We start from the raw sequence: 72,089 nt of genomic DNA, 5'->3' as shown, positions 1-72,089 counted from the left end.
AAACCTTTCAGTTCAGAGACATTTCACCCTACCTTATACCAAAGCCTTCTGAATAAGTATATCTTTAATTGTGTGTGTGCAAACCATAAAATATAAATGGAAAAGAACTAGTATTAAAATTTGCAGACATCTTTATTGTTCCAGGGCTTTTGAAGATTGAATTTCTTTCAAATACTTTGTTCCTCTGGTCCTTTGGTGTATTAACATGTATTTAGGCTTCAGTAGGATTAATTATCTAAACCTAATTTTGGTTACTGTCTTTGCCTGAAAGTGAAGGATGCTCTATACCCTTGACCAATGGGTGAACTGTCATCACTTTCCAAATTTGCTCCCACCGCCCTCACTTTTGGTGTCTATGTTGCCTTAATTAAGTCATTTTGTTCCAAAAGTGAGAAACAAGATTTTTCTATGGATGTGGGGCGGTATTTTGAGGAATACTCAGGAAGATGACCGTGACTAGAAGAAGGCACAAATAAGGGAATGCAAGAAGTGGTATGATCCAGGAAATCTGAATGCTCAAGATGACTGATAGAGTATGAATCATCCTGGCTTTTAAATGAGGTGGATCCCAACCTCTAAGTATCCATAGTATTATTTTTTGGAGCAAGAGTTTTAGTAAGTGATAAAAGTGGTTCATCACTTCTAAGAAAGATACAAAACAAAAGGAAACTGGTACTAATGGTACATTTCTTCTTACACTAAAAGCTCTCTCTTTGCATACCTGCAATCACATACTAATATGCCTCTCTCTATAGGTGCATCTTTTCAAATTTTGAATCATCAGATGTTGTATTAACAAACAGCACAGGAGTTAGTTTCTTTAGTTTTGTTTCTTGGTTTTTTATTTTATTGTGGTAAAAACATAACATAAAAAACACATAACATCTTAACCATTTTTATGTGTACAGTGTTAACTATGTGCACATTGTCCTGCAATGGATCTCTACTGAATACTGAAACTCTATACTCATGGAACAATAATTCTTCTTCCTCCCCTCCCCTCAGCCCCTGGCAACCACCATTCCACTTTCTGTTTCTAAGAGTCTGACTACTTTAGATACCTCCTATATGTAGAATCAGGCAGTATTTGTCTTTTTGTGACTGACTTATTTCACTTAGCATAATGTCCTCAAGTTTCATCCATGTTGTAACATATGACAGAATTTCCTTCTTTTTTTAGGTTGAATAATATTCCATTGTATGTATATACCACATTCTCTTTATCCTTTAATCCACTGATGGACATTTATTTGCGTCCACCTCTTGGCTAGTGTGAACAATGCTGCCATAAATATGGGTGTGCAATGTTTGTTTGGTTTTTGAAAGGGGCTTTCTCTTACTAATTTTGTGTTCTTTAAGATAAGTCCATCATGTTGGGAGGTTGTTTATGACCTCAGTAAGAGCAAATTCAGTAGAGAAATGTATGGGATAGACAAGTAAAAAGAGCAAGTTATTTATAATTTTAGTAGAAGAACAGAGATTATCAGAAAAAAAAAACCAATATGAGATAGTGAAATTGAGGAAGCAAAATTTTATAGATGAAAGAGCAAATAATTTAAGACAAGATTTGGGATTTAGATTTGGACTGAAAGAGAGAAACTTCTTCCTTTGAAACTTGGGGCAAAGGAGTACAGTTAGGTATATAAGTTTATGTTTTTAGGTAAAGGATTTCCTACCTAGAGTCCTCCATTTTCTTTCTGACATAGGAGGCTAAATTATCTGTTTAACATAAGGGTCACAGACTGTTGAGGAACATAAGAGAAATGAAGCAAATTTTTGCTGAGCAGAATTGGAGAGGGAGCAGTTAACAGACAGTTAAAAATTTTCCAAGCAATTTTTATGACCCCAGAGAAGTTAGAGAGCATATTTATTTGCAGTGGTACTGACCTGTGTAATTTTCTCCAAGGGCTCTCAGTGGTCTAGTTGCTGAAAGAAGTCTTGGCTATTCAAGAATTGATTTACTCTTTCATTTTAACTCATTTAAGGGCATTGAGTGCATATTATTTGCCAGGCACTGAGTTTTGCACAGGACATGCATAACAAAAAAAGTAGAACCCATATGTATCAGTTAGAGTTCAACCAGAGAAGCAGAACCAGTAGGAAAGATCCCAAGCAGGAGTAAATTCCACAGGCGGGTTGGAGCTCTCATCCACAGGGGGCTTTCTTCTCTCTTTCAGAGAAACCTCAGACCTACTTTAAAAGGCTTTCAACTGATTCAGCCAAGTCCTCCCAGTTTATCCAGGATAATGTCCCTTATTTAAAGTCAACTGATTAGGAATTGGCAAAACCTCTTCACAGCAAAACCTAGATTAGTGTTTGACTGAATCACTAGGGACTATAGCCTAGCCAAGTTGACATATCAAAAAGCTATTATACCACCCTTGGAGAGTTTATTACTCTACCCATCGGAGTAAGATGGGTAGACAGATGATATTATTAGACTGTGCTTGTACTATGAAAGATGTGGACACTTTTGAACACAGACCATGGACATAGGAAAAGGAGGGGTCTGTCCTGAGTAGCCAGGAGAGGTTGAAAAAGGGGTGAAGGCAGAGGAAGCAGCTTAGACAAAGATCCAAGGAAAGCATCTCTCATTCAGAGAGCAGCAAATGATTCAACTTATTTCACTTGTAGCATGTGAGATGGGAAGAGATGAGGAAGTCAGGAAGGAGAGCTAAAGTCAGACTATAAAGGCAGTATATACCATAGTAAGACTTCTGGATATCATCTTGAACGTTATACAAAGCATTCTGTGTTGTTAACTGAGATAACGCACTTGAATTATCTATCACAATGCTCATTATATATGCTGTATCCTCAATAGAACAGATATTTTACTATATAAGTGGCTTTAAGAAACAAATTTGACATAATCAAATTAGCAGGAGCATGGAGAAAAAAAAGTAAATGTGGACAAGAGTGAGACCATGGAGGTTATTATAATATTTTCAATTGGAGATGATGTGGGAATTTAAATACAATGAGATTGTAGAGGCACAACAGGATCTGGTGAGTGATTGAATGTGGGTGCAAAGGAAAGAAAGGAAATACTAATTATATCCTGATTTCTGGCTCAGTAGATAACTGTACCATTCATCAAGATAAGGGTCTAGCAGGAGGAGGATCTAGGGGGTAGATGAGATGATGAGTTTAGCACCAGACATGTAGAATTTGAACTGCTTTAGAGACACCCAAATGTCAGAAATGTCAGATAGGCCGTTGGATATTCAAGTGTGAAGCTCAGAAAAGAGGTCAGATGTGAAGACATAGATCAGTAGTTCTGAAACCCTAGTGTGCATAAAAGCACCAGAAGATCTTGGTAAAAAGGAGCTTTTAGAGCCATATTCCCTAAATCATTGATTCTTGAGGCCCATGTCCAAGAATTGAAAAGTAGTTCATGGGCTAACTTTGAGTCATGCTTATAAAAATTTTACAGAAGATATCAACATGTAGAAATATAACGTCGAAACTGAATATTCTGAATAAAATGGGTTGCCATTGGTGAGTTTTGAAAATAGGAATAAAATTTCATGACTTACGTCTCAATAGGATTACTCTAACTATTGGTTGAGAATAGGCTATAAATGAGTAAGAGTGAATAAAGGGAGCCTAGTTGGAAGTTATTGCAATAATTCAAGTTAGAAATGATGTTTTGGGCCAAGGGTAGCAGTGGAAGTAGTGAGAAGTGATTGGAACTGTTTTATATACCAAAGATGAACTGAATGCATTCGCTAGTGAATTGAATGAAGATTATGAAGAAAAACTTCAAGGAGAATTCCAAGTATGTAGGCCTGAACAACTGAAAGGATTGAATGATTATTTACTTAAATTATGAGGAAGAAGACAGTGGAAGGTGCAGTGTGGTCAGGGTTTGTCCACAGTATGGGTGGGGGTGGATCAGATGTTCAGTGTTAGACATGCTATGTTTGGTGTTTGTTTAAACATTCAAGTAATGACGTTGAAAACAAAATTGTGTATGTGAGTCTAGAGCTCAGGGAAGAGATTGGGCTGGAGATCTAAATTTGGGAGCCATCACCACATAGATACCATGAGTTGAGAGCAAATCACCTGGAAAGTTAGTGAAAAGGGAGAAGAAAAGAGGTCCAAGGACTGAGACTTGGGCCACTCCAATATTTAGAAGTTATAGACTTGAAAGAGCACATAGAAAAGGAGACCAAGAACATATGGTCAGAGATGAAGGAAAAAGACATTGATCTACTGGGCCATTTCTATTAGCGTTAAGTGTTTTGATAGTTCTTCCATTAAAAAACTCACGTGGATTCACATTGATTCCACATTTTTCTCCAGCTCTCACCACAATTTTTTTTCCATCTCTTTAAGCAACGCTTCTTGAAAGAGTCTTTTCTTACTGTTATACAATTGTCTCTTGAACTCACTTCAATCAGGCTTCTGTTCCCACAGTCCACCACAAATGCTCTTTTCAAGGTCACCAATGACATCCTTATTGCTAAAAGCCATGGTTGATTCTTAGATCTCATTTAACGTGGCCCTTCAGCAGCATTTGATACAATTATATGCTTTCTCCTTCTTGAAATGTTGGCTTTACTTTCCACCATTCACCCTCACCCTGCACAACTCCTGACCAAACCTTTACTTGGTGCCCAGGACTTTACTCTCTTGTCATTTCCCTCCTACCTCTCTGATTACTTTTTTTCCATCTCATTTGCTGATTCCTCTTCATTTCCTTGATATTTATATATATTTTATATAATATATGTATTTGTTCCTCAGGGCTTAGACCTTGGAATCCTTCTTTTCAATATCTACACTCACTTCCTCTGTAATCATCCAGTTTCACAGATCTATCTGCTAATGGCTCCAAAATTTTTATCTCCATTCTAGACATTTTCTTTGAACTACAGACTTCTATATAGAACTGCCTAATCAATATCTTCACTTAACTGTCAAATGAGCATCTTACTTTAATATATTCAAAACTAATCTCATGACATTTGTCCCAATAGATCCAACCTCAGTCTTCCACGTCTCAGTTAATGACAACTCCATTTTTTCGGTTCAGTCAAAAACCCGTACATCATACTTGACTCCTTTCTCTCACATCCTATATTTGATAATCACAACTCTACCTTCAAAATATATTGAAATTGTGCTGTTCTTCTGCTCAGTATCCTCCAGTGGCTTCCCTTCCCATTCTGAATAGAAACTAAAAATCTTAACTGATCTACCAAGTCCACAAGATCTGGCTTCCTGTTATCTCTCTGATGTTTTCTCCATGCTCTTAATTACTTGACCTCGGCTCCATTGACCTTCTTTCTGTTCCTTAAGCATAGTAGGCATGCTCTTGAATTAGGACCTTTGCACTTGCTGGTCATTCTTCTGGAAAGTTCTTCCCTCCATGATGTGGTTCCACATGATATAGTTCCTAACATTTTTCAGAACTTTTACTCAAATATCATTTTCTCAGTGAGACTTTACCTGACCACCCTATCTAAATTTGCCTGCGTTATTTTTCTCTTTAGTAAACCTATACATCATATGTTTTACTTAATACTCTTTGTTTATTATTTTTTCATCCAAACTAGAAAATAAGTTTCATATCTCCTAGGTATAGAACAGTGCCTGGCATGTAATAGTCGATCAATAGTTGCTAAAAAATGAATAATGAACCTAATCTCTTTCTCTTGCATTATCAGCATCTCCGTCTTTCTAGATCATTCCATTCAGCATACAAACATGATTTTAATATCTCGCACCTTAAACAGAGAATCTCCCTTAAATCTCTAACTTCCCCTAGTTACCACACACTTTCTCTGCTCCTTTAATAGCAAAACAATGTAAAAGATATCTCTGTATAGTTACTGTCTCCTCTTCTTAACATCTCATCTATGCCATATCTTGCTCAAATAAGGTTTCCAATTACACCTATCCCCCTGCCTCTGATGGCTTTTTTGTTGTGAAAAGAACATTCACATCTTTGTCCTCTTTGTATTCAAACCTTCTAGCAGCATTCAACATAGTTGAACATTCCCTGCTTTCTGGACACACACTGTTCTCTTGGCTTTTCAGATGACTCATCTGTACCTCTTATCTCAGATTTTGCTCTTCTCTATCAGTCTGTCCTCTGTATGTCTGATTGGCAAAACCTAGTTCACATGCTTGATCTTCACCTCCAAAGACAGGTGGGAAGTGAATTTTCAGACTTATCTTTTAGTCAGAGAGGACTCATAATTGGCAAATGTAAATTATAGAAATATGTTTAAACATGCCGGAGGCTGAAAGATGACAAAAGTTCAGTATATCTCCCCAGATATAATCCATTACAAAAGATTCTCTGCTTTACCTTCAAAATATATCTTGTATCCATGTCTTTAGCTCCACTGCATCACCATAGTTCAAGCTACCATCATCTCCTATGTGGAACACTAATATAGCTACTGATCTTCTGTGGCCACAGTTCCCCCGATCAATACGTTTTCTACACAGCAGCTAGAATGATCTTTTAAAAAAAAAATTGATATCCGACCACTTAGGAGACTCAGTGGTTTCCCATTGTACTTTCACTAAGTCCAAATCCTTACCATGGCCTACAAGGTTCTATATGATCTGGTCCCTTTAGCTTCATATAAGTCTCAAGGACATCCCACAGTTTTCCTAATTGTCAAGGGTTTTCCTATTCTTGAATCTTTTCCCTTGTTCTTCCCTTTGCCTGTAATGTTCTACTCCTGAAAATGTGCCAATGAGAACATAAGGCTAGTTCCTTCTTACCATGCAGTTCTCATCTCAAAATTACTTCCTCAGATGAACTTTTCCTAACTATTTAAAATAATTAGCCCGTCATCCTATCAACCAGTCATTTTATTCTATTATTCTGTTTTATTTTTTTTCTTTATGGCACTTGCACTTTGGCTTCCGATTTTTCTGTTCTCTCTTCTCTAGAATGAAAGCTATACATAGCTGTACCATTTTACCAGAGCCTAAACATGGTACATAGTAGACTCTCAATTAATTAGGTGAATTTTCCATTTTAGCTCTAAGATAATATTTAATTGAGGAGTGGAAAAAGAACCCATTTTTGGGAACATGGGTATGGTCAGACCCTCGAAGATGACCTCGAATGATCCCTCACTTCCTGGTATTGTGCTCTGTGTAATTCCCTCCACTTGAGTGTGGCTGATTTATTGATTTGCTTCTAATGAATAGGATAGGGCAAAAGTCTAGGTTGGTACTTCTGAAATTAGGTTACAAAAAGATAATGACTTCTGTTTTGGGTGCCCTCTATTGCACTCTCACTCACTTGCTCTAAGGGAATCCAGCTGCCATGTTATAAGTAGCCGATATGACAAAGAACTGATGTTTTCAGCCAAGAGCCACTGAGGACGTGAGGCCTGCCAACAGCCACATGCATGAGTTTGGAAGGGAGTCTTTCTCCAGTTGAGCTTTGAGATGACTGTAGCCCTGGAGTGCTATTTCTTGAGAGATACTGAGCCAGAGCCACTGAGCTAAGCAGTACAGAAATTCCTGACCCAAAGAGCTGTGAGATAATGAATATGTTTTGTTTTAAGCAATGAAGTTTTGGGAACTCTGTTACACAACTATAGTTAACAAATACAATGGGAAACATCTTCAGTATGGTAGAATCGGGTAAAATGTTTAGTGGGAGATTTTCTCTAATCAGAAACCAGAATAAGGAAAGGAAATTAAAAGCCCACACTTCAGAGAGGGTCACAGGATAACAAATTGCTAAGGAAACACGGTATCTATTTTATTTACCTCTAAATTTTGCCTTGTTTCCACCACTTTTTAGATGCCAAGGCATTTTTAAAAATACCTTTCAGTTTCTCTTTCCCCAGCCACTTACTTAGCTGTAAGTGTGACAGAGGGACAAGAAGACTGGGAATGAAGCATCAACCAGATGAAACAACACATGTTTATCAGACTAGCCAATAAGAATAATGCGCTTGAACACAACCTAAGAAGAAAGCGTCTCTGGGGTAATGTAGTTTGTCTGTATTGCAGTTCTGATTACAACATACAATTCTGATTCACAAGGAGATATTATCATGGGATTTGGGGTAATTACAGTGGTTGATTTCCAGTGAGAATAGCTGAGATATTTCAACTAGACTTCAAATGTTCATAATAAACTTCATTGTTTATATAGGAAAGTAAACAGTTTCATTACCCTTTGCCAAGATTACTGTTTGAAAAGTTGGTTTTCTGAAAGTATTGCTATGTGTATATTTCAAGAGCATTAAATTATGAAAGTGAAAATTACATGACTTGTCAGTTCATTATGCTAGGAAGATTTGAAGGGTAAATTAGATTTTGTACAACATATTGAATGTACTATATATTCAACATATCTTTAAGATACTTCAATTACATGAAGAGAAAAAAATCATTTTAATTTTCTATCTCCAAAATGTAATTTTATTTTTGGGCTGATTCAGCAGAGTAGAAATAATTTTGACATTTGTAGTTTCTAGACGTGGTTTAACATAAGAGTAAAAGTCCTTGTGGGAGATCTGTGTTTGTGAATTTAAAAGTTTATGTTAAACAGTTTGGAAGTATGAGGACTACTTTTACAGCTGAGAAAAAGGCACACATTTGGAACTGAGCTTAAAGACTGAATCAACAAAATGGGAAACCTCTGCTCATATGATTAATAAAGCCTTGCCTGTGATATTACTATTAAACACAGAAATAACATCACATCACCTGATCCAAGAAACTCCCATGTCTAGGGTCAATGCCAATAAAGACTGGGTGATTATTGGGGTAGCAATGGTGGTGGTAGGCTGACAGAATTTGAGATTAACACTTTTTTGGCAACTCTTAAAGGGACAATTCTCATAAATGTCAAATATAATTTAATTTTTTGTTTATATTAAAAATAAAGGTTTAGTCTGTAGTGGTAATCATGCAGGTAGCTTGATTTTTAAAAATAAATGTATGACCTTTTATTGTGAAAAGTGTAAGTTGGTTTCCTGTTATTATGTCACATATTGACTAACATTCCTAGTAGACAGAGTAAATCTATTCAATTAAGGATTACATCATAATTGATGCTATGTAATAAACATTTCGACTCAATTGCTCTTTTAAGACTAGTGATTGGAAAGTTTATGCTTAAGGGTATAAATTTAAGATAGTCATTTACTGGTGTGAAAATCTTAGGATAGGCATGGGAGGGCCAATGTGAGTATCAATTTTGTTAATGTGAATTAGTTACTGTTTAGATTAACTAATGTTTAGATCATATTTTAAGATAAAAAATAAAAAACATTGCATAAGAAATAATCTATTTTCATATATTCCCGTCATGTACTTAAAAATATTTAGAATTTTGTTTGATGATGGTGATCACAATTTTATATATTTTCAGTATTAGGGTGTATCTAGAAGTTAACAATATTATAATCTATCATGAAACACAGTAAGTACATCGAGTGATTATAGAATTAAAAATGTTTCTTAACGTAATAACATATTTTTCACAGTTGATAATTTGTTTATAATTATGTTTGTTTTAAAAGCGTTTTTTTGGCATTTCTCTTTACAATTTTTGTTATTGCTGCTGGGGCAGAATTTTCCGTGGATCTGAGTTAAATTCACCATTTGGGAATAGAATGTTGCTTAGAAAGATTAAAGCAGCACTTTGAGCCATTGAGCGATACTCTAATATTATTAAGACAAAATATTTTGAGAGATGAAAGGTTTATGTAGAGTAAAATTGTATCTAGAATTAGGATGAAGTAAGAATTGTGCTTTCAGGGATTACTGCATAAACTTTGGTTGAAAAGGAATTTCCCTGTGGTTTAGCATTATTAAATTACATGAATTATGGAGCTTTTGCATTTTCTTTGGAGTCATCTATCACTGGCCATGTCACACATGGAATTTGATGATGCTGTGCACCAAGGGGCATAGTATGTTCCTTTGGCTCACTTTTCTAAGAAACATTGTGGGATTCATTGAGGATCAGATCATACTCAGAGATTCCTAATGTAAAAATAATAATAATTTTAAAAAGTGTTGCTTTTAAAGACATAGGGTTCTTTTGTATCATCTTCCTTGAGTATTTGAAATGTTATATCCCATTTGAATGCCACCAGTTTTGAAGGCAAGCCAATCTTCTCCAAAGATTTACTTGTAATAATTTCCTATAACCCTGCCCTGACTGAATCCAGAATGTTTAATGGAAAACATCTAGTTATAGGATTTTATGCCTTTGGACTGAACCACTAATTACTGGATATATTTTTTACAAAAAAGCACTAAAGAATACAATTCATGAAAAGCAAATCATTCACAGATAATACATTCAAACTCTTTGGTTATCAGAATTTGCTACCTACCTACAGTTTTGCCTCACAGAGTAGTTAACGACCTCCATCAGGATTCCACAGTGCTCTTTTTCTTTCCTATTGAAACATCACAAATAACAATTCATTATATAACTATTCCTGTGTTCATATTTATCATTAAATTAAACAACTGTTATATTTTAAAAATCCTAGGAATAACCAACAGTAGATACAGAGTTTCAGTTAGAGGTCCATTATATAAGTCTCATCCTTAATTTCATCCCCACAACACACATTCAGTTCAGAGTTCCCCTGGGTTGGTGAGTTGACCACAAGGTCCGTCTAGTAGAGATAACTTTAGTCATGTTTTGATAGAATGTTTCCAGGAAATTACCATGGTTAGAGATCATTTTACTGGGTGTAAAGATACCTGTGTAAGGTGATCATTTCTGTTTTCTGTGTGGTCTAAAAATTGTGCTTCCCTGATTGACACTTTCCAGTTCTGCCATACCAAGGCTTGATGCAAAGTCGCGTAATTAGTTTTTATTTCCAGGGTTCAGGATGTCTTGCTGTTGTTCTGTGGTCTGGTGACAGCAGCTGCACGGTGTCTCTTTGCATAAAAATACGCTTGTATGATAGGTTTTGTTGAAATTTTTTGACAGAAATTTTCTGCATATATTTGTCTTACAAACTTTTTCATTCATTCATTTTCTTTCTTTATAATCTGTTTCCATAAAGTGATTTTCTCTTACAATTGAAATCATATTGCAGCCTTCACTATTTTGAATTAGAATCATTATTTTATCCTGCAGCTACAAAATATGTAACTCATGATTATTCAAACAATCACAAATTACTATTAACATAATAGCATTTTATCTACTACTAGATCAGTAATTAGCTAGCAGTGTGACCTCAAGCTAGACACTTCACTCTGTATTTTGTTTTCTGGTCCCTGTTATCAGCTTCTTTCTCTTTTTCCAGTCAGCCCAAGGATATGTCTTTCTTTGCAATGCTGTCTTATCAAATATGTGAAATATTTTCCTAGGATAGGGTTTATAAATGGAAATATCTGGATCAGTTTTTCTCATTATTTTATTTTAATTACTATTGAGAATCTATAACATACCAAGAATCCATTAAATGCTTCTGTATTTTATATTTTAGCAATCAAGTAAGGATGTATATTGTCATATTTTGTTTTCCCTTCATTGTTATATTCTTATATATTCTATTATTATTATATTAAAAATTTCAGCTGTTGGATATATTTGTATTAGTTCCATTCTTAACAGATAACTCGGAGGAACATTCACACACAGATACAAACAGAAACAAAACTTCTGAAATCTAAATAAAAAAATGTAGCTCATCGTAATAGTCATTTTTACTGCTAAATAGTATCTGAGGAAGATTAATTGTTTATTACATTTGGAGTGTATGACTATAATTCTGATTGGAAAACAAAACTCTTAAAATATTCTGTGAACATGTTGACCCATCTGCAAAAGTTGTGGAAAATAACTTACATAATCGATGATTAACATCTATTAGTATGAGTAACTACTAAAGCATTTTGTATAAAACTTCTTTGTAGGACAAAACAAAAGTATTCTATATACTTTCCCAAAGGGTAACATGTTCAATTTCACTTAAGTTTACTAGGAAATATGGCTCTTTGAAGAATAACTTGATTTTAAGTTTATGTCAAATAAAGGCCTCTCTCTTGTTTCGCAAAATCTGAATCTTTGATCTTTCCAATTGTGACTCATTGTAACTCCATATAAATATGCTGTGAACTGGATATTAACAGGGTGAAGAAAGTTTGATATTACATAAGTTGATTTTTTAACATCAACTTGCTAAGGATAAACTTTCTTTTTAATATATATATTTTAAAATATGTCTTTAAAATGAAATGAAATATCCTAAGGATAAAAGGGGTCTTTAGGGGTCATTATCCAGTTTCCAGAAAGTACTGCAACTAAATCATCTCCAACAGATTGATATCTTTTCTACTTTTATAGATCTCTAGAGAGAGAGATTCTATATTTTTAACAATTCTACTGTCAGAAATGTTTAATTCTTCCTAACCTAAAATGCTCATGTTTCGGTTTCAGATGATGGTGATGATGATGATGATTATAATTATTATTTTGGTTCTGGCCTTAGTAGGTGAAGAACAAACTTTCTCCGTATTCCCCTTGTATTATCTCATTACCATCTTCAACTTTTCTACGAGAAATTGTCAGCCTTTGCAGACTGACTTCTATTTTACAGATAGTATAGATATAATATAAATTAAAATATATTGTGTCTATAAATTTCAGCCTGTTTATCTGTTATCATCTCATTAGAAATCAGCTAGATAGATTGTTACCAAGTTGGGAGAATATGTTTGGGATTGGCTATTTTCAAAACTTGCTGTTTTGAAATTTTGTCTTTTGGAGCTCAGAGAGAGGCAGTCATCTTCCAACAGCATTGAAAAACGAATCTTAAATTCTCATCAAATTTAGTGAATATGTTTAGAATGGTATGAATTAAATTATGTGCTATGTGAAATATACAAAATTCATTTGGAAGGTAAAGTCTGGAAACACCTCAAAAAGGCAGTCATTCTCCTGAGCAGCCAAACATGAGGCTATGTAAGAAACCTTTTATATTTATAGAGAGAGACAGTGTGTATTAAGACGTCATAACCATTATCTCAGGAGTGAAGTGGTGTTATTGACTGGGGAAAAGGGTGAGAGAACCTGCTGGGAAGCTGGAAATATTCTAAAATGTGCCTTGTTGTTAATAAGGGCATATGAATAAATATGTAAAAATTCATTTAAATGTTCACTTATGGTTTGTGCATCTTGCTAAAAGCCATACCTCAATTAAAAAGAAAAAGAAATCTTAGAGAAAATAAATAGGGGTTTGAAATATGATCCCCCAAATCAAAGTCACAAAGGCAAATACTCAGAACTGCAAGTGCTGATTTTCAGCTGCACTGTTTGCAATAGGGGCAACTCTCAGTAGCACATTGTAAACAACCTTGCAGATTTCTTTGTGTAATAATAGTTAATGATTTTTCAGAGAAATAATAGCCCAGCTAGTGCTATTGTGTGTGAGCACACCAGCTAGTGTGTGTGTGTGTGTGTACGTGCATGTGTCTGCATAGGTGTAGATTCATGTACGCCTATTTCTATTGGAAATTTATTATGTTTATTGCAAACAAGAAAGCACAGAAAAGTATAAAGTTAAATTAAAACCAACGTAATTCAGTTCAAAATCATATTCTTCTAACCATTATTCCAATGTATTTGATCATAATCTATTTGCTTGAAAGCATCAATATATGCTCCAAATTTCCTCACAGCTGCCATTGGGAAAATATTTAGTATACTGGATTATGAAATAATTTCTCATTAATGATGTCGTGTAATACATAGCCTGTTACTTTCTTAATGACCAGAGTTTTTGTTCACATCATTAAAATCAAAAGGTAAAATAGGATTATATTTTAAGGGTGAAATTTAGGGAACAGAGTACCTTATTAATATTTCTTTCAGCTTTATTGAGGTATATTTAACTAAATTGTAATATATTTAAAGTGTCCAATGTGATAATTGGATATGCATATATGATGTGAAAGGATTCCCACCAGTGAGTTAATTAACACATCTATCACCTCACATATTTACTTTTTTTCTTTTTTGGTGAGAACTTTTAAGTTCTACTCTATTCATAAATTTCAATTATACAATACAGTTATTATCAACTGGATTCACCGTGTTACACATTAGATTCTCAGACTTTATTCATTTTATAACTGAAAGTTTGTCACCTTTTACCAACCTCCTGCTATTTCCCCCACTCTTCAGCCACTGGCAACTACCCTTCTACGCTCTGTTTCTATGAGTTTGACATTTTTTGGTTTTAGATTCCACATATAGCTGATACGATGCAGTGTTTGTTTGGCTTATTTCATTTAGCATAATGCCCTCCACGTCCCTCTGTGTTTAGCAAATGGCAAGATTTACTTCTTTTTAAAGGTTGAATTATACTACATTATATATATGTATCACATCTTCTTTATCCATTCATCCATTGGTGGACACATAGGTTGTTTCCATACCTTGGATTGTGGATAATGTTGCAATGAACATGAGAGTGTAGCTATCTCTTCAAGATAATAATTTTGTTTCCTTTGGATATACCCAGAAGTGGGATTTCTGGGTCATGTGTTAATTCTATTTTTAATTTCTTGAGGAACTTCCATATCGTTTCCAAAAATGCTTGTACCAGTTTACCTTCCCACAAACAGTGTACAAGGGCTCCCTTTTCTCCACATCCTTGCTAGCATTTGTTATCTCTTGTCTTTTTGATGATAGGCATTCTCACAGGTATGAGGTGATATCTCACTGTGGTTTTTAATTGCATTTCCCTGATAATTAGTGATGTTGAGCACCTTTTCATGTACCTGTTGGACATTTGCATATCTTCTTCTTTGGAAAAATGTCTGTTCAGGTGCTTTGCCTATTTTTTATTTGAGTTATTTAGTTTTTTTATGCTATTGAGTTATATGAGTTCCTTACATATTTTGGATATTAACCCCTTATTGGATATGTGATTTGCAAATATTTTCTCCCATTCCATAGTTTGCCTTTTCATTTTGTTGATGGTTTCCTTTGCTGTGCAGAAGCTTTTTAGTTTGATGTAGTCCCATTTGATTATTTTTGCTTTTGTATCAAATACGAATAAAATCATTGCCAAGACCAATGTCCAGGAGCTTTTTCACTATGTTTTCTTCTAGATTTTAATGGTTTCAGGTCTTACATTTAAGTCTTTAATTTATTTTGAGTTGATTTCTGTGTATGGTGTAAGATAGGGGTCCAGTTTCACTCTTTTACATAGAGATATCCAGTTTTCCCAGCACCACTTATTGAAAAGACTATTCTTTCCCCATTGCATATTCTTGGCTCCTTTGTCAGAAACTGACCATATATGTGTGGGTTTATTTCTGGGCTCTCTGTTCTGTTCCATTGATCTATACGTCTATTTTTATGCCAATACCATACTGTTTTGGTTGCCATAGCTTTGTAATATCATTTGAAAACAGGAAGTGTGATACTTCCAGCTTTATTCTTCTTTCCAAGATTGATTTGGCTATTTAAGGTCTTTTGAGGTTTGATATGAATTTTAGAATTGTCTTTTCTATTTCTGTGAGAATGCTATTGGAATTTTGATAGAGATTATATTGAATCCGTAGATCAGTTTGAGTAGTATGGCCATTTTAACAATGTTAAGTCTTCCAATCCGTGAACATGGACTATCTTTCCATTTATTTGTGTATTTTTCAATTTATTTCATCAATTTTTTACAGTTTTCAGTGTACTGATCTTTCACCTCCTTAGTTGAATTTATTCCTAAATATTTTATTCTTTTTGATGCTATAGTAAATGGATACATTCCTAGAAACACACAACCTACCAAGACTGAATCATGAAGAAATAGGAAATCTGAATAGACTTGTTACTAGTCAGGAGATTGAATCTGTAATCAAAAATCTCCCAACAAAATTATCTTTTATATACTGAGATAATTTGACCACTACAAGTCTTAGCTTTGGGTATTAATTTGGACTCTTGGTATAACATAATTGGCAACTCAAACTGGTTTATACAAACAAACAAGTGTTCATTATAGGGATTGAATTTAACTAAATCACTAAGAAATTCACTGAGAATTTCATAAAGTCAAGGGAAGTAGACTGATGAATCTCAGAACTTGAAATTTAACTAAATCGCTAAGAAATTCACTGAGAATTTCATAAAGTCAAGGGAAGTAGACTGATGAATCTCAGAACTTGAAGCATCAGTCTCTGTGGCGATGGCTGGAGGAGACTTGAGAGTGTTCTCTCTACATCTCTACTTCTCATCTTTATTGATTTTGCTGTCTCCAGACAGGCTTCCTTTGCGTATCACTCTGCATGATGGAGCACAAGCAGCTCCATGAGAGAAATGTACTTCAAAACCCAGTGAGTACCACCACACATCTATTGGAATGGCAAACAAGCAAACGAATGACAGGAAAAAATCCCTGAGAATTTGAATTGCTGAGCAAGTGGAACTTGCATACAGTGCTGAGGGAGATGGAAAACGGTACAGCCAATATGGAAAACAATTTGGCTCCTGCATGTAAAATAAAATATATACTTACCTTACAACCCAAGAACATCACTCCTAGGTACTTAGCCAAGATAAATGAAAGCAGTATGTCCACACAGTGACTTATACATTAATGTTTACTGTAGCTTTTTTCATAATAACCAAAAACTGAAACCGATATAAACATCCATCCACAGGTGAATGGATGAACAAATTGAGATAAATCTGTACAATGAAAAACTGCTCAGCAATAAAAAGGAACCAGCCACTGATATATGCAATAAATAAGAAATTAGCTTATTTTCTGATTCATTGTAATCATAATGTATACAAAAAGCATCTTTTTTAATTTATATTTTGTTTGAAATATGTATTAAACATCATTTTGATATTATTAGGCTCATCATTTATTACTATTTATGTTATTTTTGTATTTATAAACCACACTATTATAAAATTGTTTATTGTTTTGCAAATCCTCCAATATGCGTAGTGCTAGGCTAATACGTGGAATAAATTAACATTAAATTATCTAGCTTCCAGTTGAGATCTGTGTGCAAAGTAATTAAATAGAACCTCATCTCTTTCCCCCTCCAACAGTCCCTAGATGTGGGCATAAATTAGAAACATACAAGATATTGGAAAAAAATATGAGAATGAAAAGAAGAGTTGTTTATGTTTCTCTAGTAGTCTTCCCACATTTTTGGATGTATTTTCATTTCTTTTACTCGTAAATTCTTCTGGGAGTCTTGATACTGCTGAATTAAGCTATAGCTATGTTTGTTAGTAGGGAGTAAAAAAAGGTGGGAATTTAAATAGGGTTGTATCACTGCATGTTGTAAAATGTCTATGTTTAAGAGGAGGATTTTAGCCAGGACTTGCTTCTAGAACTGGGCAGATAGTTGTCCATTCATAGTGGATGCCGTATTACAGTCTTTATCTCCCTGTGCTAAAACACAGACACTCTTTTTGTCTTGGCAACTCTCTCCTCTATTTGTCTTTAGTTTCAGTAATTGTGCTCGTATGTACTTGTGAAACAAATCTCATTTAATTACTAGACCAAATCAGCCTATTTGTGTACAAAACCCCAAGGGACTAGAATTTAATCCCTTGAGTGCTTTGCATTCTTGTGAGTCAGAAGCAAAGCTCAAGTAAATTGATGATCAGAGGCACCAATGCCTAAAATCGTGGGTAGAGCTGACAGATACACTCTTTGTTCTATTAAAAGCTTGTAGACACATTGTTTTTCCTCAATAACCTCCAGGAGGGACTGAGAGTGAACACAACCGAAAATGTAAATAGAAGAATTTTAGCCATTAGCCAGAGTGCAATGATGGTCTCCTATTAATTCTTAAAAATCTTAAATTTAAATGAGCAGTGCTCAGCTGGAATTTCTACTCACTTTGCTTATTTTGAAATAAAAAGACAGCATGAATTGTCTCAATGGCTATCTTCACTGCATAGTCTCATTTGTGCGCTTTTGAGTTTTCTTTCTCAGATTCTCTGGCTATTATCTGAAAGAGGGAAAATAGTCTTATTTGCTGATCTTCAGTAACAGTTCTAGTTTTTGTGTTGTGCGTGGATTTCTTTGTCTGTCTATATTTATATTTACTCATCTTCTTCCCCTCTTGAATAGGTAAGAAGTCAAGACTGATGATGGCCCAATGAAAGAGCATGGTAGAGGGTTGCCATTTACTATATGTAGGAAAAGAACTAAAAGAAACACTGTCTACAAAATCCAATAGCGCCAAAGCAAGAAAAGGGAGTTAAGAACACAAAATCATGCTTTTAGGAGACCTTTGTGTGGCTAGGGTGAAAGTAGATGATAAAGGTAAGTTTGGAAGCACTCCATCAGCTTGGAGGCAAGTGGGTATAGCATCTTCTTATGCCATATCCACAATCAGTGGGTTTGCCATAATGAGACCAGTTCAGGGGCATTTGATGTTTATTTTCAACTGGCTTCCATAATACTCTTGAGAATTTTTTAAAAAAAATCAAGCTGGAGGTCAAAGATGGCTTTTTGTTTTTATTTTTTAAATGATCTGCAATCATTAGCATATGTTATTAGGCTGTTACCCTGTTGCAACTATTTCCCAGAAGTACGGACAGGTGTTTACTGGCAGCGCTACCTCTTCTTCACAGATAAGTGAATGGTAGTAGCTTCGTGCAATTCCAGACCCTCCCGTGTTCTCTTGACATGGACTTGCTGTGGTGTTGCTAAGTGAATGTGAAAATAGCCTCTTATTGCTCAGATTTTAAAAATATGTGGGCTTTCTCTTTTAGCTCCTGGTAACTAAAGTCTTAGAGAAGTGCTAACTGTGATCTCAAGCCACAGGCTGATATTGGTTAATGCTACGGGGACTACATCCTCCTCTTGTCGTTATGCTCAGAATTCGGGGTTTATGTGGTCCATTCGAATTCCCGGATCTGGGCCCCAGTCCTGAATCTCCTGAACTGGATCTTTCTAGGTCTCTGTATTTGGCTGGTGATTAGATTTTTCAGCTTTATACCAGTTTGACTTTAGGACTGCCAGCTGCTTTCCCAGGAGTCTCAGCTTGTCTGACTTTCTACTGTATTAATCAGTACTATGGCAAAGACAAATGGCCAAATTCCAAAATATGCTAGCTTAAGCAAAATTAAAGGGGAAAGAGTGGTTTCCATAGCTTCCCCCATCCCCCCTTCCTGGCCTCCACTGTCCTCTGTAGTTCTTTGGTTACACCTGCAGATAGGCCTTCTCTACTTTGAGGGAAAGTGACTACTGCCAGCAGCAAATTCAGGTTTGCCTGTTTAGGATCTAGGAGGAAGCAAAAGGAAAGCTGCTCTCCACCACACCTGAAAATCAATCCCAGTAAAGAATTGGAGTTCCTGGGTCATCTGCTCACATGTGGGCCATTAACTGAGTCTGAAAAGCCTGAGTCATGTGCATGTCCCTGTGGTCAACAAGAAAGGATGGGGCTGATACCAGAAAAGAAGGGAAAACCCTCCAGACAAATGAAAAACAGTATACTTTCCTTTTCTTGGGACTTTAAAAAAAAAAATTGCAATATTGGATAACCTATCTTCTAGATTTAGTCCTCTTCCCACCTCAGCTTAAGTGGCTGGGCGTAATGTATCAATTCTCTGTTGAGAACTAAATCAGTGATCAGAGGACTGCATCTAGGATGTTGCTGACAAACAATTACACTGAGAATCATAATACCCATGCCCTAGCACCAGTTCATTAGAGACTGACTGTGAGACCTTGGACTAGTCTCTTAAGCTGTTTGTGACTCAGTTTTCTTAACTTTAAAATGGAGATAATAAAGATACTACCTTAAAGGGTTAATGTGAGGACTAAATTAGGAAATATATATTGATCGCTTGTAATAGTGCCTGGCATATAGTAAAAGTGATGTAAGTGTTAGCAATAGTAATATCTCTATGACTCAATTTTTTTTTCTTTAAATCAGAGATACACTCTAGATGAGGTCTCACACTCGAATGCCTATATGGCCTAGATAAACAAGATAAATTAGTGAAACAGAATATGAGGAAATGGGAGTGCTTGGGCAAGTAGAGACAAGGTCATGCTGCTCCTGTGCAGGTGGAAATCGCTACCACCCTCGGGGGATTTCTGGTGGGAATGTAGTGCCATTCCAATCAGATCTCCTCGTTTTTCAAGGGGGCTCAAATCAGGATTTTTAAGTTAAATAAGCAAATTTTTAAATTTGGGATTTTTTTAAATGTTAAATACTGTGCAAGTCAAACACAGCATGTCTGTAGTCAATCAGTCTCAAAATCCTTCCTAGCTTTACATGACTGCAGAGAAGGATCCCATCATCTGTTTTGATTTTAAACGAGATAACTAAAAACTGACTGGTTTGATTCTGACCCACAAACAATTTTTACGTAAACACTGGCTAACACTTGAGAGGCTAAAATTTAATCTAAAGACCATATAAAGCCCGTATGTATTTCTCCTACTTTTGTCTGACAGAATTCAGACCCTAATATGTCATCCTTGTTCATAAATTGTTTCAGTTTTTTTTAATTAAAAAATACCTTCAACCAGAAGTCATCAAAGTGGTTTTGTTTGAGTTAGGAAATATATACCAAATAAACTTTAAACAAAATCTTGCAATAGTATTTGCTTTTAATCAATAAGGACAATGGAATTAAAAACTTTTATTTCCTTAATCATGGAGGTGAGCAAAAATAAGATTTAGGGCAAACTGTACAAAAAAGAAAGACAGAAAAAAGAAAGGAAGGAAAGGAGATAAAACAAGTTATTTCTTATTTTGTAGGTCTCAGATATGGAGTCTAAGTTATCACAATTTAATTTCATATTTGCAGTTTAAATATTCAAGATCTATATTCTTTATTCAAAGACCTCACATTTGTAATTGGGGAATTTGCCACTAGGTACTGCAAGTTCTGTTTTTTGACAATCAAATGTGTCAGCACATTTATTTGGTTTATTTAGATTATAATTAACTACAATGAGATACTATTTCACACCTAGTTGAATGCTAATATTAAAAATACTGAAAGCATCACATTTTGGTAAAGATGTGGAATGTCTGGAACTCTTATAATTGCTGGTGGGTGTTTAAAATGGATTAACTACTTTGCTATTTTGTATTTCCTTTTAAATAAACATATACCTAGCCTCTGACCTGGCAATTTCACTCCTATTTGTTTACCAGAGATATGTAAACATATGTCCACAAGAAGCCTTGTACAAAAAGGTTCAAAGCAGCTTGTTTCATAACGGCCCCAAACTGGCGACAACCCAAATGTGCATCCACTAGTAAATGGATAGATAAATGCTCACAGTGGAATACTATTTAGTAATAAAAGAAGAATGAACTACTAATATACACCACAAGCTGGAAGAATCTCAAGAACATTATGTTAAATGAAAGAAGCCATTCACAAAAAAGTACATACTTTATATTTTCGTACATGAAGTTCAAAAACAGGCAAAACACATCTGTTATGATAGGAATTAGAAAAGTCGTTACCCAGGGGTGGGGAGATTGATTGGAAGAGGGTCTAAGTAAACTTTCTGGAATGATGGAGATGTTCTTTTTCTTTGTTTGGATGAGAGTTTCACAGGCGTACACATTTATCAAAACTCATTGAATTGTGTACTTCAGATCTATGCATTTCAGTATGTAAAATTTACCTCAATAAATTAGAAAATACATATAAATTTATCTTATTTACAGAATAATTAATGAAAATATGCCTGTCTATAATTTTTAATAAAATCATCGTATTATTGTGCCCAAATATTTGGCCAAACATTATCCTGGGTGTGTCGTGAGGATATTTCTAGATGAGATTAACAATTTGAATCTGTAGACAGAATACAACAGATTGTCCTCCCTAATGTGGGTGGGCCTCAGCGAATCAACGAAAGACCTGAACAGAACAAAAAGGCTAAATAAAAGGGAACTCCCCCTGCCTTGACTGTTTGAGCTGGGACATTGTTCTTTTCCAGCCTTTGCGCTCAGACTGAAACCCTGGCTTTTCTGGGGTCTCGAGACTGCCAGCTTTTGGACCAGAACTTATACCATCAGCTCTCCTGGTTCTCAGGCCTTTGGACTCCGACTGGAACTACACATCAGCTCTCCTGGGTCTCCAGCTTGCTGACTGCACATCTTGACGCATCTCAGCCTCCATAACTGCATGAGCCAATTCTTTATAACAAATCTCTTTGTGTATTTATATATCTATATAAATATATATGACCATCATATATGTATTTATATTATATTCTAATATTTCTGTATTAGTCTGTGTATATATATAAATATATATATACATATAAATACAAACATGAATATATATATATACCAGTGACAAAAATAATTATGGCCTTATATTTTTGATCATCAATTCAACTTAACTTTGGGTCTTGCTAGAAATAGGGATTAAATGTGTTTTCCTTATGGATCCATAATGAAAGAGGTTGATTTTGTTTAATGATCAAATTTTGATCAATCATACACCAATAATGGCATAAAAGGTATTGTATTTCACACCTTCATTTCAGAGAACTGGTTACCTAGTCTTTCTCCCTGCCACTCTCTGTGTTCTTGAGGTATTAGTCCACTTGCAAGCTAATTTCCTCTGCACAACTCTCTTTTACCTTTATTCTTAGAATTTTATTCTTAGAATTAAGCTTCATTTATTTAACTAACTCTCAGCTACACAATTCCCAGCATCATTTGCTTAACCATCATCATGATTAACTTCATCATCATCAGAGAGGGAGTTTAGATTAGTGGTTAAGATTATGACATTGCATCCAGAATTACTAGTTGTTTAACCTTAGTTAGCCTCTCTGTACCTCGTTTCAATTGCTGCAGAAATAGTACCTATCTCATATTGTTGCTAGCATGAAATAATGTGTTTCAAATACTTGGAAGAGTACTGGACATAAACAAAGTGATGTCTTCGTTATCAAAAATAAAACAGTATATTGACACACTGCCTTCATTACCATCACTAAGTGTATATTATGTGTCTGCTGTGGGCTTTCAGGACTTTAAAGGAAAAAAAAAAGAGGAGGCAAGCTTTTCTAGTTTTATGAGACTTACAACATAATAGTGAAAGTTAAACATTCACACATTACACGTAAACCACAAGATTAATTATAGAGTCATATCATAAAAAAATATTGCATATGAGGTTAAAATATAAAGTATTGAGAAATATGAAGTTAGTCTTATCTTAAATTTACACCTTCTCTTACAGCATAATAATTTAGAGCAAAAAGAGATGTATCTAAAATTGTTAAAATTTTTCATTGTTATATAAAGCAAGATACTATTTTTATCACCATTATCATGTAGTCTAAAAATCCCATTCCAGAAGAAGAAACTGAAGACTAACAAAATTGAGTTGTCAACACTAACTAAACAAATTAAAGACCAAAATCTATTTTGGCTGACTCCCAATTATATTCTTTCAGCTAAAATTTTGCAGAAATGCAGGAGCCAAAGAGCTAGTAGAGTAAAGATGAGTTAAATTGAGGAAGTGTGGAGTTTTGTTTCAGATCGTTAGAGGGAGAGACATGATTAAGATGAAGAATAATTGTGTGATCTTGCCTACGATGGTTGTTACCTTAATTTTAAATTTAAAAATACGTGAATCAAAAATGATATAGCTAATTTCTTGGAGTGGGTTTTCTTTCCCTATATACCCAAAACCACAATTCGTTTTCATTGAACTAGTAAATAGTGCATCTTTACTTACACCCTCTAACTTCCCTCAGGAGGCAATGGATCGAGTCCACTCTCCCATAACAGTCCACTTCCTTCAGCTGTTCTCTGCACCTCTGGCTCTCTTTCCTTCTTGAAGACTTTGTGTCCACCCACCTCCCCCCTGTTTTCTTTCCATCATCAATCTCTCTCTCTTTCTCCAAAATCATTCCCATTAGCGTAGAAATATTTCCTATTTTTCAAAAAGACTTCCCTTGAACTTACGTATCTTTCCAGCTTCTATTGTATTTTGTAGCTCGCTTCGACAGCAAACTTTCTCAAAACGGTCGTCTATAGTCACTATTCTCACTTTCTCTCTCCTTTTTTACCCATCCCCAGTCTAATTTTCATCTCTTTATCTCCTCTGCTATTGCTCATTCCAAAGTTATCAGTGACCTCCAGCAGTTGCCACATCCGGTGCTCACTCTTATAGGCTCAATTTACTAGATTTCTTAATGGAATCAACTATTCCTGATCTTACTTGATATACTTTACTTATTGTAGCAGATTATATTTTCCAAAAGTGGCTGCACCAATATTTCTCACATGCTCTCAACGAAGTGACATTGGATGGTGTCTGTGTCTCCTCCCTTCCACTGAGAGATAAGGTCCATGTTTCCTCTCTTTGAACTTCAGTGTATCTTTGAAAGGGAGTTAACCAGTAAAATGTGGTGGATTTAATGTTCGTGGCTTGTGAGGCTAGGTAATAAAAGATGTGGTTTCCACCTGACTCTCTCTCTTGTGACGCACACATTGGGAGCCCTGAGCTGATGTGTAAAAGTCTAGCTACCCTGAAGCCACCATGCTGGAGCGATAACGTGGAGGTACTACATAATGATAGAGAAAGATGCCTTAGGAACTCTAGCTGTTCCAGCTCCCAGCTGTGAGTCTTTACAGTACAGGCACCAGACACATGAGTGAGAAAACAAGCTTTCACGTGATTTTAGCTTGTTGCCCCAAACTGCCCCAGCTGATATTTAGTAAAATGAGTAGAGTAGAGCGCTGGTCACGTTGCTGATTCATAGCAAAAAAAAAAAAGAAAAAAAACAAAATTAGCAGCCTAAGTTTTAGAGTATTTGAGTGTTTTTTTACACAGCCATAGTAACTGAAACACTTGTTTTGTCTTCTAAAATAATAGGCATTTTGGATTTCCCCCACCTTCACTAGCTGCTCCTTCTAATTCTCTCCCATTGGCTCCTATTTCTGTGACAAGCGTTCTATTAGTGTTCCAAGATCCTGGGAGGCCCATTCTTTTCTATATACGCTATCTACATTGCTTTATTTCATCATAGCTCATGGCATTTATATGCAGATGACGTCTTCTCACCCACCACATTGCGTTTCTATCTCGGATGTCTCCTCTGAATTCTAGGCATATGTATGAAATGGCCTACTTAACATTGACACGTGGATATTTATATAAGAACTCAAACTTAACACATACAAATCTGAGCTCTTGAAATTTTCTTCCTGTAAAACAGAACATAAAACGTGTTCGTTCCCTAGTCGTCCTCATCTCAATAAACAGGATTACAATTCACACAATTTCTCAAGCATAAAATTTAGAAGTAAATTTTGATTCCTTTCTCTCAGTGACTGCACCTAATCCATTTCCACTGACTATACGTCTACAACCTATCTCCAAACTTTTCTTCATCTCCTTCTTCTCCCTAGGACAAGCTGCCATTATATCTTTCCTAAACTTTGGAAATAACCTCTTTAGTAGTATCCCTTCTTCTAGTCTTACCACACATTATCTTTCACATAATAGCCAGAGTGATCTTTTTCAACAAAAATTAGATCACATTGCTAATCTGGTTCAAAGCCGTTCAATGTCTTCTCATATGAGCAAATATTTATTTTCCAAAGATGCCTCCCACATTCTGCTCTTCTAATGTGACTTGATATTCCTACCACGTAAGGGTGGGAGTCTATGTCCCCTTCCTTTAAATTTGGATAGCCCCATGATTCCAGTGGAAGTGATACCATATGTAATAAAATCAGATAAAACCATGCCTGGTTCTCTTGGGACACTTGCTTTTGAACCCTGAATAAGCCCATGCAGCCTGTGGAGAGGCCTATAGAGAGAGGAACTGAGGGCCCCCGTTCTGAGCTAAGTTCCCTGCCAACCACCAGTATTAATTTGCCAGCCATGTATGTGAGCCATCTTGACATCTGGAACAAAGATGGGCTAGCCACACCAAGCCCTGCTGAGATTACAGAAGTATAAGCAAAGGAAATTATTGTTGTTCTTCTTTTAAGTCCCTAAGTTGTGGGATAGTTTTTTAAATATCTATACAGTAATAGAAAACTAATACAAATTTTGGTCCCTGAAAGTGAGATGCTGCTGTAAAAACCCTAAAACATGTCTCATTGGCTTGGGAACAGGCCATATGAGGAAGCTAGAAGGCTTGACAAAATGTTAACAAAAGCCTGAAGATTCTTGAGGAGTCTGTCTCTGACAGCTCAAAGGAAAATAAGGAAAATGTGATTGGAAGATGGTTGTAATGATGGAAATTTTGGCAACACTATTGCCTGAAGTAACATGGAAGATAGGAAATGTTCCAATGAACTCGATGATCAAGCTAAGGGAATTTTGAGGCAGAATATTGAGTGTCACCTGAATTCTTTTCATTGCCTAAGATATAATGTGAGAAGAGAGGAACGCGCTAAAAATGAACTCTTAAATATAAGGGATCCAGAACTTTCTTAGTGTCAAAATAAATCTACTTTCTTTCCAAATCTCTGTAGATGGCAAATGATGCTCAAATTAAGGACTGGCTTAAGGGAGAAGATCAGCTGTACTGTAAAATCCATTATTAAATCTGAGACAGTTCCTCATAGAATCCTTCAAACAGACAAAAGCCCTTCAAAGGATCATAATAGTGTAATTTTCAGTGCTTTCCATTATACAATAAGGCTTATAAGAGTTTTGAAGATGTCATCCCACAGCAGTGTCATGGTGAGGTCAAGGAAGAGAATGGCTTATCCGGAAAAGATTTGTGGTTATAGCTTTTGTCTGATGAAGTGAACTCTAAATCAATACACAGAAAGCCCAGCAAAATTGTTAAAGGAATTGTATCAGCTTGTAATAAAAGGAAAAGAAACAGCACAACATGAAAAAGGGCCCTGAACCCTCAAACCTTTAGAAGTAGGAAATAGGCTTAAGATGCTTAGGGAAAAAGAAGGTGGACTCAGAGGGAAGGACCAAGAGCTCGCTGAGTTGAGCCCAGTGCCATGGAGAATAAATTCCAGGGAGTAGGACTGAAAAGGAACTGGCAACATGTGTCTGGCTGGATTTCAGAATTGATATGGACCGGTGACTACTGTGCCATTTTGAATGGTAGTGTCTATAGCAGTTATTCAAATCCTGTGCCACCATTAAATTTTGAGGCCTAGAAAAATTCTCTCTTTAGGTCAGAAGTGTCACGTTTCATTACATCATGGGAAAGAGTACTCAAGGAGCTGTATCTGAGGAACTACACACAAAGAGTGTGACCTATACCTGGATATGATTAGATGATAAGATTCTTGACTTTGAGCTGATGCAATTATGGAATGAGACTTTTCAGTCTTGGGGAAAAAGGAATGAATATATTTTGCATGTGGGAGGGATATAAATTGTTGTAGCCTGAAGACAAACTGTGGCAGATTGTATTTTTCAAAGAAGGCTTTAACTAGATCTCCTATCTCACTTTTACTTCTTACAATATGATTTTGATACTCCTCCCATCAAGAGCTATTCCCTTCCCTTGAGCCTGGGCAGGATTGTGACAATGAATGCTATATGGCTTTTGAGAGTAGGTTATAAAGCATGATACATCTTTCTAGTTCACTTAGAATGCTTGCTCCTAAAACCTAGCCACTAGGTTTATATAATCCTAAGAGTCCTGTGTGGAGAGGGCCATGTAAAGAACGTAGGACCTTTGCCTACAGACCAGACTGAGCTCCCATCTGATAGCCAGCACCAACTTGGCAGTTATGTGAGTAAGCCATCTTGAATCTTTCAGCCCCCAGTTGAACCACTTTCAGCTAATGCTGCATGGAAGCTTGCAGATTTGTAAGCAAAATAAATTAATGTTGTGGTTTAAGCTACTAAGTTTTGGAGTGGTTTGTTACACAGAATAGACAACTGATACAACGTTGAACACAGAATAAAATCAAACTCCTGTCCCATCCTATGAGGCCCTGTATAATCTTTCTACCTATTCCCCAACCTCATGTCATACTGTTCTCTACTGTGCTCGCTTTGTTCCAATCATGCTGACTTTTCTCCTCTTTTCTAAAATTTAGCTAGTTCTTGTCTTTAGACTTTGTCATTGTCACCCTCCTGATAAGAATATTCTTTCTCCAAATCTTACAATTCAGGTTGAAGTTTATAGATTACCAAGAACTCTAGCCCATTTACCTATGTATTTTTATGATGACATATCTATCTATCTATCTATCTATCTATCTATCTATCTATCTATCTATCTATCTGTCTGTCTGTCTGTCTGTCTGTATGTCTGTCTATCTATCTATCTAATCTATCTGTCTGTCTATCTATCTATCTATCTATCTATCTATCTATCTATCTATCTATCTATCTGTCTGTCTATCTGTCTATCTATTCTTCCCACTACTAAAACAAGCTCTCTGAGAACAGGGACATTGTTCTTGTTTTCTTCTCTATCTCCATTACCTAGAACAATTCTTGGCACATAGTAGGTACTACACAAATGTTTGTTGAGTGAACAAACCAATGGAAATAAATACTAATTCAGTTTTACAGTATAAAGCAAAATAGAAATCTAAGATTTAATATAATACATATTTCCTAGAAAAAATGGTGCTTTCTTTTTAAATTAAATCCATTAAATTGACTTACAAAAAGGTTCACAATTTTGTGATATTTTGAAAATTAAGTTGAATTCTATACCACTTGGATCATCTCTGTAAGTTCCTCCATATCAATAAATAGTACAAAATAAAATAAAATTGTCAGATAAAACTTGACATATTTAGTTACTTGATTTTTTTCTCTTGATATGAATCTTTTACTTCCTGCAAGGCAAATAAAAATATAATTCTGCAATTTTTTTTCAATGTCATGTTTGGAGTTGAGTGTTAAACTGTTAAAAGTTCTTTTCCATAGAGGAAAACATGTATAGATAATAGTCAATAAAAGAAAAGACTCCAATTTCCAAGAATTTGGGATGTGGATCCATGGCATAGCAGTGATACAGCTTTTTATCTAATCAATGTGTAAAATAGAAACATGATATTATTTACATGGAATTTACTTCCTTGCACTCCAAAGCTTGGGTAACTGAGTGCACAAATACAGTTAGAATAATTCTTCTCACCAAGAATTAGCCACCTCTTCAGAGTCACAAAATAAGAAAGAGGAATTGCCCTAATGATTTTCTCCCTGGGGAGGGACAGTAGTCTGAAATCTCATTAGCATCTAATTCTGAAAGAATCAGGGGATCTGTTTATATCAAAACCTAATGTTTGTAGCTTTCATCCACTTTCCTTGGGATTTCCTGAGATATATCCTACTGAGAGAGGTACACCAAGTCTTTTAGGCTTAAGAAGCATGAAGAATAGTCACAGCCTTAGGCCAGCAGACAGTCTTCTACTCTGATCATCCACATCCCTGTTCTGAACAACCTCTACTGTTGGCTCTTGCACAAGAATCTCTTGGGATTAGTAGTTGGTAGACTCTAATTGGCTATTATTTCTTGCTCATTTTCTTTCGCCTTTGATAAGAGCGAGAGGCTGTGCCTTCAATAGATTTTGCACTTATGTCTTATTTTATTAGCCTAATCATAATGCAATTCCACTTAAACACAAACACAGCAACAGCAATCATTACTTAATTCTAATTCCTAACTCACTGTAAATAAGCCAGCCTATGCTTTTATTAACCAATTTCCAATGCACCTAAATATTAACATATATTTAGCTTATCATGGTGCCTAACTCTCCCTGATGAGCAAAAAGATTATATTTACTTGTGCTTATCTTGCTGTTTCACAAGATGTTCCATTGATTTCCATACTGTTCCCTTAAGCTGTTATGTACAGTCACCTTCTCCATCCCCTGCTTCCCACTGTTGGCTCCTTGTCTTTTTCTTTAGACTCCTGCTTGGTCTTGTTCCTCTATTAGTGACAGCTCCCTTGGTGATCTAGCTTCCTCCACTTTCCTTACCTTCAGGTGGTCTCATAGTGTCTTCCATCATTCTCCACATATATTATTTGCTTTATGCCATACTATATTTGTAAAATACTTAAAAGATTGGTAGTATTTTTATTTTATAGATGATGAAACTGAAGTACGGGAGATAAATGACTCCCCAGAGGCCATGGTTTGTGGGCCTTGTAGTGAGTTTAATGGGAGGAAGGCAGGGGTGAAATGCCAGAATAGAGAAGTTAGAGAGAACTGAGATGAGTGATAGAGACCTAAGAAAGAGGGAGTTAAATGGTCCAGGGCATAAAATGACATGAAGAACAGTAGAAATAAAAAGAGGGAAAGACCTTAAAATTGATGACTCCTCTGTTCTGATAACTTCAAAGTGCATTTCAATTTGAAATCTGTATGACCTCATTGCATGGGGACGGATGAAAAAAGCACATACAGAGCATTTATCTTTTCCTGAAGCTTCCCAAATTCACAAAATTCCTAAGATATTGAAAGCAAAAGTACCATGAACATGTTTAGTTTTATATCAGTTTTTGCCATTTCTTTTTATTGCTCCAGATACATTTCATAAATTCAATTTCATATGTTATTTAACCTTATCTACCTAACATGATGTTGTTCAGCTGACACAGTCTTTTTATTAAATCTTAGTCACACACATTTTAGGGGTCTAAAATTATGCATTTATTATACTTTACCTATCTGGGAAAAAAATGACTTCCATAAAGATCATGGTCCCTAGTAGTGGACTTAAGGATGCTATTACTCCACCTGCTCGGAAGTTATCAGTTTTCCCTGGTGTATCTCTGTCAGTCTCAAGGTTGGGTCTCTGTCCAATCGTTTACTTCTTGTTTACCTGGCCAATGTGAACAGCTACAGAGTTTGTATATGATGCATATCCAAGGGGTGCCACTGGGATTCTGAAGTGCACAGTTTCTATTAGGGCCCTTAGCAGAACATACTCCAACTACTACAAAGAGAAAACACACCTATACTTACCAACAAACAGAAGATTCATTTGATGAGTGTCTACAAGGAGACAAGGTATATGATAAGTGTTGGGAACTCAAAAGTGAATAGTACAGGCCCAGCCCCACTCTACTGGGGCTTACATGCTAGTGTAATGGGGAGGAGCAGATAATAATAAAGTAAAAAATAGAGCAAAACATTGGGGAGTAATAAGTGCTATGAAGGAAAGTAAAGCAGGATAATCGGGTAGACAGACATGGATGTTATCTTAGGAAAAAAACACAACTTCTCTTAGGAGTGGAGATATAAACAGAAAAGCTACTCTGTAAGAGGATATATGAACAGAAATCTGAATGAAGTGAGTAAGTGGGCCTGCCATGAAGCTCTGTGGAGGAATAGTATTTTAGGGTGGGGGGGTAGCAAGTGCAAATGTCCTGAGACAAAAGTGTGCTCACAGTACTTAAGGAATAGCAAGGGAACCATGGTGACTAGAGTGAAGTAGGAAACTGGTAGAATTGTAGGAAATGAAGACCCAGAGAAAGCTAGAGATCAGGCCAACTGGTGACTTGTAAGCAGTGGTAAGAACTGAGGAATTTATTCTAAGTATGATGGGAAATCATTGAAAGGTTTTGAGCAGAGGAGTAACATTATGTGATTTGCCACTTAGAAGTACCATTCTTGCTGCTATGTGGAGAATAGACTGAGAAGTGCAAGACAGTAAGCAATGAGACAAGTTAGGAGGCTACAGAAGTTGTCCACATTAGATTAGGTGATGACTTCAATTGGGTTATTGTTGGTAGTGGTGGTGGATGTGGTGAGAAGAGTGAAAATAAGAACACATGCTTGAGGTAGCTCTGATTACCTTTGCTCTGACTACTATTCATTGAGGCATTAGATATGAGGTTTAAGAGAAAAAGAAGGATGAAATGTGACTGCAACATTTTAATCCTGAGCAACTGGATAAGTGGTGGTGCCATTTTCTTTCATAGAAAACATTGGAAGACAAGAAAGTTGAGGGCAGAAAATAATAGGAATCAAGACATTATGTTTGGAGATGTTGAGGTGCCTAAAGACATCCAATTAGAGGTCATTGTGGTTTGTATTGGGAGTCAATTGAGCTAACCGAGAATTATGTTTCCCCAAATTCCCTTCCCTGAATAGTTCTAGATGGGTCAAAAGAGACAATTTGTGTGAGATTTGGAAGGCAGAAGTGAAGCAGCAACCATAGTCTTTTTATTCTCAGGAGGATAATGAGAGACTTTTGCAGTGCACACACGTGGTCACTTATCTGCTGACTCACCTCGCTGGTGTGAGGCAGCAGCCAACTTGCAGAAACTTAAGGAGTATAAAAAAGAAAACAAGTATCTAGCACTAGTGATGTGTTCTTTACCGTTTGCATTATAATGGATAGATGGATAGTGAGAATGAAGCATATTATTAAATAATGTGACAAGGGATTTAAGTCGTAATTAAAGAACAGTCCTTGGCCAGAAAGGATAACAAACAGCTTACACGAAGCTCCCTTTGGTCCTGGAGCCTGGCAGTGCTGGCAATGCTTTTAAGAGGCTGCAGAGTAAGATCTGCTGCAGTTTTGCTGGGCCTGTTAAAAATAGCCCTAGGCCAGACACATGCCATCCATCCGAATTAAGTGGATCACTCAGCACCTGCTTCCGGTATCCTGTCTTCTGTTACTCCATGTGCTTCTCCAGATACTGATGGGTCCTTGGCCCTTACTTCTAGGTGTAATGGTGATCTCTGCCCAGGGAGAAAGTAATGATCCTGGGAACACGATATGCAAGCCAGGCATATATTTATCATCTCAGGATGGAACTTCCATTACTAATAATAGCTATCTCGTATTAAGCCCTCACTCTGTGCCAAGCTCTTGCAAAACACATTCCAGATCTTATCTCATTTAATCCTGACAACAGTGGTGTAAGACAAGTTCTGGTATTATTTCCATTTTGCATTTAAATAAATTTAGTTGTAAAGAAATTAAGTAAATTGCTCAAGGTCTCACAATAAATGGCAGAACAATAAAAACTCAACCAGGTGCCACCTGCTTCTAATGACTGACATCACTTACTATATTAAATTGCTCCCATGGGCTTAGGAGAAGCTTGGGGGAAGCTTCTTTCTTGCAGAAACTTTGGGGAGTATAAGACTGGTTGCTTTGAAATTGAACTCGGATGTGGTCCCTAGATTCTTTGAAATCTTGAAAGAGAGAGTAGAACCGCAATGACTCTTGTGATGTTTCAAAGGAAATACAGAGTTTCTGTTTTGAAATAGAGGTAACAGATATATCTTTAAGACAGATCATTTTTTTTCAGAAAAATCACTTGAATGAACCTATAACTAGGTAAATAAAAAGCAGACTCTACTATCAGAAAAGGTATTTCAAATTATTCATTATAAGCAGTAAAAATGCTCTGTATAGTAATGGAGAATATGGTCACTATGGTACATCTCTGCAGACTGACATTTGATTTTTTTGTTAATAGGATGAGACTTGACTGTTCTAGAAAACAACAGCTTGTCCTGTGGAGAATTCTGAGTACTTGCTGATGGAAAATTAGAGACTGAATACCAAAAAGCAAAGGAGCTGTTTTCCTGAGACTCCTTCTGGGACTCTGAGTACAGCAGTGGTGAGCTAGGTGGCAGAGGTGAAGCATGGCGCTAGAGGAGCAATTGCTGGAACAAAAAGGCAACAGGTACAACCCACCAGGAAGATGCAGCCATCATAAGCATCTATGTACTAAAAAACGTGGCTACAAATCGTATAAAGCAAAACTATTAGAAATAGAAGAATTTCACAAAATAATAGATTAAAAAATTTCCAGTAAACAGAGAATGTAGAGTTTTTGCCAAAATGCTCATAGAATATATTAGTTAAAAAATTTGATAAAATGCAAGCAAAATTCACATATGTTGTAATAATGGAAGACAGAATAAAATTAAAAGTTAAAAGCAAAAATACCCAAAATTAATGAATGTTTTCCAAATAAAAATACTTTTCTATATTTTCGTGTCAAAAAAGAAATCAAAACCAAAATCAAAGATTATTTATTTTTTATTTATTTATTTTTTTTTAATTTTTATTTATTTATTTTTTCCCCCAAAGCCCCAGTAGATAGTTGTATGTCATAGTTGCACAGCCTTCTAGTTGCTGTATGTGGGACGTGGCCTCAGCATGGCCAGAGAAGCGGTGCATCGGGGCTCACCCGGGATCCGAACCCGGGCCGCCAGCAGCGGAGCACACACACTTTAACTGCTAAGCCACGGGGCCAGCCCGTCAAAGATTATTTAGAAATGAATCTTACTACATATCAAATCATATGTTAAAATCATACTCAAAAGAAATTTTACACATTAAATGCATTTTTTAAAAGCCTGATAATAAATGAAATTTGCATTCACCTCAAGAATCTAGAAAACAACAAAATAAACCAAAAAAAAAAAAAAATTGAGAACCAAAACCAGCAGAAATTGTTATGTTACATAAAACTAGGTCTAAGCATCCTTTTTGACCCTCTATTAAACAATACAGAGAACAAGTAAAAACAAGTCAGTTTCTTGCTCTAGGAAATACTTGTTCTTGGAAGATAAGACTGTGAACTAACTAAAATAGCTTTTTAATCAAAACTAGTAACTTGTTCATCAATACTCATTTCAAGATTCTCACTTCATGGTGCCCATCAATCCAAAACTATTATTTCTTAAACCTGCCAAATCCCAACCAGTTTCCCTCCTGGCAAGACTCACTTTAAAATCATTCAGTCCAGACACTACAACCTAACAAACATCTCTCTCTCCCTCTGACTTTCCCTTTCTGAGACACTACACTAGTACTCTATCCAGGTGTTATTCTTCTTTACTGTATTAGGTCTAATAAACTCAACTTTGCTTGACTGATGATATTTCTGGAGGAATTTTAGGGAGTTAACAGTCAAGGGAAGAAAAAGAAAGAAATCAATATGTATGAAAAACTACTTAAATGAGGGAGAAGTAACAAATCGTTTTCACAGAAGAATTCCAAATAATATATGGAAATACTCATGCCCCCCTCCAGGAGGTGGAGCTTAATTCTTATCCCTTCCCCACATCTCCCCATTGAGGATGGGCTAGATGAGGCTGATATCTTCCAAAGAATTGTATGCAGAGAGGCAAAAATGGTAAATTTACAATGGAAAACCCTGGCAAACACTACCTTAACCAAATGATGAACGTTAACATCACCAGTGATGCCATGTGGACATCCTTACCCCCCGATATGATGTGAGGAAAAGGGCACTCTGTGGCATTTTTTCCCCAAATGCAGAACCCCAGTCTAATCTTGAGAAAAACAACAGGTAGATCCATATTTGGGGACATTCAGCAAGATACCTGCCCAGTATGCCCCAAGAAGTTTCAAGGTTGTGAAAATCAGGAAAGACTGGGAAACTATCACAGATCAGAGGATACTGGGGAAATAGGACAACTATAAGCAATGGGGTAGCCTGGTTTGAATCCTGGATCAGTAAGAGGGCACTAAAGGAAGGACTGATGAAATCCAAATAAGTCTGGAGTTTAGTTATAGCAGTGTTCAAATAAAGTATTGAAACTGAAAACAAAAGAAAAGTTACTTGATAAATACAAAAAAATACGTCTGATAATTTTGACTAAAAACAAAGAGAAAAAATTAAGTAGTACTTAAAAAGGGGCATAACCAAAGACCAGAGCTGATTTTAAAATAACAATCGGGAATTTTATTATACATATTTGAAAATTTAAATAAAATAAAAAATTTCTTTAAAAAGTAATTTAAAATACCAAAACTTAACCATGAATATTTTGGAATGTTGGAAATAAATTACTCAAAGTGATGGGATGTCTCTGGTAGACAGCAAACACTCTATACAGTTATATTAATTAAAACAATACAGAGGAAGAGTAGAGCATGTATATACACCGGAGAAATATAATTTGCATAAAGATTATAGCAATACTCTGGGAAGGAAAATACCTGCTTAAGTTCCTGGACCCTGAGATTTGAAGATTTATAGTTCTAAAAGGATGGACTCATATGGCCCTGACCAAGGTCTGCTAGCAGGGAAGGTCACCAGAGACCATAGAAGGGAACTCATCAGGAGTGAAGGCAGCAGCATCTCGAGAACCTCAGGGTTGTTTATTGGTCAGGGCTGGTTCAATAATGTGTGTGAATGAAACAGGAAGGCCCTCTGGATCCAGTCAAGCTGACACTGTGGTATTGGTCAGGGTTCTCCAGAGAAAAAGAACCAATAGTATATGTATATGTATATGTATTTTGGTGTATGTATATATATGTATATGTGTGTGTATGTGTATGTATAGATATATATATATGTATATATGCAGAGAGACAGAGATTTACTTTAAGGAATCGGCTTATGAGGTAGTGGAGGCTTGGCAAGTCCAAAATCTCAGGGTAGGCTAGCAGGCTGGAGACCCAGGGAAGAGTTGCAGTTTGAGTCCAAAGATGGTCTGTTAGTATAATTTCCTCTTCATCTGGGGAGGTCAGATTTTTCCTATTAAGGTGTTCAACTGATTGGACAAGACCTACCCACATTATGAGGATAATCTGCTTTACTCAAAGTCTGCTGATTTAAATATTAATCTCATCTAAAAAAATACCTTCACAGAAACATCTAGAATAATTTTTGAGCAAATATTTGGGTGCCATGGCCTACCTAAGTTGACACATAAAATTAACTATCACAGCTATGTCTTGCTTTAATGGCTGTCCATATGAGTATGAACTATCACAGCTCTCTATCTGTGGGACCAGCAGTAGGAAGCAGTAGAGCTGCTCCCAACAGTTTTGGACTGAGTAAGCTACTAGCGTTCTTGGGTCTTTCATGTGCAAAAAGAGGAAGAGGGAAATTCCATTACTTTATGGTGGTGCAAAAGCACTATGCATTCGGTAGAAACTACTTTGAATTTTGAATTTTGCTCTTTTCCCAGGCTAGCGATACGGGGTATAATACTTTCGTGATGCAGCAAGGTGCAGCTCCCTGTCAGCGCTGCGATCATGAGGGTAAACAACCAATAACTTCCAATCGTCCTGTACTCAGACAACCATTCTGTTGTTCACTTTCAATACAGTATTCAATAAATTACATGAGATATTCAACACTTTATTATCAAATAGGCTTTGTGTTAGATGATTTTGCCCAAATGTAGGCTACGGTAAGTGTTCTGAGCACGTTTAAGATAGGCTAGGCTAGACCATGATGTTTGGTAGGTTAGGTGTGTTAAGTGCATTTTCAACTTATGATATTTTCAACTTATGATGGTTTTATCAGGACATAACCCTATTGTAAGTTGAGAAAGATCCGTACATATAATTATGTTAAAAGTTATTTGTGGATAAGTATAGCCATGGTTAGTTGCTAAATGGTAAGCAACATAGTAAACCATGGATTAATGGCCATTATATATTAATAAATTATCAAATCAGTGAGAAAGTACTTAAACAACATACAAGAGCAATGGATGAAGTGAAAGTAATTCATAGAAGAAGAAATAAATAAATACAACAATCATAAGAAAAAGTCAAACATTGGTGATAAGGGATGTATTTGAAAATAATGTAGTTCAAAATTTCTCCATCAGGTTAACTTTTTTTAAAAAAAAAGCAATGATTAGTGAATGTGACAGAGTGGGGAAATATACACAGTGGGTGGAAAAGTAAATTGAAGAACAAAGTACGTTCTCCTACCAATGTTTGAAATGTGCAAACACTTTGAATCAAAAAATCCACTTGCAGGGGCCAGCCCGGTGGCGCAAGTGGTTAAGTGCGCGCGCTTCACTGCGGTGGCCCGGGTTTGCCGGTTCGGATCCCGGGCATGCACCGACGCACCGCTTGGCAAAGCGTGCTGTGGCGGCATCCCATATAAAGTGGAGGAAGATGGGCATGGATGTTAGCCCAGGGCCAGTCTTCCTCAGCAAAAGGAGGAGGATTGGCAGATGTTAACTCAGGGCCAATCTTCCTCACAAAAAAAAAAAAATCCACTTTCAGAATTTAATCCCATAGAAATTCTCCCACTTAGCTGTTCATTATTGAGTCATTTTTAAGAAACAAAGTAAATGAAGTCATCTTATATTTTATTAATATGGGGATGGTTTAATAAAGGGAGACGTTTACAATTTGGAGTAGCTGGCTGTTATAAGAATGAGATGTATTCAAACTAAAAAGCTTCTGCACAGCAAAGGAAACCATCAACAAAACGAAAAGACAACCTAACAATTGGGAGAAGGTATTTGCAAACCATACATCGGATAAGGGGTTAATCTCCAAAATATATAAAGAACTCATGCATCTCAACAACAAAAAAACTAACAACCCAATTAAAAAATGGACAAAAGACCTGAACAGACATTTCTCCAAAGAAGATATACAGATGGCCAACAGACACATGAAAAGATGTTCAAAATCACTAATTATCAGGGAAATGCAAATCAAAACTACAATGAGATATCACCTCACGCCTGTCAGAATGGCTGTAATTAACAAGACAGGAAACAACAAGTGTTGGAGAGGATGTGGAGAGAAGGGAACTCTCATCCACTGCTGGTGGGAGTGCAAACTGGTGCAGCCACTATGGAAAACAGTATGGAGATTCCTCAAAAAAATAAGGATAGAACTACCATATGATCCAGCTATTCCACTGCTGGGTATTTATCCAAAGAACTTGAAAACACCAATGCATAAAGATACATACACCCCTGTGTTCATTGCAGCGTTATTCACAATAGCCAAGACTTGGAAGCAACCTAAGTGCCCATCAAGGGAGGAATGGATAAAGAAGATGTGGTATATATACACAATGAAATATTACTCAGCCATAAGAAACGATGAAATCTGGCATTTGTGACAACATGGATGGACATTGAAGGTATTAAGCAAAGTGAAATATGTCAGAGGGAGAAGGTCAAATACCGTATGATCTCACTCATCAAGTAGTAGACAATAACAACAACAAACAAACATATAGAGACAGAGATTGGATTGGTGGTTACCAGAGGGGAAGGGGGGAGGGAGGAGGGCGAAAGGGCTAATTAGGCACATGTGTGTGGTGATGGATTGTAATTAGTATTTGGGTGGTGAACATGATGTAATCCATGGAGAAATAGAAGTATAATGGTGTACACCTGAAATTTATACAATGTTATAAACCAATGTTGCTGCAATAAACTAAAAATTAAAAAAAATAAAAAATAAAGTAAAAAGAAAATAAATCATGATGATTTTAAAATACAATTTTAATAATATTAAAATATTAATAATTTTATAATACTTTTCACATATAAAACACTAGAAATAAAATTATAAAATCAGAAACCCTGGAAAAAAAAAAGAAATTGACTTTGAAAAAAAAATACATATACTTATTTTTAAAAACTATGTATATATGCATCCCTGTTATCTGAAATGGAACATTAGCAAACTCAATTCACAAACAAAAACAATGGTTTAGAACTTTAAAATTAAAGTAGTCTTTGATAGAAATTCATGGAAGGTGATCTTAACATTGTGTAATATTGAAATGTCAGAATACAAGAAAATTTGTATTTGAAATCATGGAATAGAGAACCTTCTGACTAGTCATTCTGCAATTCTACTGATAGAAAAAATGTAAAATAAAATTAATTGCAAGATACCAATCAAAAAAATAAAAATAAAAAAGAATGAGATGTACTGATGTGCAAGGATGCGCATGCTATTTTGTTTGTGAGGTGGAGAAAAATGCTAATTGCAGAGGAGTGTACATAGTCAGGTTTCATTTTGTAAAAATAAATATATTCTTGTGTATTTTTCTGACACATACATATATGTATGCATATACACGCATACATATACACATATATACTTGCATGTGCAAATTCTAAATTGTACACATCAATATGCTCACAGATTATAACTAGTGTATAACAACTTGGAGGGATAGATATGGAAAAATTATTTTCACTTTACACACTTCTGTGTTATTGAATATTTTCAATGAGCAGTCACTTCTTTTAAGGTTACTTATTTTAAATTGTAGGCAAGTGTTACTGGAAACCTAATACCCTCCACACCTTGCCTCAATAAATTTAGATACTCCTGCCGTTGTTATGTCATTTATCACTCTATACATGACTGCTTTCTATGTAAGCCATCAGGTACAGCATACCAGGTGTGTTATGACCACAAAATACCCTTAATGCTTAATTCAATATAAAATTATTAGTAAATATTGGACAATGAAATAAATAAAAAAATAATGTATAAATAAATGATTTAGTAGGAGAAAGGATAAATGAAAGAATAAAGTAATAGTAGAGGAAATAAGAAAAATGAGGATGACATATTAGAAAGTTACAATCTTCTGCAAAGAATTAAAAAAATGAAAAGCATGCTAAACATCAAAATTTAACTAGGTGGAAGTAATAGCTATTAGACATTGATGGAAATTATTTACTAGTTTTTTTGTATTTTACAAACAAAATAGAACATGATCACGTACATTATTAAATATAACAAAATAACTTTGCTGTAAAGTTGCTTAAATTGTAATAACACATTTCATTCATTGGATTTCTTCAAAGCATTAGAATTTTCTCATAATTACATAGATGTTATCGTGAGTAGAAAAATTGCTATTTTGCTGAAATAATTGACATCAGTTTTTCATATCATAGTTAAACTAACCATATTTAATATGAAAACTTATTTTTAAAAATTATACACTTTCCTTGATTATTTGTGTATTGCTTTTCAATTAGTAGCTTTCAGTTGGCAAGAAGGGAAAGTACCTGATGTGTTACGTTTATTTTTTCTATAGGTAATTACTGTTCAAAAGATGTAAAAGGCATGGTCCAGAACCCAGGGTGCTTAGAATGCATTAGACACATCCATGCTGACATCGGAAAGCTGATTTGCTCCCATTACTAAATGTGTTACTTTACCATGTTGTTTCTTCCAAGAAAAGTAGACACATTCATAAAAACATAACCCTGAAACTTTCTGAAAATTTATGTGTAAGAGAGGAAAATAAAATGCGGGCTTTAGGAATGGTGATCGCTTCCTTTTAAATGTTTAATAGGGTGGCTAATTTATGCCACTGTCAAATTTTTGAGCTGTACAAAGCTTACCTTTTTTACTTCAGGTAGATTTTGTTCAATCTCTCTGAATAATAAACCATTTCTAAGTCAATGTAGGAAACAACTGGAAAATTTTGTGTTGCTTTTCAGTTTTCTTTTGGAGAACTACGCTAGTAGCACTAGTTTCCCCTTTTTAGAAGCTGGGTAATAGGTAACTTACTCTTGAAATATTCTATTAATACTATATCCTGTGTCCGCTCAACTAGTTCAAGGGTCAAAAAACTACAGCTCGTAGCCCACTGCCTGTTTTTGTAAATAAAGTTTATTGGAACACATTGGCCTGTTCATTTGCATATTGTCTATGGCTGCTGTTTCGTTGTAACAGTGGAGTTGAGTAGTTGAAACAGAGACTTTGTGGACTGCGAAGCCTAAAATCTATCTGGCCCTTTACAGAAAACATTTGTTCATTCCTGAACTGAACTCATTGACCCTTGTGTCCTGCCCTGTCACCATAATAAACTAATACCCAGAAACTATGGAGCGTACACATGGGCTACAGCGGCATTTCTTATACTTGAGAAATGTAGATCATCCCTTTGAAAGATAAAAACTATTCTGGACCATAAGTAATGACTTAAATTACTTTTATTATATATATGAATAAACATATAACTAGGTATACTTTCTTTTTATTTATAGCTTTAGTTTATTCCAAGATACATTTAAAGTACTAAGAAACAAAATGAACATTAAGTGGGTTTAATGATGATGTCATTGTGCACAAACTAAATCAGCGCTTGAAGCATGAAAACAGCACCACCTGAATGACAGTCTTTTGAGCTTGGCACATGGGCCCTACTGTACCCCCTGTGATGCCTTAGTTATCCCTCTGTTTTTCTCCATTAACGTTGCCATGAAACCTGCTTTAGAACAGAAAAAAATGGCATCATTTGGGCTTGACTTCTTTAGTAAGCATATTATAGATGGAGAAAGATCAGATAATTGGTGTTCTAAAACTGCCTCTGTTCTTTTCTCCTTTTCTCAGGACCATTAAAGTATTCCCTCATGATACCAACTCGTTTCCCAACTGGTATGCGATGCAGGCACTGGAACCCCACGGCAGTCCTTGTTTATAATGACCATCCAGGTGACTTGATATGAGCTCATGTATGTATATTAGAATATTACTAAAATGAAGAGGAAAATTAAACTATTCTCATTGAGAACTTGTAGATTACCAAAATACATTTGCACACCATTCTGTTTAAGAAAAGCTGACCCACAGCAAAGGCAAAAACATTTTAAAAGAAAGGAAGCGCAGGTTATTGGTCACTTAGTTCATTCAGTAAGGCAAGGGTGAAAGATGCTATAATGTTACTTAATGCTGGAGCAGCTTTTATTAATAGACTTCTAAAACTTGAGCAGAGTCACAAACAGTTCCCTCTATTACAACAGAATCCATCCTATCAGCAACCTAACCAATTTAATAAAATAAGCAGATTAATTGTCAATTCTGCATAATACAGAATTACGAAGGAATTGAACAGAATATGGAAGATATGTTTCCTGTACTGCAAACGCCTATAGCTAACCTAAAATAACAAAAGTTACTACATCAAATAGTTACATAGTATAGAGTTTCAAGTCTGGGTATGAACAACTGCCAAAATAAGTGGTAAAAATAATAAATACTTTAAAAATTCTAAAGGAATTTGATTAACTAATCAATGATATAAGATACAGGACAAATGATATAAGATACAGGAATTTGCTGTAGTAAAGATTCTTATAACAATGAACCATAGTAAAATTCTTATTACTATAATACCAAATCCATGTATGAAAAAAACTGGCCAAGTCATTATATTTCATCAAAAAATGGGATCTCCAATTTTAACTTAGACATATTTTGATGCTTCCTTAACACCTCTAGAGAGGATTAATTTAGATAATTATATTTATAAGATTATATAATTACTAAAACAATTAGGAAATTATGATTCTTCTGGATAATACATCTCTGATTTGAACATGTTCCAGGTGCCAAGAGTCTCTACTGTTTAACTAACTGTTCTAGAGCAGACCATGGAATTTTCTCGGGTGAGGATGACTGAGAATGATAACTTGGAGTCAATTCTAGGTTACTTTTACTTTAATTTTCTTCCAAAGCAGCAAATAAACAGAGCACCTGATGAAAATGAGGTAAGAAAGTAGGTGGATGGATATGACAACACACTTTGCCTCCTATACCTCATTAGTACCTATACCTATACCACGTCATTATTTGTGTCAGCAATATGTGTCAGCAAGACTAGTCTGTTTACTAATGGAGGTATAGGTATAGAAGGTATAGGTACTAGCACTAGGTACTAATGAGGTATAGGAGGCAGTATATTACCTCAGGGAGGTGCTTCAGGGTTTGACGGTCTTGGCAAACCATTGGGAATGAGATGCTGCTGAGTCAGAGAGTGGACCTGTGGGCTCACTGGCTTTTGTGTCCCGATAGTCATGTTTGCACTCAGAAAAAACTTGCACTATTTTAAAAGGCAGTAATTCCATTTTTCAGGAAGCTTCATCTCCACGCCATCTCTGCAGGACCTAGGAGGTTCACTTTTATGCACACTTAGGCATAGCTGGGCCTATCATACCAATAATATTCTGCTTCTCTAATTACCAGTACCTGGAAAAATTGTTTCTTGAAACAAAGGGAAAATACAGGTACAAGAAATAAGGACAATGAGAAAGAAAAACAATGATATATTTTTAATTTAAAAGATTCCAAATTATTTTGATAAAAAATATACTTTGGATTATTATTCCATCATAGAATCCTCTGAAAGTTTTTATGATTTTGAAACATTATTAATAATCACAAAATACTCAAGAAATTTAGTATAGAGATAAATTTTGTTATACAAATGCAATAATGGCTACATCATAGCAAGAAATGATATATGAACTCCGTCTGATACGGTAGCATCTATTACATTCCCTCTTTCTCTCAGAATAGACTGTGGCACATTATAAAATAGATTCCCTTTAGTTCATGACTTTTTCAGTTGCAAATTCATGTAAACTATAGGACCAGTTTGGCACCTGCTGTGATCATGAGTCTGCTGCTGTTTCTCTAATCAGAAAACATTCCTATTAGATAAACCATCTGGCTTGAAAAGCATCCCTTTTGCATTCAAAATGGTTTTGTTAGAATTCAGCCAAAGTATATTTTAAAAGGAAATATGTGTCAGCAAGACTAGTCTGTTTACTAATGGAATAGTCGTCTATTAAAATACCATTTGCGAATAAAAGCCATAGAATGAAAATATTACACAACATGAATATGTTCTAGTTATACGTGAAAATGTTGGTGGTGGCAACCTTTGTCTAAGGCTGTCTACTGAAATCTGTTGAGATTTAGTCAGTCATAGTCATCATCTGATCAGAGCCAACTAAATTGCATGTTATTCTGATTGCAATCATTTTCATTGAAGTGTGACATATCATGAATGTTGCTTCGTGACCATCAGTATTACCTGTGGGTACTAGGGTACCACTTGGTTATCAACTGAATCATGTTTATTCTTGTGGATGTGAGTCATCTTTATTTATGCTCATATTCTTCAGGCTATATATATTTTATATCATTTAGTCAAATAACAATAGCAATATAATTTACTTGAGAAATAATTCATAGGAATCCAAAATATCTAGCCTTAATATTTTGAGTGAATTTTGGGCACTACTAACATGAAAAATAAAATATCGAAGCAGGGGACTCTTAAAGTTAATAAAGCTTAACGGTTGTATGGAAAAATGTAAATACTAAAAGAAATGCTGCTCTTTGATCTTTTCAATTAACGTGTTTATCAAAATTTTATTGTGTGCACATACTTGGTAAGATGTTCTTAGTTATATTTCAAAAAACAGAGACGTGGTTCCTGCCTTCAAGGAGTTTGCATCTATTTGAAGAAGCAAGACTAATACATAAAATAACTGCCGAGTCGTGAAAGAGTGCCGGTGAATTTTTGAGATTCAATTGAAAATATCGCAAAGATCAGAAAAAGGGAAAATCAAAATGGCAGAGGTAGAATTTAGGAGTGTTTTGGTGGTCAAGTTGGTGTTAGAAGGATAGAAGGCAAAAAGGCAAAACGCTTGAGAGGAACCCAAATGGAAGAGCGGAAGTGTAGGATGTAGGTACAATGATCTTTTGAGAAGCACGTGATGGGATTGGGATTTGAATAAGTCAAACTTAAGACATTGATAGCCATCCGGAGTCCTTGTAATGTGAGTCAAATAATTTAATGTTTGCCCATATGTATCATTACTCTCATTTTTTGCTTTTAGTTTTTCAATTGGACTGTAAGCTTCTTGCCCACAGAGCATATGTATTCTGGAGCACATAGTAACTAATGGTGCCTTGAACATTCTGGCACTCATAGGATATTGTTTCAAAGGAATGAGTGTTTGAATGGGTACATAATAAATGCTGTTCATGTAATTTTCATTTTCTGTGTGATGAAAAACACCTCTGTCATTTTTTGCTAAAAATCCTAAAACTTTTTATATTGGCAATGCCTGAAGTGAGTATGAAGTAACTTTATTGAATTAGTGTAAATATATGATCATTGCTAAATTGAAAGAAATTATAAAGACGAAACTGGAGAATCCTTGAGAATCCTAACAATCTCCTCAAATTGCCCTTTTACATCCCACCTTGTTGGGTTTCCTTGTGGGTTTCCTCTTTTTGCTGGCTTTAAATTCCCGCTATTGAAATCACTCTTGTGGAAATGACAGCAGACATGAAATCATTGTCTTCGGGAGTTTAGCAAGAACATGCTGTATATTTTGGGGACTGTTATGTATTATCTGAATCTAGAAATAGGTGCTGGAACACTTTGCCATCACACTATTAACAGGGACATTATCATCAGACTTGGTAAGTAACAGCTTTGAAAGCAGAGAGTTTTGTTCTGAAAGAGAATAATGAAGTACAGTTAAATTTCAGTAGGCAGGGAAAAAACAAGATAAATTTCTAGGACTTAGGAAGGAGCACCATAAGTAATTAGGTATAAAAAGGAAAGCAAACTATGTCAAAATAAGTCTACCTGCATATTCAGTGTGTGTGTGTGTGTTTATACACAGTGTGTGTATGTGTTATATAAAAGTTCTGCACCTATAAATGAGCTAAAAAAGTGCAAAAAAGTGAAATAATAAATTTATAAGAATAAGTAATTATTTTCAATAACTGATGTTTATATTAAAGCACCTTCTATTTTCTGTTAAGGAGTACCTTAAGAGTAGGCACTCTATAAAATTATTAATTAGCCAAAAACCTGTTTCTGATAGATATATAGGTTAATAAAACTGACATATGCCATTTATTGATTATTTACATATGCCAGGCACTCTGCCAAGTGTTTATATATTCATATTTTAAAATTTATTTCTCACTGTCCTCCTGTGGTTTTTTATAAATGAGGAAACTGTCACAAAGAGGTACAGGACCCTCTACAATGCCATAGAACAGGGCCTATGAATTTAATCACTGTATCCCAGACAGCTTTTGATGCAAGTCTAGACACAAAGGAGGAAGTGGGTGGCGCCTAGTGTTGTTTTTATTGTTATGGTTGATGTTTTCCTGATCTACTGGACTTCCAAATCAAGATACTGTTAATCAGTAAAGTTGTTGGAGTGAACAATAAGTAAGTGTTGCCACTTGAAGGATGACAACCCAGTTTGAGGCAAGACTTCTTGAAAGTGATCAGTAAACCCAGAAGTGTGGGCTTAGCTCACAGCATCCAAATCAGAGCTATAGAAACTTCAAGGGCTTGTTGAATACTCACGAGAATATAGGATTGGATTCTCCTGATCTCACCAAAAAGAAATGGACTAAATATGAAAGCATTCATGAATGAGCAATTGAATGATGATGTGTTTTAACTGTGGTTATGTATTTATGTTTTTTAATCATTGTAGATCTCTGTGCAATCACAAGCAGAATAATATAGTGGTTAACATCACAATCTCTGGTACCTGTGCCTGATTTTGAATCTGTCACTTTTAGCTGTGTGACCTTAACAAAGCCACTTCACCTCTTTGTGCCTCAGTTTTCTCATCAAGGGTTGGTTTGAGGATTAAAAAAATTAAGTACTTAAACACTTAGAACAATGCCTGACACATGGTGAGCACTAAATCTTGTTAGTCACTATTATTATGGTTTTTATGTAGGTACCCCTAAGTGAGACAGAGGGATACACTAGTTATTTTAAATCACTGATTTTTAATTGTTAAAAGGTGACTTATCAAAGCAAGGATGGAGAAAAGGTTTTCTTTATTTAGATCTCCCTGGAAATTATAAATCCTTCTCTCCCCACTCCACCCTACCCCACACCAAGTTCTTTATCTTCCTCCCAGTTGAGAATCATATGTTCTAAGGAGAGATCTTACTTACAGTACTGCCTTGTAAATGTGAATGATGTGAAGGCAGAAAAAGATTAGAAGCATTGATTTAAGTAGGGTTGCATCACGTGACCTTAACTAAATAGTAGATTTCTTCGCTTGGGTTTTTGACTTGCTCTCTGAAACAACCTTTGAACCTTGCTGTGGAATATAATCCTCAACAGAGGGTGTAAATCCACTCCAAGTACCGTCAAGTGAGAAGCTGCTTACCTAGCAGAGTTTAGGGAAAAAATGTACCTCCCTTGAGGAACAGGAATGAATATTTTCTCTTCATTGGCAAGAGCTTCGTATAACTGATTGTCTCCTTGTCTTTGACTTGCCTTTAATAATATGCAAAACAGTGAATATGCATGTTTTTAAATATGATCCATTAGAGATGTAAGTTACCAAAAGAGTTGTAGGGAGCATAACCTCCTGTAATAGGAGTAAGCCCCCATGAGATGGCAGTTACAATATTACTCTGTGGTCACTTTTTTTACTTAGAGAAAAAAATATGTTTTACATTTTCACAAGAGAAAACTGTGAATATGTTTCCACTCACCTAGTCGATGTCATATTTTCATACTTAGCTCCTAACAGATTTTTTTGTTTCTGGTGTTGGTTGAATTGTGTTCCCCGAAAAGGTAAGTGGAAGTTCTAACCCCTGGTACTTGAGAATGTGACCTTATTTGAAAATAGGACCTTTGTAGACATAATCAAGTTAGAATATGGTCATAGTGGACTAGGTCGCCCCTAAATCTAATGGCTGGTATTCTTTTAAGCAGAGGCAGATTTGGACGCAGGGACACAGACACACACAGAGAGGAGACGGCCATGTGAAGATGGAGGCAGACATTGGAGTGATACTGCTGGAGCCAAAGAATGCCAAGCATTGCCTGCAACCGTGACAAGCTACGAAAAGGCAAGAAAAGATTCTTCCCTGGAGCCTTCAGGGAGAACATGACCCGACTGACGTCTGGATTTCAGACTTCTAGTCTCCAGAACTGTGAGAGAATAAGTTTCTTTTGCTTTAAACCATCAGCTAGTGGTGATTTGTTATGGCAGCCCTAGGAAACTAATACAGTTTGTATCATCCACAACATTCCAACCATAATTGCCTTCTTTTAGATCTTCAAATGCATGAAGTATTTTCCTGCCTTGAGTCCTGCATAGGCTGTTCACTCTGCCTGGAATACTTTTACTCAGATCCCCCCATGGCTGGCTTTTGCTTTTCCTTATGGACTTAGGCCAGAGACCTTCCCTGAGGACCTAAATGAAAGTAGCCAGGCATTTACTCCCCACCACATCAGCCTACTTTAATTCCTACATAGAGATTATATTGGGTATTTTTCTTTTTTGTCAATTTTTTTCTTTGTGAGTTTGTTTATTTTTTGTTCCTACACCACTAGAATATGAACTCTATGAGAACTAGAATTTTATGTTTGTTCGGTACCCAGAATAGAGTCTGTAGAATGTAAGCAGTCAATAAATATTCACTGAATGAATGAATGATGTCATATTTTTTATCCCTTGAACAGAACATTGTGATATCATAGACCAAGATCCTGAAATATCTTAGTTGTTTCAATTTTATAAACAGCTATTGTACATCTCTGTGAGCATGACATTTATGGTATTTTTATTTTTTTAACTTTAGTTAGTAAAATTGGGCTTGCAAAAATTATTTCATAGATATTCTTTTAAATCTGAATAACTAGCAGATATTGCCACAGTGTTGGTAACTGAAAAGTACATTTTCCACTATGTGGTTACTCTTAATTTTTCCAAGTCAGCTACTAACAGGAAAAATAAGCTTTTAGCAAATTTTCCTTCTTTTAGCCAACAAATTCCTAAAGGTAGTAGTTGATATATTCTTCAGTTTTCAGTTAACTTGTCAAGAATACAAAGTACAATCTGATTTGCTCTTTCTTGGTAATCTTAAAGTAGTGGGCATAATGCATGAATATGTAATAGTGTGCTTGTGAAGGAGCGTGGTGGGCTGAATGGAACTAAGAACTTCTCTAATTTCCTTTCCAGGCAGTGATTTCATAAATATTTCCAACACAAATGGCCTCTTCTATTTGATAACTTTGGTGAAATTCTTGCCTACAGTTTTATAGCGTATGGCACTAACAACCTCCCTAAAATGTTCTGGACTTTTTTGATACTTTTTAGTCTTAAACTACCCTTACAAGTTGTTGGGGTTTATCTTGAATGTTCATCAGAGTTTGTTCTTGGATTGGTTTTTTAAAAGTTGTAGTTCAGATTTGCGATAACCTAGAGCCTTGTGTGTTTTTTGTCATGGTGCCTGGTTCGATTTACATGCAGTAGTTAGCATGTTTGTTACTTCTATCAACGGATACCTTGATATCTTTCTCCAATATTAATTTTCTTTAAAAAAATCTGTTTTTAACTTTCTATTCATTTTGTTCCTCTGTTAGTCAGTCACACCATCCCACGTTTGGACAGTTGTTCAGCCCCTTAAACATAGGAGGGATCCAGTATCTTTTTTTCTTTCTTTTCCTCACCTCCCATACTCAATTCATCAGCAAAACCTACTAGTTTTATTTTTAAATCTATTCATTTTACTCATCTCCAAAGCATCACTGGGACAACTGAATAAACTGCTGATGGACTCCCCCTTCTCACTTAAGTGCTCTGCGTGATTCATTCCCTCACACTCTAGTGATTAGAAAGAAAGTAAATCCTATCCCGCAACTGCCATGCTTCATCCTCTGAAATAACGTGTCACTGTGCCTAGTGCAGACTCCTCACTAGGACCTTCAAGGACTACAGGAACTGACCCCACCAACTACTCACACTACACTAACTCTAGTCTTCATTTATATGAGATAATAAATCTCCCTGCTACTTAAGCCATTTAAAGTTGGGTCTCATGTTAACTGTAGACCAAAGTAGCTTAATTGATATGTTTTCTAGTTCATGACTCTGTCCAGTTGTCTTAATGCAGGCAACAAAATTTGAAATTATCATGCTTATTTATGCATTTCCTTTTTTTGTCTGTCTTTCCCTGCATTTTAAGACAAAGAACGTTGTCTATTTTATATTCACTTCTGACCCAATGTCTAGAATGTTGTTTGGCACATAGTAGATACTGAATAAATATGTAAAAATATATGATGAATACATTCAATCTATCAAATTTATCTCCTTAATATCTAAAGGTAAACATCTCTCTTCTCATTTACTATCACAGCTTTAGTTTATTAGCTCTTTCCAGAAATACTTTAATATTCTCTATCAAAATATCTTTTTCTATAGTTTATACTCCATCAATTCATCTTCCACACTGCTGCTAAAGCAGAAAAGATCCTAGCTGCTTAAAATCTGTCTACAGTGCCCTACTATAGTAGTATAATATAGTTTGTAGTACTATACTATAGTAGTATAGTATAGCATGTAGTATATAGTACTATACTATAGTAGTGTAGTATAGCACTCTACTGTAGTGCCTACAAAGACAAATTCACACTACATTGTATGGTAGACATCAGGCCTTTACCTGCTAATCCAACTTGTCTCCTTCCAGTCTGTAAAATAATCATACCCAAGATCTCCAGTCTCTTCCAAAAAACCATGTGTAATAGGCAGAATTCTAAGATGGTTCACAATATCCCTACCTTCTGGTGTGCACGCTTTGTATAATGCCTCCCTTTGAGTGTGAGTGGGCCTGACTCAATCAGGTGAGCCGTTTTAAAAGAAGATGTGGAAGTCAGAGATGGAAGAAGTAAGAGGTATTCAAAGCTGCAGCAGATGCCCTCCTGGCCACAAGGGACATCAGTCCTATAATCACAAGGAACTGAATTCAGTCGACAACCTGAATAAGCTTGGAAACAGACTCAAAACTCCAGATAAGAACCCCAGCCAGGCTGACATTTTGATTGCTGCTTTGTGAGAGACTAAGCAGACAGCTCAGTGGAAATATACCCAGAATTCTGACCTACACAACTGTGAGATAATATATGAGTGTTTTTTTGAGCTGTTAAGTGTGTGGTAATTTGTTCTGCAGCAATAGAACACTAATCCATTATGCTTTCTCAGTTCTCCTTGCCTTTCACCCATTGTTCCTTCTAATTTCAGTCTACGTCTGCCTGGTAGATACTCAGCCATCCTTTAAGATCCAATGCATGCATTACCTTCTTTAGCAATTCTTCCTCTGCAAACACCTTTCTCTCAACCCAAGCTAGTTTGTTTCCCCATGCTTCATCACTCTCCTCCCAGTGGCTTTCATTGTCTAACATGAAATGTTTCCTATGTCTATTATTTTAGAGTCATAGTATTCTCATTTTGAACTGAAGCTATGACCTCTGTATTGGCAGGACAAGTGTTATACTGGAACCAGGTTATCAGGAGTCTCCTGATAAAGGCATACCCCAAGTATCCTGAAGACATTTGTTTGACCCAATAGCTTTGTCTCAGACTTCTTCCCACATTAATCCTCAATGGACTAAAGACTGATTAAGTCCACAATTGACAATGGACGTAGAAGGTAACAACAATATAAAATTTTAGCAACTGACTTGTGGTTTACAATGGTATAATAATGACATCTCTATTGTCTTTGCCTCTCCTCTCCGAAATCATTCCAAAACAATGAGAATTGTAAGAAAAAGATGAGAAATACAGCTCCATCTTTGGTGAAGCTAGAAACTGTCAGTAACCCTAAAAAAAATACATGAAAAATGCCTGCTAAATCCGGTGACAATAATAATATGATGTAAGAAAATGCTGAGAAAAGAAACCTACTGCTGCACCATCAGATAATGCTGGCATAGAGAACTCTCCAATGTGGGTGGTCACCCTGAGGGATAAAATATCACCAACACTGCATTTCTAGAATGGTAGGATGAGCTGTGGGAACTTCTCTAGATGTTGTTTAGCATCACAGAGAACTAAGGAGATGAGGCTGAAGAAGAAAACACACAAACATGCTGCAAGCAGCCCTGCCACTGCTGCTTTCTCTCAGCTGGGAGAAGTAAAAGCTAAATAATTCTTCTCTATTTTTGTATATTTCTCTCTCTGTTGTATATATGCATGTGTGTTTGTGTAAATTATATGCATATACACACACATAAACTTGAAACCTTATGGTATAAAAAATTTCTTCATGGGGGCCAGCCCGATGGTGCAAGCGGTTAAGTGTGCGTGCTCCACTGCAGCGGCCCAGGGTTCGCTGGTTTGCATTCTGGTGCGCACCAATGCACTGCTTGTCGAGCCATGCTGTGGCAGCATCCCATATAAAGTAGAGGAAGATGGGCACAGATGTTAGCTCAGGGCCAAGCTTCCTCAGAAAAAAGAGGAGGATTGGCATCAGATGTTAGCTCAGGGCTGATCTTTCTCACAAAAAAAAAAAAAAAAAAATTTCTTCATGAACCAGGGAGATATCCTGGTAGCCTGTAAACTGTTCTCATTCTTATGCCACAGAAACCTCCTACCAAGAGATGGTGGTATGGGCGGAATTCACCTCACTCAAAGATAATTAATACTTTAAAATATTCAACTCAGCGTCCACAAATATTCTGCAAGTTAAAAAATAAGGAACAGAAAAAATGAAAATGGCAAATAAGGAAGACATAGCAGAAAAATATCACCTTGGAGAAGATGCAAAATTTTGACCAAACTATATGGAAAATGTAAAGTAGGAGCTCAAAGCAGGGATATAAGAGAATGTGAAAGATATTGGATAAATACATACATATATACATACATACATAAAAGAAACTATAGAGCTCAAGAGACAAGAAGAAGAGAAAATAAAACCTTCAGAGAAATGAGTCCATACAGAAAACATCAAAGGGATAGACTCTGCTGGGAAGGGAGGGGAAGGTCAGACTGGAAAATAGACTAAAATAGAATTAAAGTAGAAAGACAATGAATAGAATTAAAGGAATTAGGGAGAACTGACTGATAAATAAGACACCCAAAGCAGATCCAAAATACATATAATTGGTATCCTTGAATAAAAGAACCAAAGGAAACAAAAATTTCAAGATATAATTCAAAGATTTTCCTAGAACAATAGAAAAATCTTTAATGTATAGATTTATAAGAAAAACTTTAATGTGTAGATTGAATGGGCAAACTATGTCTAAGATAAAACTGTGCAACAATGCCTACTATACTTCTTTGAGTTCACAGTTAAAGAATAATCCTTCAGGCTTTGAGGAAAAAGGATAAAGATGCCTATAGTGGGTAAAGAACAGAAAACCTCACGTATTCCAGCTCTTTTCAATTTTCAAGCAAAGAGGAACCTGGGTATTTTATACTGTCTAAATTTCATCCTGATACACAATTTCAAATACAGAAGAACACAAAGAATGTATTCCTCATGAGCTCTGTGGAAGAAATGTCTAGAGGACAACTTGGTCAACACAGTAGTAAATATAGACACTAGGGTGCAAGATTGGCAATGATCATTGTGTTCATTTATTTATTTTTTTCATTTAATTGCAGTATGAAAATTAATCCAGTTGTGGAAATTATAGCTTCCAATAGACTTTAGTTACAAATATCATAAACTCTGTCAATACAGAAAAAATTATCACTACTATCAAACATCAAGAATATAAGTGGGAGAGAAGGGAGAGGTATTATAACTGATGATTTCCTCTTGTTTTATAGCTGAGAGTCAAAAGAGGATTTTTAAAACTGACAAATCAAGCAATGAATGTATATATTAATTTTTTAAAGTAAATTAGTGTAAAGAACTAAAAGAAAATATCTGGATGACAAAGTAAAATCAAATAGATATTATCTATAAAATGTGTTAACACTAAATTATAGAGAAAGTAGAAATTAAAAAGATGGACGAAGTTAGCAGTGAATAGAGCAACAACAAAAAAAGCAGGAGATACGATATTAATATCAGGTAACGTTGATTCAAGGCAAGTGCATTATAATACAAAAGATTCAATTCATAAAAATTTTACAGTTACATATAACAATATATAAATAAATATAACAATGAAATTCGTGAAATAAAAACTATAAGGAAATATTCAGTAACATTTCAGGAGTAGGATATTTTAATTTGTCTCTTTTGCCAATGGCATTTCAAGTAGATCAAAAATAAATAGTCCAAAATTATGTAATATATAAAGTATATCTAGTTGATATATATCTCTAGAAATAGATATAGAAATTGAGGTTCCGTTATCCGCGATTCTCAGGAGATACCCAGAAATGTGCATGGGATGTGCACATTATAAGCAGGGATATTCAAATCACAGTCTCTAGAAGAGTTTGAAGCAATCAGGAAGGTATCAAGTCTACTTGAGAACTTGGGGAGTGAGTTTTTCTGAAGGACCTGACAATATCCTCACCTTGAACAGTCAATATAATTAGCAACTTGCTCCGCCAACAGAAGGTAAGGCTACAAGTAGCTATCCATGAGCAGATAAATTGCCTCCTTTGTTGGGCTCTTTTAGTCAATCCCATCACTTTATCTTCATGAAAATTATGCAATTATGTATTTTTTAGTGTGATTCCAAATAATTTAAAAGGATAATAAAAAACCACCAATTAGAGTTTACATCAGCAGTTGAAAGATGATTCAATCTTAATAAGCCAATAGGCACAATTTACTATAAATATAGAGAAAAGATTATATCTATTGATACTTAGAATTATTTTGATCAAAGGCTACATTCATATTGGATAAGATTGCTAAGGTGTATACTTCCTTAATATGTTATATTGTATATATAAAGGCAATTCCTCTCTCTAGGTGTATATTTTGCATGTGTATACAAATGTTTATGTGTGTGTGTGTGTATATATATATATATATATATAGCATGTGAACATATCTATATGTACATAGTATATATGTACATATATGTCTTTTATGAGAGAAAATAAGAATTTGTATTAAAGTTGAGAAAAAATAAGAAAATTGATTACCATCACTTATATTTAACATTTTTGTAAATGTGCTAGTTTATGGAATTTGCATGAGGAAGAAATGAGGTATAAAAATTGGAAAAGTGAAGGCAAAGTTAAAATTATTTATAACGGGAATTTAGTACATGATAAAAGTGGCATTTTATCTCAGAAAAGAAAATGTAGATTAATAAATAATGGTGTTGTGCAATTGGTTAGGCATGTAAAAAAATAAGTTTGTACAACAACTTCATTTCTTATATCATAATCAATTCCAGTTGGAGCAAATAATTAAATTAAGAATACAAAAGAAGAGGAGAAGGAGGAGAGGGAGAGAAAGAGGAATGTATAAAATTATTAGAAGAAAATTTGATTTTTAGAAATAATTTTGAAACAGGGAAGGCCTCTATAAATATTGAACAAAAAGCGCAAGAACTGAGACCACCTGCATCGATATAACTAATTGCTAGGATTGAGAACTGAGTCCACCTGTGTCACCATAATTTAACTGTTTGCTCCATAAAATTTTTGCCCAGGAAGATAAGATGGAAAATCAATAAAAAAAAACTTCTCTGTTTGCTTTAGGAAATTTTTGCAAATCAATTCATCTGGGCAAACAGTTTGCTTACCTGAATGAACAACTCAGCAATTGGGACAATAATTTGCTCACCAAGGATTCCTTCAATACTCTTGCTTTGCTGTCATGAACTTTGCCCATTTCCAATCAGTTCTTCATTTTGATAGACACGCCTTAAACCATTTGAGTGTAGACCCATAAACTCCCTGAATACCATTTCCTACCATCCTCCTTTTGAGACACTACTAAGATTCTGTCAAGGTAGTAAATATAGTAGTAACTTGCTGTAGTAAGTTTATTACATTCAGCTTTGCTTGATCAAAAAGTTTTTCTGGTAGTCCATTGTGGACAGTTGATGATCTGAAGCCATTTAAAAACTTGATATGGAAAACAACCTACAAAATCAAAGAACAATGATAAAAGGAAAAAAATTTTGAGTACTTATCATAGAAAAAATACTATTTACCTAAATATTTTAAAGCCCTAACAAGTTAATGAGAAAAAACATAATTGGAAAAGAGTTACATACATGAAAAAAATTGACATCAAATGAAAAGAATGGCTTTAAAATGCATGAAAATAAGCTCGACATAAATTATATTATCAGAAATGCTATTAAAATTATAGAGAAATTCTGTTTTTTACCATTCTAACTGGCAGAGATCAGAAAGTAGCATAACTGGGGAAACAATATTATTGTAGAGTTTATTTGGGTACAGCTTCTATGGAGTGCAACATGGCAATATTTATTACAATTTTAAATGCACATGGGCTTTGACCAATGAATTCTACTTCCAGGAATCTATCCTCCAGATATATTCCCATAAGTGGAAAAATATATATGTATGAGGTTATCAGTTTTGGCTAATTCTGGAAATAGCAAGGATTAAAACATTTAAAATATCCATTATTATAGTACAATAAAAAAATGAAATAATGAAGGCAGCTATTGTAAATAATAAGATATTTACTAATGTCCTAGTTATGTTAGGTTTAAAGAAAAATGATTGCACAGAAGTGTGATTTCTATGCTATGATTTTAGTGGGAAAACATATAGATGTATTATTCACAAGATCTGTGTAAAAATTATTGCCACTGAAGTTAACTAAATGGTTTAAGGAGAGTACTATTTTTGTGTGTGTGTGTGAGGAAGATCAGCCCTGAGCTAACATCTGCCAATCCTCCTCTTTTTGCTGAGGAAGACTGGCCCTGGGCTAACATCCGTGCCCATCTCCTCTACTTTATATGGGACGCCGCCATAGCATGGCTTGACAGGCAGTGCGTTGGTGCACGGCCCGGCTTGGAATCGCAGGCTGCCGAACTGGAGCACGCACACTTAACTGCTATGCCACTGGGCCTGCCCTGGGACAGAAGTACTTTTGACTGCAAAGTCTTTTGAATTCTTTGTCCAGAAATATGCATTTATTGTTAACCCTCCCTTCACACCAATGAAATTGAAAAAGGGAGCTTGTTTCACCAAAAACTCTGTAAGACATTGGAACATTGGGTAGTATTGCATTAGAACCAATGGAGGACAATAAATTTAAAGGGAGAAAGAGGTCTTTTCTCCACTTCCGCATGGTGGACAGTGAGCACAAGCACAATGAGTCTTGCAGAGAAGGGAAGCTCCTTCCATCCACGCGTTTGCAGCAGGGAGTCAGTGCCCCATGGCCACAGCAGTGGTGCCTGGATGGAGGCTGATGGACTAATGTTGTTGGAAGCATTGGCAGGGCAGCTTCATGTAGGCAGCAAAAAACTTATCAATGAATACAACGAAAGACAAATCTCAGCAAGAAAGTGACAAGAAGGTGAATTCACCTTGAGGCTGTCAGGACTATTTGGCAGCATGTGTGAAATCCCTCTGCACCCCTACCCCTGGATAACCCCTGAAACGGAGGAAGACTTGGCAAGAAACTGGAGGTTTTACACAAGCAGGTTGGGGAGTAGTATTAATGCTTGTGCTGCTCAAGCTAGTGTGGTCAGGGCATAAAGGATCATGGCAGGGCACATAGAGTAACAAATTATACTTCTTTTCTAGCAGTTTTTAACAACAACAAAAAATGTGTATTAGAATTACCCAGGAGCTCATACTTGGGCCCAAGTCCTCAGATATTAGTAAATTTTAAAACAACGCATAAAAAATGGCCCCTCCAAGCAAAAGAAGCACCTGATAAATTTAGGAATATTCTTGCTTCTAACCCAAATACTCAGGATTGAGATCTAAGTCAGTGTCACTGTGAGGAATGGCTGGCATTGGGAAAGAGGAGAAACAGGTGGCATTTGGGTATTTCATCAGTTTCCCACTCCTGCCTGCTTACTCTGCTTCATTTTACTTTCAGCTTCTCTGTTCTATCCCCCACAATACTCGGCTTCAGTCATGCTATTCTTCTGAGTCCTTGTTCAAAGTCATTTTGCCCTAGTCAGGGAGTGGGGCTGGCAGGAGGCGCGGGAGACCTTCCTCCCGGTTCTGCAGCTCCCTGGAGGACCAGGCCAACCACTTGGAGGAGTCTCTTCAAAGCAGCCCAGCACCACAGGAAGCAGCATGTTCCTCCACTGCCCTCCTTCCCTGTCCCTTTGCACCTCAAGTCTGCGTGATGTCAGGGATTAAAGCAGCCATTACCCTTGCAAGATTATTATTCGTTTGGAATATCAAACAATAAGCAACTTTGGGCCGGCCCCGTGGCTTAGCGGTTAAGTGCGCGCGCTCCGCTGCTGGCGGATCCGGGTTCGGATCCCGGGCGCGCACCGACACACCGCTTCTCCGGCCATGCTGAGGCCACGTCCCACATACAGCAACTAGAAGGATGTGCAACTATGGTATACAACTATCTACTAGGGCTTTGGGGGAAAAAATAAATAAATAAATAAAATTAAAAAAAAAAAACAATAAGCAACTTTAAATTAATTATCTATTATGTAAATATTACATTTAAGTTGAAACATAATATAAAGAATTGGAAGGAGTGATGATTTCAGCCTATAGTTAATTTTGTTTTCCTAAATTCCTTTAGCATTTATTGCCTTTACTACTCTGAAATTAAGGGCAGAAAAATCTTTTTAATTTTTTATTGTTTTGTATTTGCTCAATATATATTCATGACTGTATCTTCAATGCCAGTTTTCTGTGGAAACCTGAAAAACTTTTGAGCTAACAAAGTTAAATTTTCCTATCAAAGCATATTGTATTAAAAAAATTCTTTGTGCAGGAAGTAGAAGGAGGAGAATAATGCTTCTTCTTGGTAATTTCTGTCCTAATCAATGCTTTATTAAGTGGTCTCCATTCATCATAGACACTACATTAACTGTGGATTTATGTCCTAATTTGAAACACATATCCCCCTGTACTGGGTTGAATAGTGTCCTTCAAAACTCCTGCCCACCTGGAACCTCAGAATGTGACCTTATTTGGAAATAAGAAGGCCACGTGAAGACACACTGGGAAGACAGACGTGAAGATGGAGGCAGAGAGTGGAGTGATGCATCTATAAGACAAGGAACACTAAGGAATGCAAGCAACCACCAGATGCAAGGAGAGAGACGTGAGACAGTTCCTCTTTCATAGTCTCCAGAAGAAACCAACCCTACTAACACCTTGAATTGAGACTTCTAGCATCCAGAACTGTGAAAGAAAAAATTTCTGTTGTTTTAAGCCACGCAATTTGTGGTACTTTGTTACAGCAGCCCTGGGAAACTAATACAGATTTTGGTACTGGGGAGTGAGATGCTGCTGTAACAAATACCTAAAACTGTGGAAGTGGCTTTGGAATGGGGTAATGGGTAAAGGAACTTCATAGAAAAAGCCTCTATTGCCTTGAAGAGACTATTGGTAGAAATGGATATTAAAGGTGATTGTGGTGAAGGCTTAGATGCACGTGAAGAGCACAGTAGAGAACGCTTCTATCTTCTTAGAGAATATGTGAATAGAATGTTCATCATGAACGGGATGTTGGCAGAAATATGAATGTTACAGGTGCTTCTAGCGAGTTCTCAGAAGGAAAGCAAAAGCATGTTATTGGACACTGGATGGAAAGTGAGTCTTCATTCTTGTTATTAAGTGGCAGAAAACTTATTTGAATGGTGTTCTATTGTTGAGTGGAAAGTAGAACTTGTAAGCAATGACCTTGGATACTTTTAGCTGAGAAGATTTCTAAGCAAAACGTGGAAAACTGTGACCTGATTTCTCCTTGCTGTATATTGTAAAAATGCAAGAGGAGAGGGGTAAATTGAGGAACAAACTAAAAAGTAAAAAGGAACCAGAACTTGATTATTTGGAAAAATCTCAGCCTATCCATATTGTAAAAGATGCTAAAGCATTTACTGGAGAAAACTCCAAGACTATGACTGAACAACCTTTTGGTGAAGAGATTTAGGTGTGTAATTCATGGATCCAATGAACCATCTCAGCAGAAGCAAAGAGGATGATCCAGAAAGAAACGTTGGAAAATTCTGTCTAATGGTGTAGATCCCCTTGACATACATGGAAGACTGACAAGGTTTTTTGAAAATTTTTTTACTGGTAGAAACACTGACAGCCTGGACTAAAGGGACAGAGGTGGGATGAAATGAAGGAAGAATGACTGAGGGTGGCTCAGTGGTAGTGGCCAGGAAAGGGACTGCACAGGCCCAGAGGGCAAAGCATTCAGCCACAGAGGATTATTCTCAGGCCTTGAAACCTAGTGGAACTTGCCCTACCAAGTTGTGAACTTGCTTTAGACCAGTAGCCTCTTTATTCCTTCCAGGTTCTCTCTTTCAGAATGAGAATGTCTATTGGATGCTTGTCCCACCACTGTATTTTGGAAGCAGACGACTTCTTTTCTAGTTTTACATGTCCGTAGGTAGAGAAGAATGTTTCCTCAGGATGAATCATCCCCAGAGTCTCAACCATACTTGATTTAGATGATTTAAATGATGAGATTTGGAACATTATGAGTTAATAATTTTGGATGTAGAGTTAATGCAGGAATGGGTTAAGACTTTCAGGGATGTTGGGAGGGGGTGAATATCTTGCATGTGGGATAGATGAGAATTTGGGTGGAATAGAGGGCAGACTGTATGTAGTTGAATAGTATTACCCCCAAAATTCATGCCCACCTAGATGCTAAGAAATTGACCTTATTCAGAAATAGTACCTTTGCCGATGTTTTTAGTTAACATAAGATGAGGTCACACATGATTAGTGGGCCCTAAATCTGATAACTGATGTACTTATAAGAAGGCCGTGTGAAGATACACAGGGGCGAAGGCCATGTGAGGATAGAGACAAAAATTGGAGTGATGATGCTAGAAACCAAGGAACACTGAGGATTGCTGGTAACCACCATAAGCTAGGAGAGAGGCATTAGACAGTTTCTCACTCAGAGCTTTCAGAAGAAACCAACCTTTCCAACACCTTGAATTCAGACTTCTAGCCTCCAGAACTGTGAGAGAATAAATTTCTGTTGTCTTAAGCCACCTAATTTGTGGTACTTTGTCATGGCAGCCCTAGGAAACAATTATACTCTCTCAAAGAAAATATGCAATATAAGCACATTTTATATTCAATTTAATTTTATTGTAATGCCAAATTTTTTGCCTCTGCTGATTAACATTATTGAAAGCAACTAACATTTATTGACTATTTCTGAATTTTCAGGCACTGTGCATTAATAATCCTCACAAGTACTGTGGAATAGGCATTATTATCCTTAGTTTACAGATCAGGATATTCTAATTTGTATGGGAGAGAGAGGGGTCTTACAGTTTTAAGTAGGAGAGTCAATAAATTCTTTTCTGTTTAACTCCAGTGTTTATAGTCTACCTATTAATTTATAATGAGATAAAAATGAATTATTCTAACATGTAACAAGAGTTTAAATTACACTGAGCAAAGAAAAGAGCACTCACCCTTTATCAGTGTGCAATCTGAGTGTATTTAATTTTCTTCTCAAACCCTGCAAGGTATTGCCCAATGTGCCATCAGTCAGGATGAGCTTACAAATTCATTTAGAAGTACAAGCACATTCAGGTGTGCCATATAGTCAATTCCTTTTTCAATGAGCGTTCTCTCTGACACCACAAAGCTTATATATTTAAGTGAGCCTAATGACAAGACCATTACTTCAGGTATTGACCAAAACTTGCAAACAGAAGAGCAATTGGGAGGTTCTCCTAAATATGTTACTGCAAAGTGGAAGCAGTTGAACAGATGCATTGCTCTCTCTATTAAGAAGAGTTTGCCCTTTACTCTATATTAGTTCATGTCTGTGAACTATAATGATAGACTGATTTATTGCAAAGTCATTCTTACCTTTTATTTATTTATTTTATTTTTTCCTTTAATTTTTTGTTTATTGCAGTGACATTGGTTTATAACATTGTATAAATTTCAGGTGTACATCGTTATACTTCTATTTCTGCATAGATTACATCATGTTCACCATCCAAATACTAATTACAACCCATCACCACACACATGTGCCGAATTATCCCTTTCCCCCTCCTCCCTCCGCCCTTCCCCTCTGGTAACCACCAATCCAATCTCTGTCTCTATGTGTTTGTTTATTGTTGTTATTATTTACTACTTAATGGAGGAAATCATACAGTATTTGACCTTCTCCCTCTGACTTATTTCACTTTGCATAATATCCCACAGTGTCCATCCATGTTGTCACAAATGGCTGGATTTCATCGTTTCTTATGACTGAGTAGTATTCCATTGTGTATATATACCAGATCTTCTTTATCGATTCCTCCCTTGATGGGCACTTAGGTTGCTTCCAAGTCTTGGCTATTGTGAATAACGCTGAAATGAACACAGGGGTGCATGTATCTTTACGCATTGGTGTTTCCAGTTCTTTGGATAAATACTCAGCAGTGGAATAGCTGGATCGTATGGTAGTTCTATCCTTGATTTTTTTGAGGAATCTCCATACTGTTTTCCATAGTGGCTGCACCAGGTTGCACTCCCACTAGCAGTGTATGAGAGTTCCCTTCTCTCCACATCCTCTCCAACACATGTTGTTTCCTGTCTTGTTAATTATAGCCATTCTGATGGGCATGAGATGATATCTTATTGTAGTTTTGATTTGCATTTCTCTGATAGTTAATGATTTTGAACATCTTTTCGTGTGTCAGTTGGCCATCTGTATATCGTCTTTGGAGAAATGTCTGTTCAGGTCTTTTTCCCATTTTTTAATTGGGTTGTTAGTTTTTTTGTTGTTGAGATGCATGTGTTCTTTATATATTTTGGAGATTAAACCCGTATCCGATGTATGGTTTGCAAATACCTTCTCCCAATTGTTAGGTTGTCTTTTCGTTTTGTTGATGGTTTCCTTTGCTGTGCAGAAGCTTTTTAGTTTGATGTAGTGCCATTTGTTTATTTTTTCTATTGTTTCTCTTGCCCAGTCAGACATGGTGCTTGAAAATATGTTGCTAAGACCGATGCCGAAGAGCATCCTGCCTAAGTTTTCTTCTAAAAGTTTCATAGTTTCAGGTCTTACATTCAAGTCTTTAATCCATTTGGAGTTAATTTTTGTGTATGGTGTAAGGTAAGGGTCTACTTTCATTTTTTTGCATGTGGCTGTCCAGTTTTCCCAGCACCATTTGTTGAAGAGACTTTCTTATCTCTATTGTATGTTCTTGGCTCCTTTGTCAAAGATTAGCTGTCCATAGATGTGTGGGTTTATTTCTGGGCTTTCAATTCTATTCCATTGATCTGTGTGTCTGTTTTTGTGCCAGTACCATGCTGTTTTGGTTACTATAGCTTTGTAGTATATTTTGAAATCAGGGAGTGTGATACCTCCAGCTTTGTTCTTTTTTCTCAGAATTCCTTTAGCTATTTGGGGTCTTTTGTTGTTCCATATAAATTTTAGGATTCTTTGTTCTATTTCTGTGAAAAGTGTTGTTGGAACTTTGGTAAGGATTGCATTGAATCTATAGATTGCTTTAGGAAGTATGGACATCTTAACTGTGTTAATTCTTCCAATCCAAGAGCACAGAATATCTTTCCATTTCTTTGTGTCTTCTTCAATTTTTTTCGGCAATGTTTTATAGTTTTCCATGTACAGATCTTTCACCTCTTTGGTTAAGTTTATTCCTAGGTATTTTATTCTTTTTGTTGCAATTGTAAATGGGACGGTATTCTTAATTTCTCTTTCTGCTACTTAGTTGTTAGTGTATAGAAATCCAACAGATTTTTGTATGTTGATTTTGTATCCTGCAACTTTACCATATTCGTTTATTACTTCTAAAAGTTTTCTGGTGGATTCCTTAGGGTTTTCTATATATAAAATCATGTCATCTGCAAATAGTGAGAGTTTTACTTCTTCCTTTCCAAATTGGATCCCTTTTATTTCTTTTTCTTGCCTTATTGCTCTGGTTGACTTCCAGTACTATGTTAAATAGGAGTGGTGACAGTGGGCATCCTTGTCTGGTTCCTGTTCTTAGAGGGATAGCTTTCAGTTTTTCACCATTGGGGATGATACTAACTGTGGGTTTGTCATATATGGCCTTTATTATGTTGAGGTACTTTCCTTCTATACCCATTTTATTCAGAGTTTTTGTCACAAATGGATGCTGTGTCTTGTCAAATGCTTTCTCTGCATCTATTGAGATGATCATGTGATTCTTATTCTTCACTTTATTAATGTGGTGTATCACGTTGATTGATTTGCGAATGTTGAACCATCCCTGCATTCCTGGAATAAATCCCACCTGTTCATGGTGTATAATCTTTTTAATGTATTGTTGTATGTGATTTGCTAGTATTTTGTTGGGGATTTTTGCATCGATGTTCATCAGCGATATTGGCCTGTAATTTTCTTTTTTTTGTGTGTTGTCCTTGTCTGGTTTTGATATCAGGGTGATGTCGGCTTTGTAGAATGAGTTAGGGAGCTTCCCCCCCTCCTCAATTTTTTGGAAGAGTTTGAGAAGGATAGGTATTAAGTCTTCTTTGAATGTTTGGTAAAATTCACCAGGGAAGCCATCTGGTCCTGGACTTTTATTTTTGGGGAGGTTTTTGATTGCTGTTTCCATCTCCTTACTGGTGATTGGTCTATTCAAATTCTCTATTTCTTCTTGATCCAGTTTTGGAAGGTTGTATGATTTTAAGACTTTATCCATTTCTTTCAGATTGTCCAATTTGTTGGCATATAGCTTTTCATAGTATTCTCTTATAATCTTTTGTATTTCTGAGGTGTCTGTTATAATTTCTCCTCTTTCATTTCTGATTTTACTTATTTGAGCCTTCTCTCTTTTTTTCTTGGTGAGTCTAGCTAAAGGTTTGTCAATTTTGTTTATCTCTTCAAAGAACCAGCTCTTCATTTGATTAACTTTTTCTATTGATTTTTTTAGTCTCTATTTCATTTATTTCTGCTCTGATTTTTATTATTTCCCTTCTTCTACTGATTTTGGGCTTTGTTTGTTCTTATTTTTCCAGTTCTTTTAGGTGCGTTGTTAGATTGTTTATTTGAGATTTTTCTTGTTTGTTGAGATAGGCCTGTATTGCTATAAACTTCCCTCTTAGAACCGCTTTTGCTGTATCCCATAAATTCTGGCTTGTCGTATTTTTGTTTTCATTTGTCTCCAGGTATTTTTTGATTTCTTCATTGACCCAGTCATTGTTCAGTAGCATTTTATTTAATCTCCACATATTTGTGGCTTTTCTGATTTTCTTCCTATAGTTGATTTCTAATTACATACTGTTGTGGTCAGAAAAGATGCTCGGTATTATTTTAATCTTCTTAAATTTATGTAGACTTATTTTGTGGCCTAATAGGTGATCAGTCCTGGAGAATGTTCCATGTGCATTTGAAAAGAACGTTTATTCTTCTGTTCTTGGATGGAATGCTCTGTATATATCTACTAGGTCCATCTGTTCTAGTGTGTCATTTAAGGCCAATGTTTCCTTATTGATCTTCTGTTTGGATGATCTATCCGTTGGTGTAAGTGGAGTGTTAAAGTCCCCTACTACTATTGTGTTACTGTCTATTTCTCTTTGTATGTCTGTTAATAATTGCTTTATATATTTAGGTGCACCTACATTGGATGCGTATATCTTTACAAGTGTTATATCCTCTTGTTGGATTGTTCCCTTGATCATTATGTAATGCCCTTCTTTGTCCCTTTTTACATTTTTTGTTTTAAAGTCTATTTTGTCTGATATGAGTACTGCTACCCCAGCTTTCTTTTCATTGCCATTTGCATGGAGTATCTTTTTTCATCCCTTCACTTTCAGTTTGTGAATGTCTTTAGGTCAGAAGTGTGTCTCTTGTATGCAGCATACATATGGGTCTTGTTGTTTTATGCAATCAGCCACCCTATGCCTTTTAATTGGAGCATTTAGTCCTTTGATGTTTTAGTAGCTATTGATAAGTATGTACTTACTGCCATTTTTTAACTTTTTTTTTTCTCAGTGTTTTAGTAGTCCTTCTCTGTTCCTTTCTCCTTCTATACAGAATTGATGGTCTCTTTAGTTTGACCTCTGTCTGAAAACTCTGCTCTTTAACTCCCCTCCTCCGTCATTTTATGTTTTTGATATCATATCTAACCTCTTTTTTGTGCATTTGTATCCATTACCCTCTTATCATGGAAATAGATAATTTTTCCTACTTATGGTCTTCTCTTTTCCCCTTAAATCAGTCCCTTTAACATTTCTTGTAGCACTGGTTTCTTGGTGACATACTCCTTTAATTTTTGCTTGTTGGAAAATTTTTGATCGTTCCTTCCATTTTGAACGATAACCTTGCTGGGTATAGTATTCTTGGCTGTAAGTTTTTTCCTTTTAGCACTTTAAATATATCGTGCCACTCTCTTCTAGCCTCTAAGGTTTCTGCTGAGAAGTCAGCTGATAGCCTTATGGGGTTTCCTTTGTATGTAAGTTGTCTTTCTCTTGCGGCTTTTAGGATTCTCTCTTTATCTTTATTCTGGACATTTTGATTATGATGTGTCTTGGTGTGGGCCTCTTTGGGTTTATCTTGTTTGGGGCTCTCTGTGCTTCCTGTACCTGGATGTCTCTTTCCTTCCTTAGGTTAGGGAAGTTTTCATCTATTACTTCTTGAAATAGATTCTCTGCCCCTTTGTCTCACTCTTCTCCTTCCGGGACACCTATAACATGGATGTTAGTGCGCTTGATGTTGTCCCAGAGGTCCCTAAGACTGTCCTCACTCTTTTTAATTCTTTTCTCTTTTACCTGTTCAGCTTGGGTAATTTCGTCTAGTCTTTTGTCCAGCTCACAGATCCATTCTTCTGTATCTTCTACTCTGCCTTTGAGTCCCTCTAGTGAATTTTTCATTTCCGGTATTGTATTCTTCATTTCTGATTGGTTCTTTTTTATATCTTTCATTTCTTTGTTGACATTCTCACTGAATTCATCTTTTCTTCTCCCCAGATCAGTGAGCATCCTTAACACTCTTTGTTTGAACTCTCTGTCGGTAGATTGCTCATTTCTGTTTCACTTAGTTCCTTTTCTGGGGTTTTGTCCTGTTCCTTTACATGGAATGTATTCCTTTGCCTCCTCATTTTGCCTCTTTCCCTGTGCTTGTGTCTACGTATTAGGTGGGTCAGCTATGTCTCCTGCTCTTGGATAGGTGACCTTATATAAGTGATGCCTTAGGAGGTCTGCAGTGTGCTTTCCTCAGTTCTCAATGTTCCAGGGTTGACCCCTATGTGGGCTACGTGTGTCCTTCTGTTGTGGCCTGTTTGCTCTCCCTGTAGGTGCCCAGGGAGGCCGAGTTATGTTCCTGGCCAGCTGTTGTAATGCTCAGCTGCTTGTAGTTGTTGTGGGCCCTTCAGTCTCTTTATCAGATGTGGGGAGCCCCAGCACATTTGGCTGCAAGTTCTAATACCACATTTGTGTTGCAGTATTTCTTTTAAGTGCGGAGGCCCCTAGCATGGCAGGTTGTTAGGCTCAGGGGCTTACAATTGCTATAAGCCTCTAGCCTTTAGGTCTCTTGTCAGCTCTCTGAGGATTGCAGCTTGGTCACGCTGGTCTCAGGCACAGGAGCACCCAATTGTTTCAGGCTTTGGAAGGTGGGGCAAACTCCCTATGTGGGTCTTTGAGAAGCACAAGTCTTCTGCAGCTGACAAGCCCTGCCACCCACAGGTCCACCACACAATCAACACAGTCCTGCCCCATGTGCGCGCCCCAACCTCCTGAAGTGGACCCAGTCTCTCCACGGCGGGAGCCCCACACACTCCACCACCACCCCACACTCTCCACCCGCTCCTTGTGCACACCCTGCCCCGCTCAAATGGGCTCAGTTGCCAGGTTGCAGAGAATCCAGTCACCAATCTATGCAGGCCCACAAGTTGCCTGAAGGCTTGTTCTTGGGTGGGGCTAGTCTCTAGCGTGGGCTGCCTGCCCTGGCTGAGCTGGATTAAATCGGTGCTCTAGCGGGTGGGGCAGACCTGGGCTAGCAGGCCCCAGGGAGAACTCCAATGGCGTCTGTGTCAGCACGCCCACACCAGGCCACAACAATGGCTGCCGCCAACGTCCCAGTCCCTGGAGAGGTCTCACCTCTCACCGAGATGCACTCAGGGCCTATCAGGTGAGTCTCTTTTCACCAAAGCACTGTGCACCTTTCTTTCTGGTGATTTTAGGTTGCTTTCTGAAATGGGTGAGTTTGTGTGTGGGCCCTTTAAGAGCCGGTTTTAATTTCTTTGTGAACCAGCTTTTCTGGGGGTACTCCCCTATGTTTTAGTAGCAGGCAAAGTCAGATATTATGCCACTCGTCTCGAATGTGCTGGGTCCACAAAATGCCCACAGCGGGGGCTCTGCCCAGCTCAGGGCCCCGCTCCTCCAGGGAGGGCTGCGTACCTGTGGGCTGCTCCCGGGTGGCCGTGAGGCGCTGCGGCTGGTGAAGGTGGCGTTTTTCCTCTCCAGAAGGGAATTTCTGCCTCTTTCACCTCAATTAGGACTGTCGTTTCTTGCAGGAGTTCCTCTTATCCAGTTTTCAGTTCTATCTCAGGGGTAATTTTTCCATGAGTAGTTGTAAATTGGCTGGGTCCACAGGAGGAGTTGAATTCAGAGTCTGCTTACACCGCCATCTGCACTTCTCTCCTCCATTCTTACCTTTTAAAAGCAGCATCTATTATAATGATGGGGCCAACAATAGTGCTGTGGCAGTTCATTAAAAGTATAATAAGAATGTTTGGGTTAAGAAGAGGGAACGTGTGGCTCATCTCAAACTTAAACTACATCCAACACTGGGATTCAGACCTGCTGGATATGTCAGGGGGATTCATGTGGCAGAGGACTGGAGAGGCCGTTGAGGGGAAATTTATTTTAAGGGACATGAGAACAGGCCTCCTCCATTAACAAAACTTTAGATCTAAGAAGAGAGATATATTAGTTGATATGGCTGCCGTAGCAAAGTAATACAGACTGTGTGACTTACACAACACAAATTTATTTTCTCACAGTTCTGGGGGCTAGAAATTTGAGATGAAGGTGCTGACAAGGTTGATTTTTTTCTCAGGCCTCTCTCCTTGGCTTTTAGATGACCATCTTCTTCCTATGTCTTCACGTGGTCTTTGCTCTGTACATGTCTGTGTCCAAATTTCCTTTTCCTACAGGGACATCCATCATATTGGAATAGGGCTCACCCTAGGGACTTCACTTTAACTTTAAATACCTCTTTAAAATGTCCTATATCCAAATAGTTACATCTGAGGTATGGGGGTTAGAACTTCAACACATGAATTTTGGGGAAATACCATTCAGCTCATATTAGAAGAGATGATTCTAAGCACAATATTGTATTTTTCAAAAAATTAGTCCCTGACTCTGATGCCCATAGATTTATGTCTAATTCCTCTGGAGAGTTTGAGAGATGTGGATTGCGAGACACTATAATAACCCTGTGATAAAACATAACAGCAAAAGTGAGAGAAGCATTCTTCACTTTTACATTGAACGTAGTGCCCATGGAGAATCTACTGGGGTCAGAGAGTTAAAGACACTGAAGGAATAAAAAATTTCCACTGACACTAGCCAGAATTTAGCTCCCACCTGTTCCTTCCCACATCTATTCCTAAACCCAGTTAATCAATAGCTACTAAACCACGGATTCAGTCTTGTTGTCCCTGCATCTTGTCCCATGATTAATACAACCTCAATTTCTTCATACCTTCAGGAATTTGAACAGCGAAAACTCTCTGAAAATATTGGACTTTGCCTGGTCAACCTCAATTTTTCTTATAAAGGCTTTGACCTTCTTGCTTTCCATAAAACAGTCATGAGCTGTTCCCATGTTGCCATATTTTAATAAATGCCTTGAGCTAATGTTTTTTTCCTTCTACAAGAGCCATATTGGCTTTCTGAGATATCCATCTCAGCAGGGTTGGAAGTTCCTGGCAGAGGAAGTGGTATCAATAATGCCCAACAAAAGTGACAGTACCAATGACAGCAGTAAAGATGGGTAAAAGTGATATCAGTGCCTTATGGAGACTGTTCAGCCTTTGGAGGCAGAGTGCAAGTCAAAGTGCCTTCCTACAGTTTTCAAACAGAGTGGCCTTGGCAACAGACATCCCTGTGGGAAGCTGAATTGAGATGAGAAAGTGGGCAGAATCCATGTGGTTGCAGGACTTATCCATGAGTATATATAAAGTAGCCTTTGGAATATACATATGTTTTAGGATACTTTAACAGGAAGTAAAGTTTCAGTGACAGCAAGATGAGGGGACAATTGAGGTAAATGGGTCATTATTACTGATGTGACCCAGGACAACAACTTTGTGTCATTCCTGTGAATGATACTTTATAGAGTTGTGTTCTATGGGGACCATGCTGTAGAATTCTACATTCTACCATATTCTATGTTCATACTATATTCTACAGAAATGGTCCCACATTCCATGGAGCAGTGCAACTGCTCATGTCCATGAAATATGACCCAATTTTAATTCCTAGTTTGGGTTGCCCTTAACAAACACCTTAGATGTACATATTATTTTTTGCAGTTTGCAATGCATTTTCACATATATATTTTTGTCTTTCTATCCTTACAAACTCTATTAAGTGAACATTATATTGTTCATATCTAATGTAGAAGGAAATTGAGGAGTTATTTTCCTATTTCTACATAAGATAGCACAATTCCTAGCACATATTAAGTGCTTAATAAATATTTGATAACCATGGAATTAGTCATGCATAATATAAACCTGTAAAACAATATGTGTTGAAATAAAGATCTAATTGTGATAAAATAGATGTCTTCTGTCTTCATGGATATGATTAACCCTATTCATGGTCAGCCACACCAGTAAGAAGAGTACAGAGTTGTCTGTGTTTTTCATTTTATGAAGATAAGAAAGACCCCCAGGGTACCCAAACTGCTTAGGAAGCCTGATAGCCAAGTAATGATAAGACTTAATTTAGTCCCACACTCAATTGCAAATATGTGATAGTGTATTTTTTTTTCTTCTAATAGGCTGATTAGAGGGGCAGAATTAGAAAGTAACTTCCCTGTCTTAAGAGGAAAACCCATTCCTTCATTCAACAAATATGTGTTGAGCATTTACAATTTACTGTTCTTGGTGCTGATGAATTAGCAGTGTAAGGAAAAAAAAAAAATCCCTGCATGTAGAGAGCTTAGACTTTGTATTGAATTACTTTCCCTTAGGATTTGCGTTACAGTGATTTAACTTTAGAAATCATCATCTAGTTACTTCTATGATTTTTATAGCTGAAGTTAGTATATATACTGAGTCATGACTTGTCCTCTTGTAAATGACAGAATTCCAACTCAAACTGGCTTTAAAAAAACAATTATTGGGCAAACATGGCTGAATACAGGAACTCATGTTGAATCAAGAGGTCCCTGTCTTTCCCAGTACCTATTCTATTTTCCCTCACATTGGCCTCGTATACTGGCAGGCTGTCTACGTGGGGGCTTCTAGGCCTCCAGGCTTACATTCTACCAGTTCAGTAAACCCAAGGAAAAGAACATCTCCTTTCTATAGCTCTAATGAAAGTCCCAGGTATTACTGTTACTGTTCATAATTGGTTTGTATGTTCATTCATGAATAAATCACTGATATCCAAGCAATGACCTCATCTCTTGACCAGTGAAGGGGCTTCTCCCATATAAACAACACAAACTTCTACTAAATTAAGGAAAATGGTATTTTGTTACCAAATAAGTGGGATTTGATGTTGGACAGGCAAAAACAACAGGACTACGTTCCAGCTCTTGATGCATACTGAAATTAAGTGACTTTTCACAGTGAAGTTAAGTGACTTTGGAA

The sequence above is a fragment of the Diceros bicornis genome, chromosome 15 (genome assembly GCF_020826845.1).
Source record: "Diceros bicornis minor isolate mBicDic1 chromosome 15, mDicBic1.mat.cur, whole genome shotgun sequence".
Taxonomy (NCBI): Eukaryota; Metazoa; Chordata; class Mammalia; order Perissodactyla; family Rhinocerotidae; genus Diceros; species Diceros bicornis.
This window is presented reverse-complemented; position numbering follows the sequence as displayed.